This window comes from Oncorhynchus mykiss, chromosome 13 (genome assembly GCF_013265735.2).
Source record: "Oncorhynchus mykiss isolate Arlee chromosome 13, USDA_OmykA_1.1, whole genome shotgun sequence".
Lineage (NCBI taxonomy): Eukaryota > Metazoa > Chordata > Actinopteri > Salmoniformes > Salmonidae > Oncorhynchus > Oncorhynchus mykiss.
Window position 1 is genome coordinate 36,557,247 of NC_048577.1, and position 72,089 is coordinate 36,629,335.

The window sequence follows — 72,089 nt, forward strand, 5'->3', positions numbered from 1 at the left end:
TCTAATCTCCACCCGGCTCAGCCAGAAGAGGACTGGCCACCCCTCAGAGCCTGGTTCCTCTCTAGGTTTCTAATCTCCACCCGGCACAGCCAGAAGAGGACTGGCCACCCCTCAGAGCCTGGTTCCTCTCTAGGTTTCTAATCTCCGCCCGGCACAGCCAGAAGAGGACTGGCCACCCCTCAGAGCCTGGTTCCTCTCTAGGTTTCTAATCTCCGCCCGGCACAGCCAGAAGAGGACTGACCACCCCTCAGAGCCTGGTTCTTCTCTAGGTTTCTAATATCCACCTGGCACAGCCAGAAGAGGACTGGCCACCCCTCAGAGCCTGGTTCCTCTCTAGGTTTCTAATATCCACCCGGCACAGCCAGAAGAGGACTGGCCACCCCTCAGAGCCTGGTTCCTCTCTAGGTTTCTAATCTCCACCCGGCACAGCCAGAAGAGGACTGGCCACCCCTCAGAGCCTGGTTCCTCTCTAGGTTTCTTCCTAGGTTCAAGCCTACAGGATACAGGAGACTTCCGGGAGACTGTATGTGATCGGCAATGACTCCTTCAGTAAGACAGACCACAACACCAAACTTTCACATTCAATATGCTCTTCCTCAGTTAGGTTTGGGGATTTTGCTTTGGGGTGTGCTATAACATGGTGTCTGTCATTCCCTCTGACACTTCTAATACTCCTCTACCTCCCTTTGGGCAGGGCTCTTGTGTCAGAGAGACAGAGACCACAGAATGATGGCGGAGGGGGACTTTAATTGGTGTAACACCTTCACTGCCTGGTTGTTTATTGATGCGACACCTTGCCTGACACCTTGCCTGTCACTGACAGGGATGTACTGCTGTAGGACTGTGGCGTGCTGCAGGGAGGTTAGCAATGTGAGGATAAGGAAACATCCACATATTATGTGTTCACTGGAAGAGCTCCAGATTTGCCGCAGGTAGCATGTGCTTTGGCAATTGGGTCTCTCTCTCTTTCTCTCTCTCTCCCCCCTTCTCTCTCTCTCCCCCTTCTCTCTCTCTACCCCCTTCTCTCTCTCTCTCTCTCTCTCTCTCTCTCTCTCTCTCTCTCTCCCCCCCCCTCTCTGTCTCTCCCCCTTCTCTCTCTGTCTCTCCCCCTTCTCTCTCTCTGTCTCTATCTCTCTCTCCCCCCTTCTCTCTCTCTCCCCCCTTCTCTCTCTCTCTCTCTCTCTCTCTCTCTCTCTCTCCCCCCTTCTCTCTGTCTCTCCCCCTTTTCTGTCTCTCTGTCTCTCCCCCTTCTCTCTGTCTCTCCCCCTTTTCTCTCTCTCTGTCTCTCCCCCTTCTCTCTCTCTTTGTCTCCCTCTCCCTCCCACTCTGTGATTGACAGGCCGTGTCTCGGGGTCTAGCATGTGGACAGTGACCAAGAGAGTGTGATGGGGGGGGGGGAAGCGGGTACTGCTGATCTGAGGGGGTGAAGAGAGGAGGGGGACGGGGGTGTAGGTGCCAGCCAGGTAGAGCAAGCAGCTATCCTTTTATATGGAGCTTGGTTTCACACTGCCTAGCACAGTAAGTCTGGAATAAATACAGAGAGAGAGAGAGAGGGGGGGGGGGGGGGTGGGGGTAGAGAGAGAGAGAGAGTGTTTGTGAGTGTGCCCATTGTTGGATCAGTTGGGTTCATGTATGTACTTGTGTGTCTGCGTGTGTGTACGAGTGTGTGCGTACAGAGAGAGCTAGAGAGAGACTGCTCGTGCATCTCTCATTCAAAGTGGGACTCTGCCGTTGCCATGCATAATGAGCAGCTCTAGTCTAGCAGTGAAATCTACAGACATTCAACAGTTTCATGTCTCTTCTGTTTGTCTTGCTTATATAATAAAGAAGAAAAGTGTTTATATTACCCTTAGTACCTGATCGGCTACTTGAATCCTCTCACAATAGGATTCCCTTGCATTTAATTGGACCTTAGTAAACACTGTTGCATAGTGTGATCATTTGTGTCTTTCCCCACTATTCCTCTCTGGCCACCTCTTGTTTCTAGCAACATCATCAGCAGCACCAACACAGCATCTGCATCCCCAGCACTTCTTACATCCACACAGACTCTGCAGATATTTGTATCCTCATTAGAATAATGGGAGGTCTCTTGTCAGCATTTTAAATGAGTCCTCTGTTCACATTTTCTCTCCAATTCCCTCTCCCTCGGGCAGGATAGAGTAGAGTACTCAATATAACACTGACTGAACCGAGCCGTAAAGAACAGTCCTATCATCTGTCTGTCTATCTATCTATCTATCATCTACAAGTAACTGCCAAAATAATGGAAACACTTCAGTAAATGAAGGAGACAAGGTGTCTTAAAAGTAGGTGATTCCACACAGGTGTGGTCCCTGAGTTAATTAAGCAATTAACATCCCATCATGCTTAGCGTCACTGAATGGTTTATTGTGGTCACTGAATGGTTTAATGAGCATGAAAACGATGTAAACCATATGCCATGGCCGTCTCAGACACCAGATCTCAACCCAATTGAACACTTATGGGAGATTCTGGAACGGCGCCTGAGACAGAGTATCCATCAACAAAACATCAACTGATGGAATTTCTCTTTGAAGAATTGTGTTGTTATCCCTCCAATAGAGTTCCAGACACTTGTAGAATCCATGCCAATGTGCATTGAAGCTGTTCTGGCTGGTGGTGGACCAACGCCCTATTAACACGATTTATGTTGGTGTTTCCTTTATTTTGGTAGAGACTTGTATCTATCTATCTATCTATCTATCTATCTATCTATCTATCTATCTATCTATCTATCTATCTATCTCTTGACCTAATTACCTACCTACCTACCTACCTACCTACCTACCTACCTACCTACCTACCTACCTAGAGTACATACCTTACTGTTCCTACCTACCTACCTACCTACCTACCTACCTACCTACCTACCTACCTACCTACCTACCTACCTACCTACCTACCTACCTACTCTCTATCTAATCTATCTAACTCTACCAGTGTCCTGACCTGATCTAGCGGTGAGGGATGGAGCCACTCTGCTGTGGTGCTTCTAGCAGGATCACTGCAGCAGAATGATCACCTAGCGTAGCACTTAAACCTGGTTGATGTTTCTATTGAATTGACATAATGTGTGCACTCTAAACCAATAGCTATGGAAGTAACCCAGTGTGGAGGCAGTAGTGGAGATATTGGGTCAGACGATGTCTACAGAGAGTGGTGGGGGGAGTGAAGAATATGAAGACACCTGTGTGTCCCCAGGGCCAGCTAGTCAACCTGCTGCAGTCAACCTGCTGCAGTCAACCTGCTGCAGTCAACCTGCTGCAGTCAACCTGCTGCAGTCAACCTGCTGCAGTCAACCTGCTGCAGTCAACCTGCTGCAGTCAACCTTCTGCAGTCAACCTGCTGCAGTCAACCTGCTGCAGTCAACCTGCTGCAGTCAACCTGCTGCAGTCAACCTGCTGCAGTCAACCTGCTGCAGTCAACCTGCTGCAGTCAACCTGCTGCAGTCAACCTGCTGCAGTCAACCTGCTGCAGTCAACCTGCTGCAGTCAACCTGCTGCAGTCAACCTGCTGCAGTCAACCTGCAGTCTGAACAATAATCTGGTCCGGTCAGGGAGAGGATTGCTGGGTGATGGTAAAATAAGATTATACTTGATTGTTTGCTTGCCCTGAAATTTGCCTTTCCGATACAATAGTTCCTTAGCAACCAATATCAGACAGGTAAAACAAGTTAAAATAGATAACTGGGTACACAGAAAACCAATAATGGAGTAGCTGTGTCATATATTTACCTTTTTGTGTCATATCTTCTTTGCCCTTATGCGCCAGCCAGGATAATGGGGAAGAGTGAGTGAGTGTCATATCTTTACGTAACACACCCATGAGTCAGAGAGGTAAGGAAGGGCTGGTTCTGAGGAGAGGAGAAATATTGGAGGGGGATAAATTCAACAACAACTCAAAGACCACAAAGCATCAGTCACTGCAGCTTTGGATCAAAGTTCTCACAGAGACCTTTGCTTCACTGGAATAATGTTCTAAAAGACAGACAGCACAACATTCCCCAATGCCCCCTCCCCCCGTGCTGCTTGCATCCCATTAACAAGTCAACCGCAGCAAGAAGAAAGAGAAAATGTGTGTGTGTGTGCATGAATGCTTGCGCGTGTGTGTGTGGGTGGCGTGCGGACGGTGTCTCTTCCGACGTTATTCATTTAGACTTAGGGGAAGTTTCCCAGCAGGTTATTTATACTGTATCGTCTGCCAATCGTTTCTCTTGCATCTCCAGACAGAGAAAACCCAAGGTATGTTTTTTTTTGTGTGTGTGTGTGTTCTGTTTGTTCCCTTGTTTTTCATTTTGAGAGCTGTCCATAAACAACCCTTTGTCTCTCCCAGGGCTGCAACAGTGTTTGGTGCTCAGCACAGCTTTGAACTGGGAGTTGAACAGTTAGACATTGGAGAGTGATTCTTCTTGAGGTGGTGGGTTGGATGCCCATGATATATGGCAGGGAGAGAGAGGGGGAAAACAGTTAGAAAAAGGGAGAGGGAGGGATGGGAGAGACAGAGAGAGAGAGAAAGAGAGAGAAATGAAAAGATAGCGAGATAGAGAAAGCTTTTCCTCTGAGGCAGCCCTTCTCTTCTCAGCCCTTCCTCTGACGCAGGACCCACGTGACTACACAGGACGTGGAGAGGCTGGTGTTAGGTAAACGATCCTAGACTTTCTGGCAGTATTATCACGAAATTGCAGGGGATAGGCATTGAATATGGCAGTTAAGCGACTAGTTCACACATACGTATGCCAGGGTTGGATTGTACAGTTGCTAGGTCACCTAAGGTATTGTATGCAAAGGACATAATACACATGTAAATGACAACAAACAGTCATTATGAACTGGAGCCTTGTGGATTACTATGCATGAAGCCAACTGGCAGTACTGAGGGTTAATGTTGGCGTTACTCCAGATGATAACGTCTCAACTAAAATAGAGTTTGACGAGGGTTTTTCTCTGGCCGAGTCCCAAATGGCACCCTATTCTATCTGTAGTGAGCTGCTTTTGACCACGGCCCATATGCACTAGAAAGGGAATCGAGTGCTATTTGGGAAGATCAGCACAGAGGCTTGATTAGATACGCTCTAATTGAGCCGTGTGTTCTAGCACGGCGCAGGCGGCAGGCTACAACCGACCATAGAAATAGAATCTAGATTTGGTTACTATGACGCCCAGGCTTCTTTCCTCTGACTTAACATGCTCTGGACAAACGCCTCTGACGCGCTGCACCGCACCTCATGGTCGCTGCGTAGGGAGCGCCGCGCTGACAGGTGTATCAAACCAAACCGCCTCTCCGCTTCAATTCCCAATCGTCATAGGCTCAGATGAGCAGCTGTAATCAAATGATTTGACACGGGGAGAAACGCACACTCGACACAAACAGGCACCCGCATGCACGCACACAACACTTCTATGCTCATCAACACGTACACAGGGACAGCTATCAGTCTTTCTGACTCACACGCTCTCTTGGACAAACTGTCTTCATCTCCTATTCCCTGAGAAACAGAGGCGTAAGCCTCCGCTAGCAGCAGACAGACGGACAGAGAGAGAGAGAGAGAGAGTGTGTGTGTGTGCGCCGGTGTCGGTGTGTGTGTGTGTGCGTATGTGCATTCGCACGCAAAGCGCAGGGAGCTGTGTCTGTGGTGGATCCACGGTGTGTCTGCCTAGCCTGGTCCGTTCTTTTAGTTTCCGACAGAGGAGAGGACAACGCCCTCCTCTCTCTGCTAGCTCCTCTCCTCTATGGTGTCTCTGTGACAGACACTTCACCACAGCACCATCCATAACACCGAACTCCACATGATGTATGATCATCAATATCTCTGGCCTGAGGAGCAGGTTGGCATTTTATTGTCATCAATCTTGCCCCAGAAGCAGCTCTGCGGTGGTCACTAGCTAGCACAGCCAAAGTCATAAAATCTGGTTTTGAACCTAACCCTCAACTTAACCACACCGCTAATCTTAATGCCTTACCCTAACCTTAAATGAAACGTTTTAAAAAACACATTTTTGTTTTCATACATTTTTAAGATAATAGACCATTTTGACTTTGCAGCTGGCCCATCTAGCAGAAAATATTCAGTTCTGCCACCAGGGAAAGATTCATAACAATAAACGTCAACCTGCGCCTGGGGAGAACATCAGTCAGTTGAGGGACATGTATTTATTTAGGTAATCAATGCAAGTTGGAGAGACAGAGAGACAGGATACAGGAGTGATGGCTTTGACATGTGTTCATTAATCAGTCATGCAGGAACAGCTTGGTCAATAGAGCTGATAAGGAGTGAATTATAGTCACGTCATGTACAAGGATGCTGTGTGTATAATCGTGTGTGTGTGTGTGTGTGTGTGTGTGTGTGTGTGTGTGTGTGTGCATTGCATGTATACAGTAGGTGTGTGTGATATGTGTGTACATTTACCATTTAAGCCCAGCACTCGCACTGACAATGGACCAGAGGTAGGCTGGTGTGATGACATCGTCAATAGGCCCTCAACTAACCTGTACCCCCGCACACTGACTCGGCACCGGTGCCCCCCTGTATATAGCCTCGTTATTGTTTTTCTTATTGTGTTATTTAATTGTGTTATTTATTTAATTATCTTAACTCTTCTTGAACTGCACTGTTGGTTAAGGGCTTGTAAGTAAGCATTTCACCTTAAAGTCTACACTTGTTGTATTCGGCGCATGTGACAAATAAAGTTTGATTTGATTTGATAAAGGTACTGAATCAGATAAGGAGCCAGGAGATTGGCTGCTGATAAGGCTGCTGGGTAATCTGTCTCGGTCCTTTTCATCAGCCTTTCTCCCTCTGAACCAGGGAAATGTTATTTACACACATCCAAACCTCCACGTAAAGATTTTCCACTGGGAACACACTGGTTGTAAAGATTTCCCACTGGGCACACACTGGTTGTAAAGATTTCCCACAGGGCACACACTGGTTGTAAAGATTTCCCACTGGGAACACACTGGTTGTAAAGATTTCCCACTGGGCACACACTGGTTGTAAAGATTTCCCACTGGGAACGCACTGGTTGTAAAGATTTCCCACAGGGTACACACTGGTTGTAAAGATTTCCCACTGGGAACACACTGGTTGTAAAGATTTCCCACAGGGTACACACTGGTTGTAAAGATTTCCCACTGGGAACACACTGGTTGTAAAGATTTACCACAGGGTACACACTGGTTGTAAAGATTTCCCACTGGGAACACACTGGTTGTAAAGATTTCCCACAGGGTACACACTGGTTGTAAAGATTTCCCACTGGGAACACACTGGTTGTAAAGATTTCCCACAGGGTACACACTGGTTGTAAAGATTTCCCACTGGGAACACACTGGTTGTAAAGATTTCCCACTGGGAACACACTGGTTGTAAATATTTCCCACTGGGAACACACTGGTTGTAAATATTTCCCACTGGGAACACACTGGTTGTAAATCCTTCCCACTGGGAACACACTGGTTGTAAAGCCTTCCCACTGGGAACACACTGGTTGTAAATATTTCCCACTGGAAACACACTGGTTGTAAATATTTCCCACTGGGAACACACTGGTTGTAAAGATTTCCCATTGGGAACACACTGGTTGTAAAGATTTCTCACTGGGAACACACTGGTTGTAAATATTTCCCACTGGGCACACACTGGTTGTAAAGATTTCCCACTGGGAACACACTGGTTGTAAAGATTTCCCACTGGGCACACACTGGTTGTAAAGATTTCCCACTGGGAACACACTGGTTGTAAATATTTCCCACTGGGCACACACTGGTTGTAAAGATTTCCCACTGGGAACACACTGGTTGTAAAGATTTACCACTGGGCACACACTGGTTGTAAAGATTTCCCACTGGGAACACACTGGTTGTAAATATTTCCCACTGGGCACACACTGGTTGTAAAGATTTCCCACTGGGAACACACTGGTTGTAAATCCTTCCCACTGGGAACACACTGGTTGTAAATATTTCCCACTGGGAACACACTGGTTGTAAAGATTTCCCACTGGGAACACACTGGTTGTAAAGATTTCCCACTGGGAACACACTGGTTGTAAAGCCTTCCCACTGGGAACACACTGGTTGTAAATATTTCCCACTGGGAACACACTGGTTGTAAAGATTTCCCATTGGGAACACACTGGTTGTAAATATTTCCCACTGGGAACACACTGGTTGTAAAGCCTTCCCACTGGGAACACACTGGTTGTAAAGATTTCCCACTGGGCACACACTGGTTGTAAAGATTTCCCACTGGGCACACACTGGTTGTAAAGATTTCCCACTGGGCACACACTGGTTGAAAAGATTTCCCACTGGGCACATACTGGTTGTAAAGATTTCCCACTGGGCACACACTGGTTGTAAAGATTTCCCATTGGGAACACACTGGTTGTAAAGATTTCCCACTGGGAACACACTGGTTGTAAATATTTCCCACTGGGAACACACTGGTTGTAAAGATTTCCCACTGGGAACACACTGGTTGTAAAGGCTTCCCACTGGGAACACACTGGTTGTAAAGCCTTCCCACTGGGAACACACTGGTTGTAAAGCCTTCACACTGGGAACACACTGGTTGTAAAGCCTTCCCACTGGGAACACACTGGTCGTAAAGCCTTCCCACTAGGAACACACTTGTTGTAAAGCCTTCCCACTGGGAACACACTGGTTGTAAAGCCTTCCCACTGGGAACACACTGGTTGTAAAGGCTTCCCACTGGGAACACACTGGTTGTAAAGCCTTCCCACTGGGAACACACTGGTTGTAAAGATTTCCCACTGGGAACACACTGGTTGTAAATATTTCCCACTGGGAACACACTGGTTGTAAAGCCTTCCCACTGGGAACACACTGGTTGTAAAGCCTTCCCACTGGGAACACACTGGTTGTAAAGCCTTCCCACTGGGCACACACTGGTTGTAAAGATTTCCCACTGGGCACACACTGGTTGTAAAGATTTCCCACTGGGCACACACTGGTTGTAAAGATTTCCCACTGGGCACACACTGGTTGTAAAGATTTCCCACTGGGCACACACTGGTTGAGTCAACGTTGTTACCAAGGCATTTCAACAAAATGACTTTGAATTGACGTCCATGCCCAGTGGGTTACGGCTAGCAACCTTAAATGAAACCCAACTAAATTGGATTTCCCAAATGATTATTTTCCATGTGAGTGCTAACGTCTTTTTGTGCTGTCGGTTTTTTCATGAAATGGTAAGTCAGCATCGCGTGTTTATGGAACTACTACGGAAACGACTTGGCAATGGAAAATTGCTTGTTCATCGTCTCGGGGGAACAACTGGTACGAACAACCTGTTATTGTACCCGTTAAATCCCTGACGTGTTGATACCTGTTGTGAATGTTCTCCTGAGGCTCTCCTCTCTCCCTCCCTGCAGCTCCAGCGTCTGAAGCGCTCCCTCTCCTTTAAGACCCTGATGCGCAGTAAGAGCGTGGAGAACTTCTTCCAGAGGTCCTACAGTGACGCCCGTCTCCCCCCTGACTTCATCACCGACCCGCCACCCCCCTCCCCGCCCCCTGGCTCTCCCCTCGCCAGTGAACGCTCACCCTCCCTCTCTCCGTCACTCAGCCCCAACCCCTCCCTCTGCTCCCACTCCCCGTCTCTAAGCTCCTCCCCCTCGCTGTCTTCCAAGGCCCCGCCCCCACCCCACCTGACGCAGGTGACCCACTGCTTCCAGGAGCACGTGTTCCGCAAGCCCACCCACTGCCAGCTCTGCAAGCACCTGATCGTGGGTAAGGTGCCTACTTTACTCCCAGGCCTCTCGACACTACCAGCCTGCTCAGGCCTCAGTGTCTATGTAGGACTAATGGCTTCATTCAGCCATTTCTCCTGGATACTTGATCTTGTATTTCTAGCTGGTCATTGTCCTTACTTTATTAGGTCACAGCCACTATCCATTATACTAGAATCCACTTGACTATTAAGTGAACAGACTTCAAAGGCAGCACTTGACGAGGTAGCTAATGACTGGAATAGTTAGTTGAAATGGCTCACATCATTTAATTCCTATTCAGTAGCAATAACAATTTAATATTGATAACAGTGAGGCAAACATTAGTTGGACTATAATTGGAGTTGATGCAGGAGAATAGCAGAGGTACCACAGAAAGGGTATTAGACTCCTCTCGTGGTTGTATTCTTGGTTTTCGGACATAAAGCATATGGTTTGATTGGATTGAGAAGCTGAGGGCAAGTCTAGTTAGCATGTTCACGTGCCCTTGATTTGATATGCTGCTGCGTGTGTACAGGTCCCTAAACATTCTCATACTCTTTTCCTCTTTGCTAAATCTACTTCCTGTCACCGTGATTGATTGCAGAAGAAGTCTTACTCTTTGTTTTTGCTTACATCGTCGTTTTTTTTCCTTCACTGCACCAGCTGTCCTGTAGCCCGCCTCATCGCTCCCAGTCTCTTCTTTCTCTCTTTCCTGGTCTCTTCTCTCTCTCTCTCTCTCTCTCTCTCTCTCTCTCTCTCTCTCTCTCTCTTTCCCAGTCTCTTCTCTCTCTCTCCCAGTCTCTTTCGCTTTCCCAATCTCTCTGTCCTCTCTTTCTCCCCATCTCTCCTCTCTCTTCCCGTCTCTCCTCTCTCTTCCCGTCTCTCCTCTCTCTTCCCGTCTCTCCTCTCTCTTCCCGTCTCTCTTCTCTCTTCCCGTCTCTACTCTCTCTTCCCGTCTCACCTCTCTCTTCCCGTCTCACCTCTCTCTTACCGTCTCTCCTCTCTCTTCCCATCTCTCCTCTCTCTTCCCGTCTCTCCTCTCTCTCCCTGTCTCTCCTCTCTCTTCCCGTCTCTCCTCTCTCTTCCCGTCTCTCCTCTCTCTTCCCGTCTCTCCCCTCTCTTCCCGTCCCTCCTCTCTCTTCCCGTCTCTCCTCTCTCTTCCCGTCTCTCCTCTCTCTTCCCGTCTCTCCTCTCTCTTCCCGTCTCTCCTCTCTCTCCCAGTCTCTCCTCTCTCTCCCAGTCTCTCCTCTCTCTCCCAGTCTCTCCTCTCTCTCCCAGTCTCTCCTCCCTCTCCCAGTCTCTCCTCCCTCTCCCAGTCTCTCCTCTCTCTCTCCTAGTCTCTCCTCTCTCTCCCAGTCTCTCCTCTCTCTCTCCCAGTCTCTCCTCTCTCCCTCCAAGTCTCTCCTCTCTCCTCTCTCTCCCAGTCTCTCCTCTCTCCCTCCAAGTCTCTCCTCTCTCTCCCAGTCTCTCCTCTCTCTCCCAGTCTCTCCTCTCTCTCTCCCAGTCTATCCTCTCTCTCTCCCAGTCTCTCCTCTCTCCCCTCTCTCCCAGTCTCTCCTCTCTCTCCCAGTCTATCCTCTCTCTCTCCCAGTCTCTCCTCTCTCTCTCCCAGTCTCTCCTCTCTCCCTCCAAGTCTCTCCTCTCTCCTCTCTCTCCCAGTCTCTCTTCTCTCTCCCAGTCTCTCCTCTCTCTCTCCCAGTCTCTCCTCTCTCTCTCCCAGTCTCTCCTCTCTCTCACCCAGTCTCTCCTTTCTCCTCTCTCTCCCAGTCTCTCCTCTCTCTCCCAGTCTCTCCTCTCTCTCTCCCAGTCTCTCCCAGTCTCTCCCCTCTCTCTCCCAGTCTCTCCTCTCTCCTCTCTCTCTCCAAGTCTCTCATCTCTCTCTCCCAGTCTCTCCCCTCTCTCTCCCAGTCTCTCCTCTCTCTCCCAGTCTCTCACAGTCTCTCCTCTCTCTCTCCCAGGCTCTCCTCTCTCTCTCCCAGTCTCTCCTCTCTCTCACCCAGTCTCTCCTCTCTCCTCTCTCTCTCTGTCTCTCCTCTCTCTCCCAGTCTCTCCTCTCTCTCCCAGTCTCTCCTCTCTCTCTCCCAGTCTCTCCTCTCTCTCTCCCAGTCTCTCCTCTCTCTCTCTCCCAGTCTCTCCTCTCTCTCTCCCAGTCTCTCCTCTCTCCCTCCAAGTCTCTCCTCCCTCCTCTCTCTCCCAGTCTCTCCTCTCTCTCCCAGTCTCTCCTTTCTCTCTCCCAGTCTCTCCTCCCTCTCTCAGTTTGTAACAGAACTGAGCTTGAGCAAATAGAAGATTCAGTTCATGTATTTTTTGTTTGTGTTTCCACGTCTTTGTCATGGATTGGTAATCATAGGGCTCTAGACTAAATCCTTCTAAACAATATTTTTGGCACGGTGAGTAAGTAAACCTTGAATTGGAAATGATGAGTCAAAACAATGCAGCTGAATGACATAGGGATTATCTTGTCACTCTCCAACGTATCAAAGAAAAACAAAACTAATTATGTCAAGAAAAAGGACAAAGAACGTTTCTCCACTTACTAGGCTTGTTCCTAAGACACTGCTTGATGAGAATTGGTGTGACTAAAAACCAAATTGAACCCAAATGCCTCAGTCTCTCCATGTTTTGAGAGGGACCGTTGATGATGCTTAGCTCAGCAGGCAGTGCAGTAGAATAGAAGCTTGATCAACCCTCTCTGGATGACCAAGATGAGATTTACATCAAACTGGAACCTGCTCTGATCACATGCCTTATTTATTACTACATTCTGTCTCTCTCTCCCTTTCTTCCTTAACCCCCCATCTCTCTTTTTGCTCTCTCTCTCTCACCCCCTACCCTCTCTCCTCTCTCTCTTAACCCCTCCTCTCTCCCCCTCTCTCCCCCCCCCTCTCTCCCCTCTCTCTCTGTCTCTCTCTCTGTCTGTCTCTCTCCCCATCTCTCCTCTCTCTTAACCCCTCTTCTCACACCCCCCTCCCTCTCTCCTCTCTCTTAACCCCTCTTCTCTCTCTCTCTCTCTCTCTCTGTCTCTCTGTCTGTCTGTAGGTAACTCTAAACAGGGTCTTCGGTGTAGAACCTGTAAGATGGGTGCTCACCTGTGGTGCACCTCAGAATTGTCCCAGCAGCCCTGCAATGGAAAGGTATGTCCCCTGCCCTGGTCTACAGATCTGGACACACACACACACACACACACACACACACACACACACACACACACACACACACCCCGCAGTACTGGCCCCAAGGCTGAATAAGTGCTTCTCAACATCCTGTCCATGTATGCAGTGAAAAAGTGCTAACCATATGGGCACACATATGGAATTGGCAGTGAGTATGCAGCAGTGTTTGTGGGTGTGTGTATACATTTGTGTACAGCTGTGCGTGCATAGATACTGCTGATGCTGTTGAAACCGGTCCGTTAATCAGTGGTCAGAGTGGTCCCTCTGGTAGAAGGCAGAGGCTCCCCTGTCTGAACTCTGTCTAAATATTCCCTATCTGTTTCAAACCACACATGATCTCTCTGGATCCCTTCAAGGACGCCAGATAGATGCCATTGGTAGGCAGGGGAAGTCAGGTCCCTGAACAACGCTGTTTGAGATTCCCTGAGAAACTCAGGAGCTGTTGGATGTAGATAAAATACTGTACTGAGAAGTTGAGGGGGGGGGGGGGTGAGAGGGAGGGGGAGGGAGAGAGAGAGGGAGGGAGGGGGAGAGAGAGAGGGAGGGAATAAGGGAGGGAGTGATAGACGGAAGGAGGGAGATAGAGAGGGAGGGAGGGAGGGAGGGAGGGAGGGAGGGAGGGAGGGAGGGAGGGAGGGAGGGATAGGATTATCTACGATGAGCCAGAATATCTCTGGAAGGAACAAAGGAAAACCATTCATCCCTGTTACTCTGCCTCTGTATTATAACAGTGCTGATAGCTCATCTCAATGTCAGCGCACATGGAAATCAATATCTCCATTGAAACGGTCCCATGCCTAATTCAGTGTGAAATTGTTTGTTGTGTTCCGTGTGCAGTTGTGAAAGTGTAGGTAGGCTATGTGCTTGTGTGAGTGTTTCATTATGTGTGTGTGAGTGTGCGCGCGCGCGTCGAGACCCCGGCAGTAGGTTTAATTGATTTACAATTAAGCCAGAGAAAACACAGTGAGGTTAGCAATCTTACTTCTCGCAAGATACTCATGTATTGACTTTTGGCAACTGTTGGTCAGACTGTTGCTGCCAAGTCCGCCCTATCTCGTCCTCTCTCTCTACTTCAATTACTGTAATGTAATTCTATACATTTTCTGAATAAATACCCACTACCACAGGCTATAAAAATGAATGCATGTAAACAGAAAATCCATATTATTCCCCCTCCTCTGTGTGTGTTAGTCTGGGGTCGGGGTGTTCAAGCGGAACTTCAGCTCTCCCATGCTGGTCAACGAACAACTGGCTGTCGTCAAGGAGGTGCAGCCCACCCAAGGTGAACATGCTCAGTAAAGAGTGTGCGTGTGTGTGTGTGTGTGTGTGTGTGTGTGTGTGTGTGTGTGTGTGTGTGTGTGTGTGTGTGTGTGTGTGTGTGTGTATCTGTAGCCATGTGTGGGGTGTCGTGCATGAAGACGTGTGTATTCTCCACGTGTCCATCTGCTTGTGTGTGTCCTATCCTAGCCCTGCGAGGAAGTGGCCGTGATTCATGTCCTTCACCCTATAGAATAGATCCTTGTGAATAAGGGTCAGCTCTCATTCCACCTGCTGTCCTTTCCTTCTTCCCTGGTTCCTTCCTCCTTCCATCCATCAGTGTTCCGTTAACCTGCCCCCTCCCTCCCACCACCATAACCCCAGGTCTGTCGCTTTGACCTCTGGGCTTGTGTTCCAAAATGGGACCCTATCTTTTTGGTCTTGTCAAAAATAGTGCACTATAAAGGGAATGGGGTGCTGTTTGGGACTCAAATTGGGTCTGAGCCAGGGCAGGCTAGGATTATCACCTGTCATCACACACATCAGGTAATACAGGACAGTCCATCTGGCTGCCATTACAGTGACTGTCGAGCGTGGAAATGACTGGTTCAGTTTTAGTTAAATCTAGGTTTAGTTAAGTTTGGTTAAATCTAGGTTTAAATTGATGGAATAGAGAACCAGTCTGCCAGTCTACCTGGAATAGAGAACCAGTCTGATTCTCATTCTGACTGAAACTCTGAAAACACAGCTTCAACCACTAATGCTTGACTTTCATCTCACAGAACTCTGAAACGACAATGTACTTCCTGAAAATACAATGTGCAAACTTGTAAAGAGCCTTGGACTTCACTGGTGCCCTCTGTCAGATCTTCAGCAGGTCACTGTCTGTCTGGGACTGGGTCATTACACCTATATTTAGAGCTCTGGGCTGGGCCTCCCTTAACGTCAGTTATGATGGCAGTTATACATGATCCCAATCTGTGATGCTGCTTCTACAAGGTTGTGTGTGTGTGTGTGTGTGCGCGCATGTGTTTCTGTCTTCTTGCACGTGTGCGTGTCTGTGCGTGTGTCCCTGTAAAGGTTTAAATATCTGTGTGTTTTCAGGGGCAGGCCGGGGGCGTGGGGTGGACCCTATTTACGCAGCCCTGCGCTATGGGACGTCCCTGGCACAGATGAGCCGCTCCAGTTTTGGGAGCGTGTCCGAGTCACCCACGCACAGCCAGGTATGACCTCACCACCTGTACCATGGGGACACGCAGTCTGTTAATTAGTGACTCTATAGATGGTGTCTTCACCTTCGTGTGACCCTGTATTCAATCTTCACATGTTCCTTCCCCTTCGTGTGACCCTGTATTCAATCTTCACATGTTCCTTCACCTTCATGTGACCCTGTATTCAATCTTCACATGTTCCTTCCCCTTCGTGTGACCCTGTATTCAATCTTCACATGTTCCTTCACCTTCGTGTGACCCTGTATTCAATCTTCACATGTTCCTTCACCTTCATGTGACCCTGTATTAAATTTTCATATGTTCCTTCACCTTCATGTGACCCTGTATTCAATCTTCACATGTTCCTTCCCCTTCGTGTGACCCTGTATTCAATCTTCACATGTTCCTTCACCTTCGTGTGACCCTGTATTCAATCTTCACATGTTCCTTCACCTTCGTGTGACCCTGTATTCAATCTTCACATGTTCCTTCACCTTCATGTGACCCTGTATTCAATCTTCACATGTTCCTTCACCTTCATGTGACCCTGTATTAAATTTTCATATGTTCCTTCACCTTCATGTGACCCTGTATTCAATCTTCACATGTTCCTTCCCCTTCGTGTGACCCTGTATTCAATCTTCACATGTTCCTTCACCTTCATGTGACCCTGTATTCAATCTTCACATGTTCCTTCACCTTCATGTGAGCCTATTTCTCTTGTCCTGTTGTGTTTCTGTACAACAGGAAGGCTGTTTTAAATAATAATACAAATGAACCCTTATTTTAGCAGGTAAGTTGACTGAGAGCAGATTATCAGGCTCTGAGTCATAGAGATATATTGTAGGTAAGAATGCTAGTTGAAGTGAGGGAGAATTTCTGGGATTACTGGTTGGCGGGAAAAGTCTTGACATAGAAAACTACAGAAACACATTTAGTGTCTCGATGTGTCCCGAGTTTGTCCTCTCTCCCTCTGTCTCTCACTTCCTCTATGATTTGATTTGTTGTCTTGAATCCCTCTTTTTCCATTTCTTTTCTCTGTTTCTCAGGGTGAAGGAGGAGAGGAGGGGGAGCAGAGGCAGTACAGCATGGAGGAGGAGATGCCACAGGAGACAGGGGGTAAGAACACGAGTGTGTGTGTCTGTTTGCGTTTGTGTGCCCTAATGTATTTATGTGTGTGTATCTTGAGTATGTACATCCTTGCTTGCTGTCTGACTTGATCGTTCAGGCTGAGTGACCCATCTCCTTGTCTGTCAGATCTGCCTCCGTGTGAAAACGAGAAGGCTGAACCTGAGGGTGGGGGCAGCGAGCAGCTCCAGGAGCCTGTAGAGGAAACCAGCGTGAAGGTACACACACACACACACACACACACACAGTCCTCTTGCTGCTAGCTGACCTTATGTTCAGAGACACTATATTTAACTAAAACGTTTTTCCATCTGTATTCCTTCTCCCTGTCTGTGTCCATCCAGGTTCCCAGGCGTATTGAGGTTCACTCCATCCACACGTATGTAGCGCTCTTCAAGTTCCTGCCTCAGGAGCACAACGACCTCGGACTAGAGTGAGTGGTGGAATGGGGTCTGTTTGTGTGGGTTTGTTGTGTGCCTCTATGTGTGTCCGTCCCAGCTGTCATTTCTTCGAGATTCAAACGGAACCCTTAAGGAGGTGCAGCATGGGGCCTCCCGGGTGGCGCAGTAGTCTAAGGCACTGCACCGCAGTGCTAGCTGTGCCACCAGAGAGAGATTCTGGGTTCGAGCCCAGGCTCTGTCGCAGCCGGCCGCGACCGGGAGGCCCATGGGGCGGCGCACAATTGGCCCAGGGCCGGCAGGGGGATATCCTTGTCTCACCGCGCACTAGCGACTGCTGTGTCGGGCCGGGCGCAGTGGGTGCTGACCAGGTTGCCAGGTGTGCGCGGTGTTTCCTCCGACACATTGGTGTGGCTGGCTTCCAGATTGGATGTGCGTTGTGTCAAGAAGCAGTGCGGCTAGGTTGGGTTGCGTTTCGGAGGACGCATGACTCTCGACCTTCGCCTCTCCCGAGTCCGTGTGGGAGTTGCAGCGATGAGACAAGACTGTAACTACCAATTGGATACCACGAAATTGGGGAGAAAAAAAGGAGGTGCAGCCTGCTAAATATCAAACACAACGACAATTACCGCCCAGAAAATGCACACAGTCAGCTTTAGGGAGGGGCTTAAAGACTGAAAATGAATTAGAGATGAATGGATGAGGAGAAATATGGAGGGACTAGATGGAGAGAACAGCTTGAAACAGACACAGAGGGAGAGGAGAAAACAAGGGGGCTGGGGGGGAAGGGAGAGACAAAAGAGAAGCAAACAATGCCAGCAGAACAGAGACAGGGTAGAAGGGAGTGAGAGGAGGAGGAAGGAAAGATAGAAGAGTATAAAGGTCAGGATGTGTGTTAGGGAGAGAAGAGAGCTGTGGGTGCAGGTAATAAAGAGGTGCATCGCCATGGGGATGGTTCACAGCCACCTGGTGTCTCACGGGTGTGTGTGTGTGTGTGTGTGTGTGTGTGTGTGTGTGTGTGTGTGTGTGACAGGCCAGGACGATCAAATAGGGCAGCAGGGAGAGCAGAGCAGACACCCAAGGGACTCCATAGAGAGAATTTGTGTAATGGGGACGGTACAGTAGCTCTGTGTATATAGGACAGTACAGTACACTAGCTCTGTATATAGGACAGTGGATACTAGATAGTCTGTGTACATGAGTCTGATTCGTGTTTTTAAGTGCTGTGTGCTTGTGGGCTGTGACGTCATGGAATTTTGGGTGATGGTAATTGGCCAGCCAAATGACCGCGGTCACCGTAATAATAAAAAAAGAAATCACCGTAATAATGTTTTTTCTGTCAGCGCTTGTTTTATTTTCATGTCAGCCTTCATCCATAACGGTCTGTTACACGCTTATACGGTCGTTGTGCCAGATCTATGCTGTACATGCATGTGTGCGTGTGTTTCCTTTTTTTTGGGGGGGGGGGGGGGGGGGGGGTCTCTGAGTTGTGAGTTATTGTGTATGTGTAAATTGCGTGCATACATACGTGGGTGCGTGCGTCTGTGAGTGAGAGAAACATAGAGCGGGAGAAAGACAGAGTCACCGTTTGTCAGACACCGTGCTTGCCACTGATTGGTGCTATTACGTCAGTTAAACATCCAATGATATGTTGCTCTTCTCAACGTCATTATTCTGTGTAGGAATCAAAGTCACCTGTTCCTTACCTACATTTTATTCATTTAGCAGACGCTCTTATCCACAGCAATTAGGGTTAAGTGCCTTGATCAAGGGCACAATAACAGATTTTTCACCTAGTCGGCGCGGGGAATCGAACCAACGACCTTTTGGGTTTATGGGCCGACGCGCTTAACCTCTAGGATACCAGCTGCCACCTCTGAGTCATGGGAGGGTAGCATGCTGTGTGCAAAGATACACCACAGAGTACAGTACTCACTCAGTCTACAGTCCCTATACTCTGGTCACGTTTGTTTGAAATCATGGACACACTCTCCCTGTATGGTTCTCTTCACTTTTTTTCAATGCTGGCTTTTCATGTACTCTCTCCCTCCCTGCTCCCCCCCCCCCCCCCCCCCCCCCCTTCCCTTATCCTCCTCTCTCTTTCTTTCTCTCTCTCAGGCCTGGTGATCGGGTGCTGGTCACTGATGATTCTAATGAAGAGTGGTGGAAGGTGGGCAATGAATAATCTACACCACTGTAAATGTGTGTGTGTGTGTGTGTGTGTGTGTGTGTGTGTGTGTGCGTGAGTGCGTTAGTTAGGCGTGTGAGTATGAACTATATCACCTGCCATATTGTTTGCCTCTCCTAAACATCCAGGCAGTCTGAAATAGAAACATCATTTCCTCAGAAAATCACCTTAAGAGAGAAACATAATGAATTAAACTAGCGGTGCGACCTGAAAGAGCTTTTTATTGACTCGGTAATGAGTATTTATTTGAATATATGTCACATCTACTCTACGTGTCATCTGTGTGGCAGGGTAAGAGTGGAGACAAGGTGGGCTTCTTCCCTGCTAACTTCGTTCAGAGGGTGCGCCCAGGGGAGAGGGTGTGGAGGGTCACCCAGCCTGTCCCTGCCAGCCGAGGGATGGGCCACATGCCAGTGAAGGAGGATCAGGTGAGACACTCATTTTGTCTCGTCTTTCTTCCTTTGCCCTGTAGTTGCCCTGTAGTTGTGCCAAAACTATCTATTTCTTGTCTGCTCCCACTGCCTTTCTATTTGAACCTTCCTAAACACCCTTGTCTCTCTTTCTCTCTCTCTCTTTCTCTCCCTCTCTCTCTCTCTCTCTCCCCCCCTCTCTCTCTCTCTCCCTCTCTCTCTCTATCTGTCTGTCTCTCTCTGTCTATCTCTATCTCTGTCTCTCCCTCTCTCTCCCCCTCTGTCAGATCTGTGTGGGGAAGAGTGAGGACAGTGATGGTTTTCTGAAGCTGAGCAGTGGGAAGAAAAGAGGACTGGTCCCTGCTAAATCCATTGAGGAGATCTAACCTCTGTCTCAACACCAGCCCCCCTTCTCTCTCTCTCTCTTACCAGCACCCTGTAACCTCCCCACACACCCCTGAGGAGGACCAGCCAGTCCGGGGGTCCTCCAACACCACCATCGTGAGGCCCACCACCCTACTAAACTGAGTGGGGAGCCGTGATAGTTCAGCTTGTGAATTCCAGGTGATGTGGAGGATGCCTCAGCTTTATCCTTGCTGACCTTGTCTCCTCCACCCCAATGTAGCTGACAACCCAGACTTGAAAGAGTTGGCCTAGGTGTTGTGGAGGACTATCTAAGACCCCAGTACCCCATGTTTTCCTGCTGTAATGTACCTTAGTCTATGAGTGAACTGGGTTGGTCTGTAGTCCACACCACAGGGGTATGAGTTTTAGGACTGAAGGACTGGCTGCTGTGGACTCCAGTAACTTCCCTCAGGATGGAAGGAACTTTGAGACTATCTTCTGTCTGATGAGTCTGGTCTCTCTGTGTGTGATTTGACCAGTTCTTTTTCACTGTCCTCTATGGCTGGATATCACGAGGCTGAAGAATGCAGGATTAAGGCCGTCGCACACTATACAGTCGAAACATGGCGCGCTCCGTTTCGCGCATATATAATGACTCAAATGTGTGCCGTTTTTGTTCGTTTTGGTGTTTGGCAGGTTTTTTTTTTGTCTGTTCGCTCACACAACATCTTTTATTGGGGCAAGTTGAAGTTCAGTAGCCAATGTCTACGCCCTTTCGTCTGTCATTGGTCAACTGTAGTGTTTTCAAATGAAGGTCCTTTAAGGGAGTATGAGAGCACAGTCGTGCGCGCACACCTAACCGAGTTCTGCCAAGAGCAAACAGAACCTAGTATTAGTATACGTTGCCTTAATCAGGAGGATGTACTTGTGTTGTGTGTGGGGGTAATGTTCCTGGTCACTGCATGGAAGAAAACATTTGTTCTTTCTCTGATGAACTAGAACAAGTGTCACACTCCTGATGGCAGCATCACAGATGGACGCCCACTATGATCACAGTAATTCATTTAAGAGGTGACCGTGAAGGAGATAATTGCATGCTGAAGGATGCACTTGTTTCAATGTCGGTGTCAGTGAGATGTTCAAGATACTGCCGATGGTTGTAGGTTTCGGTGCTCGCGTTTTCTCTCCCCCGTTCCTTTGGTCCACCTTCTCTCTCTCTCTGTCGCTCTCGGTCTCTATCTCTCTCTCTCTCTCTCTGTCGCTCTCGGTCTCTCTCTATCTCTCCTTCCCTCTTCCATCTTTCTCAGCTATCACATTGGTCCCTTGGCTGGGATTTGACTTCAGCTTAATTTAGACTGGCACAGAACTTAACTGCTCTGCAAGGACGGATGGACGGGCAGGTGGGTGGGTGACACTGGGCAGAGTACACCCTGCTCAGACCGACCAGACAGCCAGCAGAGGACAGGACAAACTAGGTCTATTTCGACACACACTCTCTCAGATCCTGACTCACTGGCTGACTCACTGACATTTGACCTCGCACTTGGCAGGTTCCAGAAGGTCATGGATGTAAGCCACGTCATTCTATTGTACAGGTCAATCAGTCGCACACTTCAGAGAATGTGTTTTTCTATGTCCTATTTATGAAAAATACAAGAGACGACATTAGATTGGGGCAGTGAATACTTACATAAATACTTCAGTGTTTTTTGTTCTCTCCCTCAGTAGTGTTTGAATAGCCTAGACTGTAGAAAACATCTATGAATAGAGACATTGTTTAAAAAAAGAAGAAGAAACAAATGGAGCAACAACACATTTTTTTTAACTGCTCTAAATTTGTTTCAATTTTCTGGCCAATTTAGCAGACGGGCACTGAGGAGCCGTGGAAGACTTGGGAAGTGTTTTCGTGTCTTTTGGCTTGTCTGTTTGGTCCACCGCTGGTAAACAAACAACAGCCAAGAGCCAGTCGGCTGGAAAACCACATGAACAGACCTTGTAAGTGTGACAACCGGACATGGTCCCGCTGGTCTGAGGGACAGGGAGCGAGGGATATGGAGGGACAGGGAGCGAGGGATATGGAGGGACAGGGAGGGATGTAGACAAAAGGGGTTGACCCAGGTGTTGAACCATCATGAATCAATGTGTCTGTATGCAGGTTTCTTTGTCTATGGATGACCAATTCAACATTGATCAAATGTCAGTCCATCTCTCTCTCTCTCCATTCCCCACTCACTTTCCCTCTGTCTCTGACACTATTGGGCATTTTTGCTGCTAGTGGGAAGGGTGGCTGGACTGTTGTATTGTACATGTAATGTAAGCATGTTTAATGATAGGATAATGGGTTGGATTTCAACGTTTCCATAATGTACTGATCATTTATTGATTTAGACAGATATCTATCTACTTGCTGAGTTGCAGCACGTAGCGGTCACACTGTTGGCATTAACGGCCAATAACATGTCCCCTCCCTCTTCCTGTAGTATAAGAATGCAGTATATACAGTAAGTCATCGGAAGTGTAAAATAAGTACGATGATGAACATATTGGGTGCGTTCGTAAATTCAGATTGTTGTCAGATTGTCCGTTGGTAAACGCTCTCAGAGCGTTCAGAGCTCACGCTGGACGCTCCGGCCGAGGAGGTTTGATCCAAGCGTTCAGACCCCACAACGACAGTCAAGCACCCAAGCTAACTGGCTAACTTGCTAGGTACTTATAGACACGAATGAGAGAACACCTCACTCTGACCAGTTTACTCGCCCTAGCAGAGCTGGTTAGGCTGTTTTCATGTTATCCAGAGTGTTGGGGACTGTAACTGTTCTGCCGGCAACAATTTAATTACGCTTTCTTTGCCGACGTTTACTGACGCCGGCCATATTCAACGGGTGTTGCGTGTTCGTAAATTCATCAGTTATGCTCTGGCACACTCAGACGAGAGTGCTCTGAAATCAGTGTAGATGGGCAGAGCGAACTTACGAACGCACCCATTATTTCATGTTTTGTTCATCACATTGTGCATGATAATATGATCATCTTTGGGTCTATATCCTCCGTGTGTGTGAATGGATGAAGTTTCACAGACTGTGATGAATATTGTATTTTCCTTCCATTGGGTCCATGTGTTCCTATGTGTAGCAAGGACTTCTCTGGTCCTCACAGTCCCAGACCAGGAGCTAACAAGACCTCAGTATAGTCACTGGGTGTATAACTGGATTAATTGTTTGTTAGCTTATTCTCTACCGAATTTTCACATAAAATGTACATTATCGGTGTGTTCATGTAGATTTAAGAGTCTGTCACCCTTTGTGGACCCTGTTTGATTCGCTCTTCGTGTAGCATTTCTGTGTACAGGCCCTGGCCTCGTTTCCCAGTTGCGATGTAACTTAAGCATTACGACGATTTGAGCAACTTTTTAAAGAGCTACTGCCTCTGAAATTTTGGTCATAAATGGTATGTCACGGAATGAAGGGTACAGGAACAGTGTTTCGTGTTTTATTTTTATATCCGGCCCATAGATAGCAGCACTCAAGTAATCATCTATTCAAAGCGACGCTGCACGCGACCCGATCATAATGCCCATGGTCAATTTGGTTTGACAGTCAATATCCCTATGGGGCAAGTTAGGGACCGTCAGTAAATTACAGAATTTTGGGACAACATTTTAAAACTTTAATAGCTCCAAAATTCAATGACTTAAAAAACTCAAACCAATTGTAAAAATTAATATACAAATATTGGAAGCATTTAACCTTTTACTGCAGTGGGCTAAATCTGGGTCACACAGAGTGTTTCTTGGTAGTCTTAAACAAATCTGCTTAGAAACAAAGTATACACCTCACACACATGGTCATGGGCTTAAAAATAAGAAGACGCCTTTACCTTGTCAGATATAGAGTTTAAATGTATTCCATTTTGAGTTTGCATCCCAATATTACACGTTATATACATCACAGAATACTGAAATGTAACAAAACTTTTTGACATAGAAACAAGATTTTCAGAAGTTTTTTCAAAATAATGTTGATTTGTGAAATTATGAAAAATATGAATAACATTCCACTCACTCATGAGGCCACTAGGTAATTTGACTGCATGAAAGAGATACTGAGACAAAAAAAGAATACGCAACATTAAAATATTGTCCCATTTACATTGTGTAATTTATTGATATCCCTAACTATCCCCAGAGATAGGCTGTCCAAAGTCAAACCGTCTTTTCCCCGATTAGCTGAAGCTGATTGGCTAAATAATTTGGCTAACTATTCCCACCTGCAAACACACAAGACACCCACATTAAACCACACCCCAAAACCAACTCAAGTTTGAATTCAGTCATGGCCGCTAGCATTTGCTAATGAACCAAATCCAGAACAAGGCCAAATTAGGAAGTGCAGTCACCTTTTAAGAGTGTTTCCCAAACAAGCATGTAGAGAGGCATACCGCTCGCGTCATTAGACCATGTGTCAATACTGATTGGATCAAAAGAAAAGCATCACTCTCAAATCAGCTTTCTCCATTCAAATCTTACCTTAACATTATAATTATAATTATCCCACAATCCTGACGATGGATCACTTCCTATGAGATATTACCACCTACAGTATGGCTGCAAATAAGCTATTGATGCGGTTTATTATGCTTCCCCAATAATAATGCACTAAATCACAGAGTGGGCCCATCACTGCACAAGTGTGACGTGACGCAGAAGGGCACTTTGGGCACGAGTGGTCTGCAAAAGGTTTTTAAGAGCCACGTTACTAACGAAGGCTCTGGGAAAACACCTCGGCTACTAAAGACACATCGTCTAGAAAGTTCTAAGGATCTGATCTGTCAAGATGAAGGCTCTGGGAAACAAGGCTCTGCACAGTAAGTGTATGTTTTAGTGTGTGTGTGTGTGTGTGCGGGATATAGCCTTAGTTAATATCACTGGAAGAACACATGCCTCAATAATAAAAAATAAAAAACTCTTTAACCTTGAATGAAACTCTGGTGTTGTGTGAGTAACTGCCTCTGCTCTCATTCTCCCTCGTCTAGCCACGTTACTCTGTGATACCAGCACCATGTCCTCTTTGCTCTCTCTTCGCTCTCACTCAGTCGTTCTCACTCACTTCCGCTCTACAGACGTCGGACCTTAATTTGAGACAGTTCGCTACAGCAGGAAAATAATCCCGCAGCAACAGGAAATGTGATTTATTATGTGGATTATAATAAATGGACGTTGTTAAATGTTTTGATACATTTTTCACAAGGGAAAATCAAGTCTGACATTTTTTCTGGGGGGTGGAAAGGACTTAACTTCAGAAACCTTTTTGAACCTCAAATGCATTACAAGTACAACATTTCATGCATTGCAATCTGGCCTTTCTCTAGTGTGTGTGCCTTAGTATGAGTGTGTGTGTTTTCTCCTATTCTCTCAACCTCCACACTGTTACATTAGAGAGAGAGGGTGTGTGTGTGAATGTGTGGTGTGGGCACATTTGCTGGCAGAGGTGTGTTTCAGCCGCAGGGGTATTTTGGTGTCCTCTTGTCTGCCTGTAGTAACCATCATCTGTCTAATTGGTGTATAAGCAGCAGAGCATGGAGGGAGGCATGCTGAGTGAAACAGTACTTGATGGCACCCACCCACACACAGTCAGTCACAAACGCAAATATAGGGACTAAATATTTTGATGCTTATGCAAGGAACACAAATCGTAAGGGGTTGTGATGTCGTTTCCTAGTTTACAACCAGGCTGCTGAAAGGAAGAGCTCTGACAAGCCAGAGAGAGAGAGAAGCGGAGGTAAAGAGATAGATAGAGGAAGAGAGTGGGGGGGTGGAAAGAGATTGAGGGAGAAAGGTGCCAGAGGAAGCTCCATATCAGAGTGAAAGGTAACACTTTAATTGGATTGTCCATCTGTAGATGCTCTACAGACTATCAGTAACATTTCAACTAACCCTAACCTTCAACCTTATCCTAACCTTCATTCTAACCGTAACCTTAGCAAGCAGTTGCTCATCAACAGATAGTTTGTTGGTAGTATGAGATTCCAGACAATCCAAATAAAGTGAACGAGTGAAAATAAATGTATCACAAACTCTATGTTATGTCACTGACTGTCAAACATCCCCTGGTTTTTGGGAGTCCTGATGGGTTCATGTTTGATCATAACTTACAAACCAAAATGAATGAATAACATGTATGCAGGACACGTCTCCTGAGGGGAATAAACAGGCTGTCCGCTGTACCAATTGATCTTCGGATTTCTGTGAGCGTGATAGGGCAAAGCTAGCCTGGGAACCCTACTGAGGTAGATAGAAGGCTACATTGGAAGGCTTTCTGAAGAAAGTTCGCTGCCCTGTGCAAAGCCTGATCTTAAGGCCAAGATAGTTTACTACACCTAAGGTGAAAACATACACTGAATGTACAAAACTTTAAGAATTTAGTTTTTTTTTGTTGCCTCAGAACAGTCTCAATTTGTCGGGGCATGGACTCTACAAGGTGTGGAAAGCCTTCCAGAGGGATACTGGCCCATGTTGACTCCAATGCTTCCCACAGTTGTGTCAAGTTGGCTGGATGTCCTTTGGGTGGTGGACCGTTCTTGATACACACAGGAAACTATTGAGCGTGAGAAACTGACTACCATACCCCCTTCAAAGGCACTTAAATCTTTTGTCTTGCCCATTCACCCTCTGACACACATACACAATCCATGTCTCAAGCTTAAAAATCCTTCTTTAACCTGTCTCCTCCCATTCATCTACACTGATTGAAGTGGATTTAACAAGTGACATTAATAATCAATCAAATGTATTTATAAAGCCCTTTTTTACATCAGTAGATGTCACAAAGTGCTATACAGTAACCCAGCCTAAAACCCCAAACAGCAAGCAATGCAGTGGCTAGGAAAAACTCCCTAGAAAGGCAGGAACCTAGGAAGAAACCTAGAGAAGAACCAGGCTCTGAGGGGTGGCCAGTCTTCTTCTGGCTGTGCCGGGTGGAGATTTATAACAGTACATGGCCAAGATGTTCAAACGTTCATAGATGACCAGCAGGGTCAAATAATAATAATCACAGTGGCTGTAGAGGGTGCAACAGGTCAGCACCCGAGGAGTAAATGTCAGTTGGCCTTTCATAGCAGAGCACTCAAGAGTTTGAGAAAGCAGGTGCGTTAGAGAGAGAGAGTCGGAAAGAGCGCGGCTCCGGGACAAGTTAGCACGTCCAGTGAACAGGTCAGGGTTCCATAGCCGCAGGCAGAATAGTTGAAACTGGAGCAGCACGACCAGGTGGACTGGGGACAGCAAGGAGTCATCAGGCCAGGTAGTCCTGAGGCGTGGTCCCAGGTTACAAGTCCTCCGGGAGGGGAGGGAGAGACCATAGCTTTCACCTGGATTCACCTGGTCAGTGTATGTCATGGAAAGAGCAGTTGTTCTTAAAGGAAAATTCCACCCAAAACGGATATTTTGGCATTTGTTTCATTAGTCCAAACTGTTTGGCTTGTCAGCAATGAAGTTTTCAAGATATGTAACTTTCAAAATACAGAACTCGGCAGCCCGGGTGGCACAGTGGTCTAAGGTGTCACTACAGACCTGGGTTCGATCCCAGGCTGTGTCACAACTGGCTGTGACCGGGAGTCTCATAGGGCGGTGCACAGTTGTCCGGGTTAGGGGAGGGCTTTACTTGGCTCATCACGCTCTAGCGACTCCTTATGGCGGGCCGGGCGACTGCAGGCTGACTTTGGTCGTCAGTTGAACATTGTCTCCACCCGACACATTGGTGCTTTTGGGTTAAGCCAGCGGGTGTTATGAAGCTTGGTTTGGTCATGTTTTGGAGAACGCATGACTTGATCTTCGCCTCTCCCGAGCTTGTTCAGGAGTTGCAGCGATGAGACAAGATTCTAATGGGAACACAATTGGATATCACGAAATTGCGGAGAAAAAGGGGTTAAAATACAATATTTTTTATAAATACAGAAATCATCCCCAAAATGCATCATATGGGGTTGATTTCTGTATTTTGAAAGTTGCATATTTTGAAAACTTGACTGCGGACAAGCAAAACATTTTGGGACTATGTCAACAATGGACTAATGAAACGAATACCAAAATATAGTTTTCCTTTAATACACTCAGTGTAAGTTTCTGCCCTGACCCAGAAGAGCCACCACTACGGTAGTAATTCATCATCGTTGGCTCACCAGCTTCTCTAAACACTTCACTGTGACGCCTGCTGCCCATCTGTTATGAGTCAAGGCCCTCTGTGTCCTCCTCCAACTGATGAACTTTGCTACTCTGCTGTGGGGGACAACTGGACAGAAACTTGCAGTTAAACAATTCCACCTCTCTCCTCTGTTTTCCGTCTCTCTCTGTCTGCCTGTCTCTGACACTGATGTCATTCAATCCCTCCCACAAGGTCTCGTACAGGGGCGCAACTTTGGTTTTAGAAGTGGGGGGGACATATATATAGTTTTCTGTCCAGTCGGATAAACACTCCAAACAGCCTATCTGACCGCTTGGAGGCGGCGTCCGCACGGTCCTAAACCACACAATTGACTTGTTTTGTATCACATTCCAATTATAAAACTGGGGGGGGGGGGGGGGGCAAAAGCAATTTTGGAATGTGTCCCCCGCATTCCCCAGTGAAAGTTGCGCCCCTGGTCTCGTACAAACAGACACTCACACACACTCTCACTCATATCAACCCTCACTCCTCTCTCTCTCTCTCTTCCCTTCCCCCTCTCGTCCTGTGATTCATCCCTGCTGACTGGGAACAACTGACTCATTCTCTTGTTCATAGTTAATATGGTCCTTCTCTTGATGGGACATATGATCGGAGTTATTGAAAGGAGTTCTCCGTTAAGCCTTCATCTATATTCACCCCGACACATTAGGTGATGAGAAGAGGGGGAGGGGAAGGGGGAGCAAGAGGAGAGGAGGGTGTGAGAGGTGAGGGAAGGAGAGGAGAGGGCACTGAATATGAAATGATTCATTAATAATGGCTCATCTCCTGACTCTAAAGGTACTACAACAGACAGCGAGTGGCAATTATCGGGCTTTATGAATCTGGTTGTGTCTGATACATTGCACGGTGGTGTCAGTGCTGGCCAGCCCCCACACAGACAGATTGTTTGTAGCCCCTGAAAGAAATGTCTGGAATCGCTATTCAAAATGCCTCATGCAGTTATTACCATCACTGTCTGACAACCTTTTGGCACTGACTTGAAAGCAGCGGATGGCTGGACAGACGAATAGCTTGTTTGTGTGCTTGTGTCTGTTCTGTCCTAGATGCTGGAGAGCCTGGACAAATTGACGGATGGCACATCATCTGGTGTAGTGTGGCATGTTGTTTGTCTTCTACACTCTCTTTTCACCTTTTTGTACATTCCCCTTGTCTCCTGTTCTCTCAGCCTCCACATTGTTCCATCAGAGAGAGAGAGAGAGAGAGAGTGTGTGTGTGTGTGTGTGTGTGTGTGTGTGTGTGTGTGTGTGTGTGCGCGCACGCACGTTTGTGGAGGACTGGAGGACACAGACTTGATCACAGGGCTCCGCATTCACGAGAAGAAGCGTTTCATCACCAAAGAAAGGGGGCCGTGAAAATGGAACAGAGTAGGAGGGAGAGCAGATCAAACGCCAGAGGACAAGAGAAGGAATGAGAGGAGTGAGAGGAGAACGCTAAAAGGGAGGAGAAGGTTATTAACTGACACAACTTTCTCCAATACACACTCACACATACGGAGACAGAACTGCAAACACGTGTACACGGACACACAACACACTCAAAGTGTCCATCTCTCTGGGACTTCAGGAGTGTTGTGTCATTGTTATTATTGTTATTATCTTGTGCTTACACAGTGTAGTACATTTCCTCTCTCCTTATCTCTCGTTCATTACAGTGAGTGATTAGAGACAAAAAAACAGTGCCCCATCTCTCTCTCTCTATCTTCCTCTCTTCCACTCTCCGTCTCCATATCGCTCTCCCTCCCTCCCTCTCTCTCTCCCTCTCTCTCTCTCGGGGTGAAATGGAATTGAGTGTGCAACACAGAGCCATTCAACTCAATACAACTGGGCAATTCCGCAGTAACGGAATTGTGATAGTTGGGAACTGTACTGAACTATACTCTACTGTTCTCTACTCTACTGTTCCCTACTATGCTGTACTGTGCTGTCCAAACTTGTGAACCCAATTGTGGTTTGTGACTACTATGATTTCCCATTGTAGCCAATTCAACTGCAGAAATTCCATAACGGATTTTTTTTTAAATTCCGTTACTGATTTGGTAATGCAATTTCTAGTTTTAATCACTTAATAATTCATAAGCAAAATTGATATCAGTAAAAACACTATTACTAAATGATAGGTCTTCCGTTACTTGTGATGAGGGAGAAAAATTGGAAAATGTGTATCCAAAACGAAATATGTGTTGGTATTAGTTGGCAGGGGTCTTTACTTCAACATTGTTGTGTTTTGATTTATTTCTAAAACCTTTTAACCCGTCTGAATCAATGCCCTGTCTAAGCCGGGGGAGCGGGTTCTACTAAGCTATATGGAATTGTTTTACAGAAGGTCATACCAAGGATCCTTTTGCTCTTTGATTTGGAATTTTAAGACCCCTTGAAGTACCCCCCCCCCCAAAAAAAAAATGTTTTACATTTGTTTTTTTAAATGGCCTTACTGCTATTAACCCATACAAACACATTTGATAACAGATTCACTACATTGAACAACAGTCCCCCAAAAATATCAAAAGGAAGTTTGTTCTGGTGTCTGTTCTATATCTGAGAGATACACTATACAGTATATAAAAAAAGTATGTGGGCACCCCTTCAAATGAGTGGATTCGGCTATTTCAGCCACACCCGTTGTTGACAGCTGTATAAAAATTGAGCAGACAGCCATGCAATCTCCATAGACAAAAACTGGCAGTAGAATGGCCTTATGTAATGGCCGTTGTTGGTAGAAGAAGGAGTGGACCAAGGTGCAGCGTGGTATGTGTCCATATTTATTAGAATGAATACGGAAATAACAAAAATAGCACAGAGAAACGACCAAAAACAGTTCTGGCTGGTGCAGACACACAACAGAAAACAATCACCCACGAAACACAATAGAAAACAGGCTCCCTAAATATGGTGCTCAATCAGGGACAACGATTGACAGCTGCCTCTGATTGAGAACCATACCAGGCCAAACACAGAAATAGCAAATCATAGTAAAACTAACATAGACAACCCACCCAACTCACGCCCTGACCATACTCAAACAAAGACATAATAAAAGAACTAAGGTCAGAACGTGACACCTTTACTGAAGACCTCAGTGACTTTCAAAGTGGCACCGTCATAGGATGCCATCTTTCCAACAAGTCAGTTCTTCAAATTTCTGCCCTGCTAGAGCTTCCCCTGTCAACTGTAAGTGCTGTTGTTGTGAAGTGGAAACGTCTAGAAGCAACAACAGCTCAGTTTTGAAGTAGTAGGCCACACAAGCTCACAGAACAGGACCACTGAGGGTTGAATTGTCTGTCCCTCGGTTGCAACACTCACTACCGAGTTCCAAATTGCCTCTGGAAGCAACTTCAGCACAATAACTGTTCATCGGGATCTTCATGAAATGGGTTTCCATGGCCGATCAGCCGCACACAAGCCTAAGATAACCATGCGCAACGCCAAGCGTCAGCTGGAGTGGTGTAAAGCTCGCCACCATTGGACTCTGGAGCAGTGGAAACGCGAACTCCGGATGAGATGAATCACGCTTCCCCAACTGGCAGTCCGACGGACTAATATGGGTTTGGCAGACGCCAGGAGAATGCTATCTTCCCCAATGCAGAGTGCCAACTTTAAAGTTTGGTGGAGAAGGAATAATTGTCTGGGGATGTTTTCCAATGGTTCGGGCTAGGCCCCTTAGTTCCAGTGAAGGGAAATCTTAACGCTACAGCATACAATAACATTCTAGACTATTCTGTGCTTCCAACTTTGTGGCAACAGTTTGGGGAAGGCCCTTTCCTGTTTCAGCATGACAATGTCTCCGTGCATAAAGCGAGGTCTATACAGAAATGGTTTGTTGAGATCAGCGTGGAAGAACTTAACTGGCCTGCACAGAGCTCTGACCTCAACTCCACCGAACCTCTTTGGGATGAATTGGAGCGCCGACTGCGAGCCTGCCCTAATCACCTAACATCAGTGCCTGACCTCACTAATGCTCTGGTGACTGAATAGAAGCACGTCCCCGCAGCAATGTTCCAACATCTAGTGGAAAGCCTTTTATAGCAGCTCCATATTAATGCCAATGATTTTGGAATGAGATGTTGTTCAGTGGGCAGGTGTCCACATACTTTTGGTCATGCGGTGTATAAGAAAGATCAGGAAACATTTGTTAGGATTTTTGACATGTATTTAATCCCATATTTTTTGTCATTGAACAGCCTCCATATGTACTTCCATTCATTTTTTTAACTGGTACCGGGGGAACTTCAAACAAGTCTTGTTAGGCCTGTGGGGGTCCTAGAGCAAACCAACCGACACGCACATGTTCGTGAGAGTCTCACCTTTGCACAGAGGCGTCATAATTGTTTGTAGGCCACCATTCAGATGCTTTGTGAGAAGACCGATTTTCGGATGCCTCATGGTCTGACCAACACTGCTCTAGCTCTGTCCCCTTTCACCGCAGATGCGGGAGTGTGATATAGGTGGATGCAGAGGATTGAGAATGGAAAAAAAACATGGGGATTTTTGTATTATGCTAATTAGATGTATTCGACCTTAGGGTGTTTAATGTATATATGCCTTAATTTCTCAAAAATACAGACTCTTATCTTTCATTTGACACCAGATTTGACATGCTCCTATCAACTTCACATGTTGGTGCTCATGGGTCATTTAAAATGGGAAATGACCAACTACAGTCCTGCATGGTGCTGCTAATAGCCCTTGATGTAATTTTCTCTGTTTCCATTCTCTGAATAGGAGGAAGCACAATCAATAGACAATGCAAACAACAACTTGTCAGAGATTCAAAGCACACGCAACAATTAAATGCTGGTTAAATTAGTTTCTATTCTAAATATAGCAGGTAATCGGAGGTTACACACACAGGCACACCGGGCATAAAAACACAAACACAAACACACACACACACACACACACACATAGACACACACACACACACACACACACACACACACACACACACACACACACACGCACGCACGGATGCACGGACGCACACACGTACACACACACACACGTACACACACAAATTCTGGCATACACACACACACACGCACGCACACACACACAGACACACACACACACACACACACACGTACACACACAAATGCTGGCATATACATACACACACACACACACACACACACACACACACACACACACACACACATGCACGCACGTACACACACACACATACTCACATACACGCACAGGCTTGTATGGCTGACACCTGCTGACAGGAGCATAAAGAGTTCTTCCTGTATAACATACCATTAGGCTATCCCCGTATTTCACCCACACAGTAACACATGCAATGCAGTGCTCTCATGCAATGCAGTATGTGTACTTCTCACAATCCTGTAACTCTCTCTCTTTTGCTCTCTCTCTCTCTCTCTCTCTCTCACGCACACACACACACACTCTCTCAGACACACACACACACACACACACACACACAAATACATGCACACACGCACACACACAACCATAATTTAATTCTCCAATAAGTGAATCTGTCAAAGTAATCAGATCTCATCTCAGTCAGTGGAAGAAATGGATAGTTGTATCTTTTGATCGTGGCTCTGCCTCCCCTCTCCTCTGGTCCTGTCGCACATCTCTTTTTGATCAAAGACAAATATTACCAGGATATATTAACTTTATGGAGGAGAGACAAGCCGCAGGGGACAAAGGGAATGAAATGGCCGTGACACCGGACTTCCAAGCACACGCCCGCAGGGACCAGTTTCAGTGTCGCACAGGAGGAGGCACAGCACAGCTCAGCTACACAGCAACACTGAAACTGTATAACAAACAGATCAGATTATAGTACATACCTTATATTGTCTATTGCTGTACCTGCCACACAGACCCCCTATACTCTGTAGACAGTAGATATATTTTGCAGTCTAACAATGTTATGGTAGAGTATGTGGTGGTGGTAGCATTGTGTGACAGACAGACAGAAACACGAATGTCTCACGGCAGACTGTCCCTTTTGACTTTGACTCCCACTGTAGCTGTGAACAGCAGGAGTCACGCCAAGGCAAGTAGCCAGGGGAGAAGTTATACCTTGGATGGACACAGGTTATATCAGACATCCTGACTGGATGTAACTGGGCTTGGTGTGTTGTAGTTTCAGTTTGGTGGCTGTCTTTTTGGTCTGTCACGACCTTTGTTAAGTTCCACATCAACCTACCTACTGTATTGATCCACTGACAATCAAATAACGACAGACAAGAGTGAAGTGTAATCTATGGCAATTGTTTTCAGTGTAAGGATACAGATCAGATCAGTGAGTTTTTTTTTTGGTCCACATCCCGGCTCGACCCTAACCATAGCCATAACCCTAACCCTAGTTCCTTAAGGTTTGTCCCTGGTCCAGGATTAGTAGTGCTGGTGTCCAGACACAGTGTTGGGTGTTGTAGGTATAATACAGACTGGTCTAGGATCAGTAGTGGTGGTGTCCAGGGACAGTGTTGGGTGTTGTAGGGAAAATACAGACTGGTCTAGGATCAGTAGTGGTGGTGTCCAGGGACAGTGTTGGGTGTTGTAGGTCCGGTGGTGATTTTAGCATTTAAATCTTGGTGGGGCAAATTCCACAAAACATTTTTTGATGGATGCCAGCAAAGACACAACACAGCACTAAACATGACATTAATTGCACTATAACGGCGAGAAGCAGTTGCCACAAACTGTTAGTGCCTATATGTCCCAACAGCAAAGCTTTCTTTTCAGCACCATGAAATGAATGCTTACCACCGCTACACCTGGCTATCAGCAGAGCCTTGTCTGGCAGCAAAACAGTTCTTTCAGCCTCATTTACTGCCTTTTAAAAAACATAGCTGATGTCGCTGACTTACTTAAACAAATGTGGTTTCTACTGACTATTGAGATGTACAAACTATGGCATAAGGGGACAACAAGTGGATAAGAGGCATTCCGTCATTTCGATTAAGACATTAATGAGCGAGCGACGACGGACGTAGTCAATATAACTATGTGTTCAGCACTTTTGAAATGTACAGCGACAGAATGCAGAACATGGGCTGCTCTTACAGTATTTTCCCTGTACACCAAGTCAGAACCGTAGGATAAATAAAAGGGGCATATAAGCAGACAATGAAACCTCTTACAATAGTAGATGATTACATTTCTCAAAAACAGGTTATAGGCTACATGTGCACCACCACTGAGTCAGACCAGTAACAGTAGGTGAAATTAAGAGGTGAAAATAGACAAAATTGTTAGGGTGAGGCACATGGGCTACTAACAGCTTACTCCACAACATACACTTATTATTACTTTCTTTGCTACAGTATACATATCTCCCTGCCATATTACGTAATTTATGCAGCAGCGTACAAGACATTTTTGGACTCACCTTGGCTTGTGATATGTTCACTTAAACATTTTTATTTATTTATTTTATTTTACCTTTATTTAACCAGGTAGGCAAGTTGAGAACAAGTTCTCATTTACAATTGCGACCTGGCCAAGATAAAGCAAAGCAGTTCGACAGATACAACAACACAGAGTTACACATGGAGTAAAACAAACATACAGTCAATAATAAAGTATAAACAAGTCTATATACAATGTGAGCAAATGAGGTGAGAAGGGAGGTAAAGGCAAAAAAAGGCCTTGGTGGCAAGGTAAATACAATATAGCAAGTAAAACACTGGAATGGTAGTTTTGCAATGGAAGAATGTGCAAAGTAGAAATAAAAATAATGGGGTGCAAAGGAGCAAAATAAATAAATAAATTAAATACAGTTGGGAAAGAGGTAGTTGATAGGGCTAAATTATATGTGGGCTATGTACAGGTGCAGTAATCTGTGAGCTGCTCTGACAGTTGGTGCTTAAAGCTAGTGAGGGAGATAAGTGTTTCCAGTTTCAGAGATTTTTGTAGTTCGTTCCAGTCATTGGCAGCAGAGAACTGGAAAGAGAGGCGGCCAAAGAAAGAATTGGTTTTGGGGGTGACTAGAGAGATATACCTGCTGGAGCGTGTGCTACAGGTGGGAGATGCTATGGTGACCAGCGAGCTGAGATAAGGGGGGACTTTACCTAGCAGGGTCTTGTAGATGACATGGAGCCAGTGGGTTTGGCGACGAGTATGAAGCGAGGGCCAGCCAACGAGAGCGTACAGGTCGCAATGGTGGGTAGTGTATGGGGCTTTGGTGACAAAACGGATTGCACTGTGATAGACTGCATCCAGTTTGTTGAGTAGGGTATTGGAGGCTATTTTGTAAATTACATCGCCAAAGTCGAGGATTGGTAGGATGGTCAGTTTTACAAGGGTATGTTTGGCAGCATGAGTGAAGGATGCTTTGTTGCGAAATAGGAAGCCAATTCTAGATTTAACTTTGGATTGGAGATGTTTGATATGGGTCTGGAAGGAGAGTTTACAGTCTAACCAGACACCTAAGTATTTGTAGTTGTCCACGTATTCTAAGTCAGAGCCGTCCAGAGTAGTGATGTTGGACAGGCGGGTAGGTGCAGGTAGTGATCGGTTGAAGAGCATGCATTTAGTTTTACTTGTATTTAAGAGCAGTTGGAGGCCACGGAAGGAGAGTTGTATGGCATTGAAGCTTGCCTGGAGGGTTGTTAACACAGTGTCCAAAGAAGGGCCGGAAGTATACAGAATGGTGTCGTCTGCGTAGAGGTGGATCAGAGACTCACCAGCAGCAAGAGCGACCTCATTGATGTATACAGAGAAGAGAGTCGGTCCAAGAATTGAACCCTGTGGCACCCCCATAGAGACTGCCAGAGGTCCGGACAACAGACCCTCAGATTTGACACACTGAACTCTATCAGAGAAGTAGTTGGTGAACCAGGCGAGGCAATCATTTGAGAAACCAAGGCTGTCGAGTCTGCCGATGAGGATGTGGTGATTGACAGAGTCGAAAGCCTTGGCCAGATCAATGAATACGGCTGCACAGTAATGTTTCTTATCGATGGCGGTTAAGATATCGTTTAGGACCTTGAGCGTGGCTGAGGTGCACCCATGACCAGCTCTGAAACCAGATTGCATAGCAGAGAAGGTATAGTGAGATTCAAAATGGTCGGTAATCTGTTTGTTGACTTGGCTTTCGAAGACCTTAGAAAGGCATGGTAGGATAGATATAGGTCTGTAGCAGTTTGGGTCAAGAGTGTCCCCCCCTTTGAAGAGGGGGATGACCGCAGCTGCTTTCCAATCTTTGGGAATCTCAGACGACACGAAAGAGAGGTTGAACAGGCTAGTAATAGGGGTGGCAACAATTTCGGCAGATAATTTTAGAAAGAAAGGGTCCAGATTGTCTAGCCCGGCTGATTTGTAGGGGTCCAGATTTTGCAGCTCTTTCAGAACATCAGCTGAATGGATTTGGGAGAAGGAGAAATGGGGAAGGCTTGGGCGAGTTGCTGTTGGGGGTGCAGTGCTGTTGACAGGGGTAGGAGTAGCCAGGTGGAAAGCATGGCCAGCAGTAGAAAAATGCTTATTGAAATTTTCAATTATGGTGGATTTATCAGTGGTGACAGTGTTTCCTATCTTCAGTGCAGTGGGCAGCTGGGAGGAGGTGTTCTTATTCTCCATGGACTTTACAGTGTCCCAGAACCTTTTTGAGTTAGTGTTGCAAGAAGCAAATTTCTGCTTGAAAAAGCTAGCCTTGGCTTTTCTAACTGCCTGTGTATAATGGTTTCTAGCTTCCCTGAACAGCTGCATATCACGGGGGCTGTTCGATGCTAATGCAGAACGCCATAGGACGTTTTTGTGTTGATTAAGGGCAGTCAGGTCTGGGGAGAACCAAGGGCTATATCTGTTCCTGGTTCTAAATTTCTTGAATGGGGCATGTTTATTTAAGATGGTTAGGAAGGCATTTTTAAAAAATATCCAGGCATCCTCTACTGACGGGATGAGGTCAATATCCTTCCAGGATACCCCGGCCAGGTCGATTAGAAAGGCCTGCTCGCTGAAGTGTTTCAGGGAGCGTTTTACAGTGATGAGAGGAGGTCGTTTGACCGCTGACCCATTACGGATGCAGGCAATGAGGCAGTGATCGCTGAGATCTTGGTTGAAGACAGCAGAGGTGTATTTAGAGGGGAAGTTGGTTAGGATGATATCTATGAGGGTGCCCGTGTTTAAGGCTTTGGGGAGGTACCTGGTAGGTTCATTGATAATTTGTGTGAGATTGAGGGCATCAAGTTTAGATTGTAGGATGGCTGGGGTGTTAAGCATGTTCCAGTTTAGGTCGCCTAGCAGCACGAGCTCTGAAGATAGATGGGGGGCAATCAGTTCACATATGGTGTCCAGAGCACAGCTGGGGGCAGAGGGTGGTCTATAGCAGGCGGCAACGGTGAGAGACTTGTTTTTAGAAAGGTGGATTTTTAAAAGTAGAAGTTCAAATTGTTTGGGTACAGACCTGGATAGTAGGACAGAACTCTGCAGGCTATCTTTGCAGTAAATTGCAACACCGCCCCCTTTGGCAGTTCTATCTTGTCTGAAAATGTTGTAGTTTGGAATTAAAATGTCTGAATTTTTGGTGGTCTTCCTAAGCCAGGATTCAGACACAGCTAGAACATCCGGGTTGGCAGAGTGTGCTAAAGCAGTGAATAGAACAAACTTAGGGAGGAGGCTTCTAATGTTAACATGCATGAAACCAAGGCTATTACGGTTACAGAAGTCGTCAAAAGAGAGCGCCTGGGGAATAGGAGTGGAGCTAGGCACTGCAGGGCCTGGATTCACCTCTACATCGCCAGAGGAACATAGGAGGAGTAGGATAAGGGTGCGACTAAAAGCAATAAGAATTGGTCGTCTAGAACGTCTGGAACAGAGAGTAAAAGGAGGTTTCTGGGGGCGATAAAATAGCATCAAGGTATAATGTACAGACAAAGGTAAGGTAGGATGTGAATACAGTGGAGGTAAACCTAGGTATTGAGTGATGAAGAGAGAGATATTGTCTCTAGAAACATCATTGAAACCAGGAGATGTCATTGCATGTGTGGGTGGTGGAACTAATAGGTTGGATAAGGTATAGTGAGCAGGACTAGAGGCTCTACAGTGAAATAAGCCAATAAACACTAACCAGAACAGCAATGGACAAGACATATTGACATTAAGGAGAGGCATGCTTAGTCGAGTGATCAAAAGGGTCCAGTGAGTGGAGAGGTTGGTTTAGGGTCACGGCGATTTAGACAGCTAGCCAAGCCAACCGGTAGCAAGCTAGCATAGGATGGAGTCTGTTGTTAGCCAACATGAAGGTGGCGTGGTGGTTTTGTATTCAAACTTTGCCATCAAAGTCTGGCGTTCTCTGGATTTATGGTGGGAATTCTGGAAAAAACCAAACAGCCACTCCATTGAATAGCAGGCTACTGGTTGCTTTGCACTGCATGCAGTTAGCCACTGATACCTTCCAAACGACTCATTGTTGAATTTGCGATTTCCAACTTGTTGTGTAATCTTTATGGGCAATGAGCACCGATACGTTTTATCTTTAATTTCTCTTCATATGACAAGGATTAAAAAGGATTTCCAGTAGATTGTCGACTTGATTCATGATACTGATTGCTAGCTAAGACTTTGAAAGTACGATGTTGATGTGATCAGTCCAAGTTTTTTTTGGTCACTTAGAAATGTCCTTGTTTTCCATGAAAACATACATGAAATGGGTTGCAAAATAAATAGGAAATATAGTCAAGATGTTGACAAGGTTATAAATAATGATTTGTAATTGAAATAATAATTGTGTCCTTCAAACTTTGCTTTCGTCAAAGAATCCTCCATTTGCTGCAATTACAGCATTGCAGACCTTTGGCATTCTAGTTGTCAATTTGTTGAGGTAATCTGAAGAGATTTCACCCCAGGCTTCCTGAAGCACATCCCACAAGTTGGATTGGCTTGATGGGCACTTCTTACATACTGTTTCTCAAACTATACACTCTAATGTACTTGTCTTCTTGCTCAGTTGTGCACCGGGGCCTCCCACTCTTTCTATTTTGGTTAGAGACCGTTTGTGCTGTTCTGTGAAGGGAGTAGTACATAGCGTTGTATGAGATCTTCAGTTTCTTGGCAATTTCTCGCATGGAATAACCTTCATTTCTCAGAACAGGAATAGACTGATGAGTTTCAGAAGAAAGGTATTTGATTCTGGCCATTTTGAGCCTGTAATCAAACCCACAAATGCTGACGCTCCAGATACTCAACTAGTCTAAAGAAGGCCAGTTTTATTGCTTCTTTAATCAGGACAACAGTTTTCAGCTATGCTAACATAATTGTAAAAGTGTTTTCTAATGATCAATTAGCCTTTTAAAATGATAAAGTTGGATTAGCTAACACAACGTGCCATTGGAACACAGGAGTGATGGTTGCTGATAATGGGCCTCTGTACGCCTGTAAAGATATTCCATAAAAAATCTGACGTTTCCAGCTACACGGTAGTGTATTACGTGATTTGGCGTCATTTTATCTGTGGCCAATGACCTTGAGCCTTCTTGGAAGGGCACTTGCAATATAACTCTATGGCAGGACTTAAAGGGTTGACATTTTGGATGTCTACCCATACTAAGAACATAAACTTCGCGATGACGTAGTGTCCCCATGAGTGACAGAACACTGAGCCAATCATGGCGCAATGCTCCTATTTTGCTGTCTCGACCCACCAACACAGAAAGCACTGAGCTAGGCTGAAACACCTGCATTTTGGCGCTGCCTTACTCAAGAAAACTAAAAAGAGACCATGTGAGTATGTGGCGTAATTAAGTCAATGATATATATATATATATATTTACATTGTTCGCAAACTGATATGTGACACATATTAATGTCAAAATAACATGCAAAACAGGCAAGCCCCCCAAAATATATACAGTATATTTATATGACGGGTCGCCACTGTGTAGGTCTGATACAGACTGGTCCATGATCAGTAGCGGTGGTGTCCAGGGAACGTGTTAGGTGTTGTAGGTCTGATACAGACTGGTACAGGATCAGTAGCGGTGGTGTCCAGGGAACGTGTTAGGTGTTGTAGGTCTGATACAGACTGGTTCAGGATCAGTAGTGGTGGTGTTCAGCGGCAGTATTTTTTAGGTGTGTCATTATTACCCTGCGTAGAATTTGTTGAACACATTTCCTCAAATTAAGCTGAGGTGACCCGGCCTCCTCTCTCCCTGCGTGCTGCCCTGTATTAATAAAACATGAGCCTCATGTAGCGTCCCACGCAGATCATTCAAGAGTGACTTCGAAATTGGACGTCTATCCACGTAGGCCGTTGTTGTAAATAAGAATTTGTTCTTAACCGACATGCCTAGTTAAATAGAAGTTCATTTAAAAAATATATATTTTTAAATGTCCTGAGGACGTCAGGAAATGACTTCAAAACGGGCCTTTAGGGGAAACAGTGAGCACTATTACCATCAGGTAGGCTTGGGTTTTTGCTATGGCAGTTGTGGATTTCGGTGGCGGACGGTGTGATCCTATGACTCTGGATCACATGGTTGTGTGTTTAATCCCAGTGGTGGACCATTGTTTAAAAAATGTTTTGTTTTAACCCGATCCCAAACCTTTAACCCTTACCTTAACCATTTGAAATGAGTGCTGAAACGTAATGTTTTAACCCTTAACCTTCTGCATTTTACATTTGGAGCAATTTCAAAATTTGACGTTTAGAGAAATGGAACGATACGGAGCAGGAGGAGTCAACCCAGGGTGTCAGAAACACTTTGAAGTCTGCTATCCTGCGGAACTGTCTGAGTGAACAATACACATCAAGCCCTTTTCTGTCTCGCTGTAAATGACCTTTCTCTCACAGAGTCCCTCTCTGTCCTCCACTAATAATTTATCAGTCTACTCTTCAAATACTCCAGGCTATCTCTCTGCCTCTCACCCTCTCCTTCTGTCCATTAATTACACTCTTCTTTCCTTCTGTTTACAAAGACCATTTCTATCCATCTCCATTGCTCCCTCCTCCTCACCTTGTTTCAGATTAATGATGCACCTCAACAAACACTACATTTGTCTCTCTCCTCTCCTCATTTGTTCTTTCTCCTGACCACCTCACTGACATAGTGACAGAACACCAGAGAGATTTAATGCAACTGCAAACATAAATACAGCAATCATTTCTCAGAGGAGGACATGCAGACAGACTGGCTGTAATGTGAGCTTGTTTGCTATCTGGCATTTTTGTCATCCTTACTACATTTCTCACAATGTTATTTTCAGATCCAGTTTACCAGCCTCCTGTATACCTGTCTCCTCTCCTTTCTCTCACCTTGGTGGTCATGTCAAACACACACCTCTAGGGTTCCCCTCTACACACTCACCACTGGGAGATAACGAGACATGTCTCCAGTTACCACCTACACCCCAGCAGAAGGCATTACCACAGACACCCCAGCAGATAGAACTACGACAGACACCCCAGCAGATAGCACTACCACAGACACCCCAGCATATATCACTACCACAGACACCCCAACAGATAGCACTGCCACAGACATCACAGCAGATAGCACTACCACAGACACCCCAGCAGATAGAACTACCACAAATATACCAGCACTACCACAGACACCCCAGCAGATAGCACTACCACAGGCACCCCAGCAGATAGCACTACCGCAGACACCCCAGCAGATAGCACTACCACCGACACCCCAGTAGATTACCCTACCACAGACACCCCAGCAGATAACACTACCACAGACACCCCAGCAGATAGCACTACCACAGACACCCCAGCAGATAGCACTACCACAGACACCCCAGCAGATAGCACGACCACAGACACCTCAGCAGATAGCACTACCACAGACACGCCACCAGATAACACTACCACAGACACCCCAGCAGATAGCACTACCACAGACACCCCAGTAGATAGAACTACCACAAATATACCAGCACTACCACAGACACCCCAGCAGATAGCACTACCACAGACACCCCAGCAGATAGCACTACCACAGACACCCCAGCAGATAGAACTACCACAGACACCCCAGCAGATAGAACTACCACAAATATACCAGCACTACCACAGACACCCCAGCAGATAGCACTACCACAGACACCCCAGCAGATAGCACTACCGCAGACACCCCAGCAGATAGCACTACCGCAGACACCCCAGCAGATAGCACTACCGCAGACACCCCAGCAGATAGCACTACCACCGACACCCCAGTAGATTACACTACCACAAACACCCCAGCAGATAACACAACCACAGACATCCCAGCAGATAGCACTACCACAGACACCCCAGCAGATAACACTACCACAGACACCCCAGCAGATAACACTACCACAGACACCCCAGCAGATAACACTACCTCAGACATCCCAACAGATATCACTGCCACAGACATCACAGCAGATTGCACTACCACAGACACCCCAGCAGATATCACTACCACAGACACCCCAGCAGATAACACTACCACAGACACCCCAGCAGATAACACTACCACAGACACCCCAGCAGATAGAACTACCACAAATATACCAGCACTACCACAGACACCCCAGCAGATAGCACTACCACAGACACCCCAGCAGATAGCACTACCACAGACACCCCAGCATATAGCACTACCACAGACACCCCAGCAGATAGCACTACCACAGACACCCCAGCAGATTGCACTACCACAGACACCCCAGCAGATAGCACTACCACAGACACCCCAGCAGATAGAACTACCACAGACACCCCAGCAGATAGAACTACCACAGACACCCCAGCAGATAGAACTACCACAAATATACCAGCACTACCACAGACACCCCAGAAGATAGCACTACCACAGACACCCAAGCAGATAGCACGACCACAGACACCTCAGCAGATAGCACTACCACAGACACCCCAGCAGATAATACTACCACAGACAACCCAGCAGATAGCACTACCACAGACACCCCAGCAGATAGAACTACCACAAATATACCAGCACTACCACAGACACCCCAGTAGATAGCACTACCACAGACACCCCAGCAGATAGCACTACCACAGGCACCCCAGCAGATAGAACTACCACAGACACCCCAGCAGATAGAACTACCACAAATATACCAGCACTACCACAGACACCCCAGCAGATAGCACTACCACAGACACCCCAGCAGATAGCACTACCACAGACACCCCAGCAGATAGCACTACCGCAGAGACCCCAGCAGATAGCACTACCACCGACACCCCAGTAGATTACACTACCACAAACACCCCAGCAGCTAACACAACCACAGACACCCCAGCAGATAGCACTACCACAGACACCCCAGCAGATAACACTGCCACAGACACCCCAGCAGATAACACTACCACAGACATCCCAACAGATAGCACTGCCACAGACATCACAACAGATTGCACTACCACAGACACCCCAGCAGATATCACTACCACAGACACCCCAGCAGATAACACTACCACAGACACCCCAGCAGATAGCACTACCACAGACACCCCAGCAGATAGAACTACCACAAATATACCAGCACTACCACAGACACCCCAGCAGATAGCACTACCACAGACACCCCAGCAGATAGCACTACCACAGACACCCCAGCAGATAGCACTACCACAGACACCCCAGCAGATAGCACTACCACAGACACCCCAGCAGATTGCACTACCACAGACACCACAGCAGATAGCACTACCACAGACACCCCAGCAGATAGAACTACCACAGACACCCCAGCAGATAGAACTACCACAAATATACCAGCACTACCACAGACACCCCAGCAAATAGCACTACCACAGACACCCCAGCAGATAGCACTACCACAGACACCCCAGCAGATAGCACTACCACAGACACCTCAGCAGATAGCACTACCGCAGACACCCCAGCAGATAGCACTTCCACCGACACCCCAGTAGATTACACTACCATAGACACCCCAGCAGATAGAACTACCACAGACACCCCAGCAGATAGAACTACCACAAATATACCAGCACTACCACAGACACCCCAGCAGATAGCACTACCACAGACACCCCACCAGATAGCACTACCGCAGACACCCCAGCAATTAGCACTACCACCGACACCCAAGTAGATTACACTACCACAGACACCCCAGCAGATAGAACTACCACAAATATACCAGCATTACCACAGACACCCCAGCTGATAACACTACCACATACACCCCAGCTGATAGCACTACCACGGACACCCCAGCAGATAGAACTACCACAGACACCCCAGCAGATAGAACTACCACAAATATACCAGCACTACCACAGACACCCCAGCAGATAGCACTACCACAGACACCCCAGCAGATAGCACTACCACAGACACCCCAGCAGATAGCACTACCGCAGACACCCCAGCAGATAGCACTACCGCAGACACCCCAGCAGATAGCACTACCACCGACACCCCAGTAGATTACACTACCACAAACACCCCAGCAGATAACACAACCACAGACATCCCAGCAGATAGCACTACCACAGACACCCCAGCAGATAACACTACCACAGACACCCCAGCAGATAACACTACCACAGACACCCCAGCAGATAGCACTACCACAGACACCCCAGCAGATAGAACTACCACAAATATACCAGCACTACCACAGACACCCCAGCAGATAGCACTACCACAGACACCCCAGCAGATCGCACTACCACAGACACCCCAGCAGATAGCACTACCACAGACACCCCAGCAGATAGCACTACCACAGACACCCCAGCAGATTGCACTACCACAGACACCCCAGCAGATAGCACTACCACAGACACCCCAGCAGATAGCACTACCACAGGCACCCCAGCAGATAGAACTACCACAGACACCCCAGCAGATAGAACTACCACAAATATACCAGCACTACCACAGACACCCCAGCAGATAGCACTACCACAGACACCCCAGCAGATAGCACTACCACAGACACCCCAGCAGATAGCACTACCGCAGAGACCCCAGCAGATAGCACTACCACCGACACCCCAGTAGATTACACTACCACAAACACCCCAGCAGCTAACACAACCACAGACACCCCAGCAGATAGCACTACCACAGACACCCCAGCAGATAACACTGCCACAGACACCCCAGCAGATAACACTACCACAGACACCCCAGCAGATAGCACTGCCACAGACATCACAACAGATTGCACTACCACAGACACCCCAGCAGATAGAACTACCACAAATATACCAGCACTACCACAGACACCCCAGCAGATAGCACTACCACAGACACCCCAGCAGATAGCACTACCACAGACACCCCAGCAGATAGCACTACCACAGACACCCCAGCAGATAGCACTACCACAGACACCCCAGCAGATTGCACTACCACAGACACCACAGCAGATAGCACTACCACAGACACCCCAGCAGATAGAACTACCACAGACACCCCAGCAGATAGAACTACCACAAATATACCAGCACTACCACAGACACCCCAGCAAATAGCACTACCACAGACACCCCAGCAGATAGCACTACCACAGACACCCCAGCAGATAGCACTACCACAGACACCTCAGCAGATAGCACTACCGCAGACACCCCAGCAGATAGCACTTCCACCGACACCCCAGTAGATTACACTACCATAGACACCCCAGCAGATAGAACTACCACAGACACCCCAGCAGATAGAACTACCACAAATATACCAGCACTACCACAGACACCCCAGCAGATAGCACTACCACAGACACCCCACCAGATAGCACTACCGCAGACACCCCAGCAGTTAGCACTACCACCGACACCCAAGTAGATTACACTACCACAGACACCCCAGCAGATAGAACTACCACAAATATACCAGCACTACCACAGACACCCCAGCTGATAACACTACCACATACACCCCAGCTGATAGCACTACCACGGACACCCCAGCAGATAGAACTACCACAGACACCCCAGCAGATAGAACTACCACAGACACCCCAGCAGATAGAACTACCACAGACACCTCAGCAGATAGCACTACCACAGACACCCCAGCAGATAGAACTACCACAGACACCCCAGCAGATAGCACTACCACAGACACCCCAGCACATAGCACTACCACAGACACCCCAGCAGATAGCACTACCACAGACACCTCAGCAGATAGCACTACCGCGGAAACCCCAGCAGATAGCACTACCACAGACACCCCAGCAGATAGAACTACCACAAATATACCAGCACTACCACAAACACCCCAGCTGATAGCACTACCAAGGACACCCCAGCAGATAGAACTACCACAGACACCCCAGCAGATAGAACTACCACAGACACCCCAGCAGATAGAACTACCACAGACACCTCAGCAGATAGCACTACCACAGACACCCCAGCAGATAGAACTACCACAGACACCCCAGTAGATAGCACTACCACAGACACCCCAGCAGATAAAGCATAGGAAAGGAGGAAGCTGAGACAGAGAGCATTTGGTAGACGAGGACAGGCTATGCAGAACTGACTGCAACAGACTGAAATTTGTCCGTTTCTTGTTTCCTATTCAGAACAACAGAGAGAATAAGGAGGCGGACGTTGATTGAGTAGCAAAAATATTATTTGGAAATTATTCACTGGATCACGACCAAAGTTAATGTAATCAAACCAACTAAATGTAATCAAACCAAAATTGCTCCCACTTTTTAATCACAACAAAGATGTCAGTTGCAGCACAGGTAACAGTCATCCATGGCAGAGTAACTCAAGCCTAATCATACATAAATTAACCCGATACACTGCCGAGATCAATAATGTCACTGTGTCCTTTCATAAAATCTAGTTTCACATTCATGACTATATTATGCAAATCCTGGGCCACAGAGAATGCATAATATGGTTCCCCTCAACCTACGCCATCAATCCCTTGTCAATGCATGGAGTTTGGAGACGTCAAAACTCATTGCTATTCACTCACAATTTAATCAGGGATTTCATTGCTACCTGTGATATCTGACCCATGCTGTGAACTGAAGTGGCAACACCACACAATTAACCAGACAATCAAATAAATTAATATATATATATATATATATATATATATATATATATATATATATATATATATATTATCATAGTCTCCCTCCGCTCGTTGAGCCATCTCACAAGATGAATAGAAATATAATATATTTGCTTTAAGCTGGAGAGAGAGAGTTCATTTTTTATTGTTTATTTCACTATTGTTTATTATCTATTTCACTTGCTTGGGCAATGTCAACATATGTGTCCTATGCCAATAAATCCCCTTAAATTGAAATTTAAAAAAATTATTGAGAGAGCGGGGCAGAGAGAAAGAGAGGGAGAGTCAGAGAGCGAGAGAGAGGGGCAGAGAGAGTGAGATAGAGGAAGAGAGAGAGTCAGAGAGCGAGAGCGAGCGGGGCAGAGAGAGAGATAGAGAGTCAGAGCGAGAGAGAGAGGGGCAGAGAGAGAGAGAGGGTCAGAGAGAGAGAGAGATAGAGGCAGAGAGAGAGAGTCAGAGAGCCAGAGAGAGAGAGGCAGAGATAGTCAGAGAGAGAGGGGGGCAGAGAGAGAGATAGAGGCAGAGAGAGAGAGGGGCAGAGAGAGAGAGATAGAGGCAGAGAGCGAGAGGGGCAGAGAGAGAGGCAGAGAGAGAAGCAGAGAGAGAGAGAGAGAAGCAGAGAGAGAGAGAAGCAGAGAGAGAAAAAAAGAGGCAGAGAGAGAGAGGGGCAGAGAGAGAGAGAGAGAGACAGAGAGAGGCAGAGAGAGAGAAGCAGAGAGAGAGAGGGGCAGAGAGAGAGAGAGAGAGAGAGACAGAGAGAGGCAGAGAGAGAAGCAGAGAGAGAGAGAGAAGCAGAGAGAGAAGCAGAGAGAGAGAGAGAGAGAAGCAGAGAGAGAGGTGCCCTTTTCATATATTCATGAAGCATTTGACAGTACTTCAATGAGAGGGGGATGAAAGTTGGGGGCAGGAAGGAGAACGAGTAAACTGGATGCAGACTGAGGGGGAACTGTAAGGATAAACTCTGGCACAGGAGAAATGGAAGAGGAGACAAACAGAGAAAGCAAAAGTGCAAGTAGAGAAATATTGGCAACATAACAAGGAGAGAGAGAGGGGTAGAGACAAGGCTGTGACAGTGAAGTGTAAGATGTGATATGATGTGAGAGAAGGAGAGCGAAGAAGAGAAGAGATTGTCCTTGCCATGATCTTGGCGGAGGTAAATGAGTAGACAGGGAGAGTAAGACACAGAGAGAAAGATAGTGTAGACAGAGACAGAGAGCCAAGGAGAGTTTGTTTGTTTGTTATTACAGGAATACAGCTGAACAATGTGAGCATCATCCAGGATCCAGAACCACTAGACAACCACAGGAAAACAAAACACACCAAAACAGAAAAGTGACGTCGGAAAATTGAAGGGAGTGGTGAGTCAGCACAGACAAGACAAAAACAACTTCATCGACAAAGATTTCATTGGGACATGATTTTTTTTCAAATTCACTATTTACCCCTCCAAGGGATGTGATTGGCTGTTCCCCAGTAAACCATCACCCTGCACCTCTGCCCCCTTCTTGGTGGGTTTCAGTTTCCTGACCCCTGCTGTGATTCCTGTTTCCTAGGAACCCAGCCCCCCTGCCTAGATATCCAATCATCTAAGCCAATTTCACATACAGGAAGGAAGTAGGGTTTATATTGACTCTGAATGCCAACATGAAGCGTCTGCTACTCTGCCTCTCCATTGGTTTACATCACTGTCTTTTATAGCTTGTTGATGTGAGGGATTTTACTCTGACCTGTTTGGCTTCCTAACTTCCTAACTGAGCGTCATGGAATGTGACAGAAGTATGAACTATTTCATCTTAAACTTATGGATTGAACATATTAATCGTTAGAAGCAATTCCTGAAAATTCCATATAGCCTCAACACATGGTTCAAGCTATAATTTTGATATGATGGATTGTCAGTCTTTTCATACATAGTTCTGTCTACAAGAATGGTTACATTCCTCCAGCCCCATCCCTCAGCAAAAACAGGGGTGGGGAGGCCGCTTTGTTATTATCAATTAAGAACAAATTGCTATTTACAATGACGGCATGGCAAAAGGCCCCCTGCGGGGACGGGGGCTGGGATAAAACATTGTACGACAACACAGACAGAAGACACTGGCAACAGCACAAATGCAACAGCAAACAAACAGTGGATGTGTGTGTGTGTGTGTGTGTGTGTGTGTGTGTGTGTGTGTGTGTGTGTGTGTGTGTGTGTGTGTGTGTGTGTGTGTGTGTGTGTGTGCGTGTGTGCGTGCGTGTGTGTGTGTGTGTTTGTGTGGGTGCAGGTGTGTGTGTGGCGTGTGTGAAGTAATAATATAAATCATATCAATAATCATTTAAATCTATACTGTACATTTCCAGGAATGCATCTTCATTCCCAGGCAATCAATATTTCCATTATGGTATATAGGGCCAGAAAACGACAACATTGTAATGCAGGGGGAACTAAGTAGGATACTTTTGGGGGGGGGGGGGGGTGATCGGTCTAAATAGTACTAAAGCTGGGTTCTAGTTAGGAAGCCATGTTATTACTCACGACAGCTACAGCTGCTATATTCTCAAACTAGGCCAGGGATGGAAGGAGAAAGGGAGGGGGAGAAGAGGTCTCTCACAGTTGTGGGTCATCTATTCTGGAGGCAGTAGGGCTATATCAGGGTGAGGAGGACTGACGGCTAACCTACTTCACTTTAAGTCCCTGTCCGTTTCACAGGGTTCTCCAAATGTATGCTCGGCTCTACCGTAGCTGCTACCCTCCTCTTGTTGTCCTATTTCTCCTTAATCAACCTCCGACTGAGACAGAAGGATGTGGCACAAAGTTATTTAAACCTTCACATCATATCGTAGTGGTGCAGCAGAGTCTTGAGTCTTGTTACATAATGTAGATGACCTGTTTGGTGTAGTTGAGCAAAGAGGTTTGAGGATTTGACTATAGGCTACCCACTAACCCACTCTCTCCTCCTCACCTCTGTTACAGCTCTCAGGTCAGTCCTAGTGGTACCAGATAACCCAATCAGTCAATTCACCAACTAGTCAATGGACAATCTATTCAGGGATCCTTACATCCAATCAGGATATTAAACCGACTACTACTTCAGCACACTCACTCAGCCATTCTGTAAGCAAAGCTAGCTACTCATCTAGTGCAACGGCAGCTGTCCTGCCTGCTGGACATCTCTACAAAGAAGCTAGTGTGAGTGAGGGATGGAATCATGATGACAAGCCAGCAGCAATTCATTCAGTATATTGAGCTGACCACAAATCAGGATTCAGCTCCTTCCATCCACTGTGTCTGTATCTCTCTCTACATCTCCTACAGAAACAGCACTGCTTACACGTGTGAGCACACAAATTGCTCTAATCTCCACTCCAACACTTAGCTATTCAACGCAATTCATTTCATTTCATATAATTGGCAAAACTTGAATTAGCAGGGAGACAATAAAAAAAATTTTTTTTTAATGAATTTAACCCCACCATTCTATTCTTCGATGCTGAGATGGTTCCAGAGCAGAGTATAAAGCTCTGTTCCTCCACTGCACTGTGTGAGGTAAATAGGGAAGTAATGAGGTCCAGCATGTTATTTCAAAGGTCATAACTGGCTGGAACAATTAGCGTGGCATTTTAGCCTGGTCTGATGGGAGAAGGGCTGGCTGCGACTAACGGCGCGTGTGATTCTGATCTGCGCTGTTGCTCTTGTCGGCGCTGCACAACCAAACGTGCAGGTCGAACCAGCCAGCTGTGTCCTGCGCTTGAAACAAAGCTTGGCTAGTCTAATTCTCGTGGGAGATGATGCTGCTGTGCCAATACGATGACGCTAGTGGAAACAGCATGTGCCACAGCCTGGGGCAACAGAGAAAAGCTTACCGTTTCAAATATACTGAACAAAAATACACTGAACAAAAATGTACACGCAACAGCAACAATTTTAAAGATTTACTGAGCTACAGTTCATATAAGGAAATCAGTCAATTGAAATAGACGCATTAGGCCCTAATCTATTATTTTTTTAATTTCACCTTTATTTAACCAGGTAGGCTAGTTGAGAACAAGTTCTCATTTACAACTGCGACCTGGCCAAGATGAAGCAAAGCAGTTCGACACATACAACAACACAGAGTTACACATGGAATAAACAAACATACAGTCAATAATACAGTAGAAAAAGTCTATATACAGTGTGTGCAAATGAGGTAAGATAAGGGAGGTAAGGCAATAAAATAGGCCAAAGTGGCGAAGTAATTACAGTATAGCAATTAAACGCAGGAGTGATAGATGTGCAGAAGATTAATGTGTAATTAGAGATACTGGGGTGCAAAGGAGCAAAATAAATAAATATATACAGTATGGGGATGAGGTAGTTGGATGGGCTACTTACAGAGGAGCTATGTACAGGTGCAGTGATCTGTGAGCTGCTCTGACAGCTGGTGCTTAAAGTTAGTGAGGGAGATATGAGTCTCCAACTTCAGTGATTTTTTGCAGTTCGTTCCAGTCATTGGCAGCAGAGTACTGGAAGGAAAGGTGGCCAAAGGATCTATGGATTCACATGACTGAGAATACAGATGTACAGCTGTTTGTCACAGATACTTTTTTTGAAAAGGTAGGGGCGTGGGTCAGAAAACCAATCAGTATCTGGTGTGACGACCATTTTCCTCTTGCAGCTGTTGATTGTGGCTTGTGGAGTGTTGTCCCAGTCATCTTCAATGACTGTGCAGAATTGCTGGACATTGGTGGGAATTGGAACACGCTGTTGTACATGACAATCTAGAGCATCCCAAACATGTTCAATGGGTGTCATGTCTGGTGAGTATGCAGACCATGGAAGAACTGGGAAAATGTCAGCTTCCAGGAATTGTGTACAAATCCTTGCGACATGGGGCCGTGTAATATTATGCTGAAACATTAGGTGATGGTGGTGAATGAAGGGCACGACAATGGGCCTTGGGATCTTGTCACGATATCTCTGTGCATTCTAATTGCCATTGATACAATTGTGTTCACTGTCCTTAGCTTATGCCTGCCCATACCAGAACATCACCGCCACCATGGGGCACTCTGTTCACAACGTTGACATCAGCAAACCGCTTGCCCACACAACGCCATACACGCTGTCTGCCATCTGCCTGGTACAGTTGAAACCGGGATTCATCCGTGAAGAGCACACTTCTCTAGTGTGCCAGAGGCCATTAAAGGTGAACATTTGCCCACTGAAGTTGGTTACGACTCTGAACTGTAGTCAGGTCAAGACCCTGGTGAGGACGATGAGTATGCAGATAAGCTTCCCTGAGAAGGTTTCTGAAAAAAATAGTAGGTTGTGCAAACCCACAGTTTCATCAGCTGTCTGGGTGGCTGGTCTCAGACGATCCCACAGGTGAAGAAGCCGCATGTGGAGGTCCTGGGCTGGCGTGGTTATACGTGGTCTGTGGTTATGAGGTCGGTTGGATACACTGCCAATTCTCTAAAATTATGTTGGAGGAGGTTTATGGTAGAGAAAGGAACATAAAATTATCTGGCTACAGCTCAAGTGGACATTCCTGCAGTCAGCATGCCAATTGCATGCTCCCTCAAAACTTGATACATCTGTGGCATTGTGTTGTGTGACAAAACTGCACATTTAAGAGTGGGCTTCTACTGCCCCCAGCACAAGGTGCACCTGTGTAATGACCATGCTGTTTAATCAGCTTCTCGGTATGCCACACCTGTCAAGTGGATGGATTATCTTTGCAAAGGAGAAAAGCTCACCAACAGGGATGTAAACTAATTTGTGCAAAAAGATTTAGAGAAATACTATTTCCGTGAGTATGGAAAATGTTTTTTAGCTCATGAAACATGGGACCAACACTTTACATGTTGAGTTTATATTTTTGTTCAGTATATATATACAATACCGTGTATATATATATATATATATATATATATATATATATATATATATATATATATATATATATATATGTATATACCGTTCAAAAGTTTGGGGTCACTTAGAAATGTCCTTGGTTTTTTTTGTCCATTAAAACAACATCAAATTGATCAGAAATACAGTGTAGATGTCATGTACTGTCATGTTGTGTCTTGTCTCTGTCCTTTCCCTTCACCCTGTCTCCCTCTGCTGGTCGTTGTTAGGTTACCTTTTCTCCCCCGCTTTCCCCCAGCTGTTCCTTGTCTCCTCTAACTACCCATTCACCCCGTTTCCCACCTGTTCCCTTTTTCCCTCTGATTAGGTCCCTATATCTCTCTCTGTTTCTGTTCCTGTCCTTGTCGGATTCTTGTTTGTTGTGTTTCATGCCTGAGCCAGACTATCGTCATGTTTGCTGTAACCTTGTCCTGTCCTGTCGGAATCTGCCGGTCTATCTGAGCCTACCTATGTTTGGTTATTAAAGAAGCTCTGTTTAAGTTAGTTCGCTTTTGGGTCCTCATTCACTCACCATAACAGAAGAATCCGACCAAGAATGGACCCAGCGACTTCGGATCCTCTCCACTCAGCCGTCGGGATCCAGGGAGCGATGCTAGGCAGACACGAGCAGGAAGTGTCTGCTGCTCGACATGCCGTTGAGACCCTGGCCACCCAAGTCTCCAACCTCACAGAACAGGTTCACCATCTCCGCCTCGATCCACCGGCCACTTCCAGGGCTTTCGAATCTCCGGAGCCCAGAATCAATAACCCGCCGTGTTACTCTGGGGAGCCCACTGAATGCCGCTCGTTCCTCACCCAGTGTGATATTGTGTTTTCTCTCCAGCCCAACACTTACTCCAGGAGCACTGCTCGTGTCGCCTACGTCATATCTCTCCTTATTGGACGGGCTCGTGAGTGGGGCACGGCAATCTGGGAGGCAAGGGCTGAGTGTACTAACCAGTATCAAGACTTTAAGGAGGAGATGATACGGGTTTTTGATCGATCTGTTTTTGGGGAGGAGGCTTCCAGGGCCCTGTCTTCCCTATGTCAAGGCAATCGATCCATAACAGACTACTCTATTGAGTTTCGCACTCTTGCTGTCTCCAGTGGCTGGAACGAGCCGGCCTTGCTCGCTCGTCTTCTGGAGGGTTTCCGCGCAGAGGTAAAGGATGAGATTCTCTCCCGGGAGGTTCCTTCCAGCGTGGATTCCTTGATTGAACTCGCTATTCGCATTGAGCGACGGGTTGATCTTCGTCACCGAGCTCGTGGAGAGGAGCTCGCGCTCTCTGTCGCCTCCCTCTCCGCATCACTACCATCTTCCTCTGCCGGCTCGGGTGCTGAGCCCATGCAGCTGGGAGGTATCCGCATCTCGACTAAGGAGAGGGAACGGAGAATCACCAACCGCCTCTGTCTCTATTGCGGTTCCGCTGGTCATTTTGTCACTTCATGTCCAGTAAAAGGCCAGAGCTCATCAGTAAGCGGAGGGCTACTGGTGAGCGCTACTACTCCTGTCTCTCCTTCAAGATCCTGCACTACCTTGTCGGTCCATCTACGCTGGACCGGTTCGTCAGCTTCCTGCAGTGCCTTAATAGACTCTGGGGCGGAGGGCTGTTTTATGGACGAGACCTGGGCTCGGGAACATGACATTCCTCTCAGACAGTTAAAGGAGCCCACGGCCTTGTTCGCTCTGGATGGTAGTCCTCTCCCCAGGATTCAGCGTGAGACGCTACCTTTAACCCTCACTGTTTCTGGTAATCATAGTGAAACCATTTCTTTTTTAATTTTTCGTTCACCTTTTACACCTGTTGTTTTGGGCCATCCCTGGCTAGTTTGTCATAATCCTTCCATTAATTGGTCTAGTAATTCTATCCTCTCCTGGAACGTCTCTTGTCATGTGAAATGTTTAATGTCTGCTATCCCTCCTGTTTCCTCTGTCTCTTCTTCACAGGAGGAGCCTGGTGATTTGACAGGGGTGCCGGAGGAATATCACGATCTGCGCACGGTGTTCAGTCGGTCCAGGGCCACCTCTCTTCCTCCACACCGGTCGTATGATTGTAGTATTGATCTCCTTCCGGGAACCACCCCCCCCCCGGGGTAGACTATACTCTCTGTCGGCTCCCGAACGTAAGGCTCTCGAAGATTATTTGTCTGTAGCTCTTGACGCCGGTACCATAGTCCCCTCCTCCTCTCCCGCCGGAGCGGGGTTTTTTTTTTGTCAAGAAGAAGGACGGGTCTCTGCGCCCCTGCATAGATTATCGAGGGCTGAATGACATAACAGTGAAGAATCGTTATCCGCTTCCTCTTATGTCTTCAGCCTTCGAGATCCTGCAGGGAGCCAGGTTTTTCACTAAGTTGGACCTTCGTAACGCTTACCATCTCGTGCGCATCAGGGAGGGGGACGAGTGGAAGACGGCGTTTAACACTCCGTTAGGGCACTTTGAATACCGGGTTCTTCCTTTCGGCCTCGCTAACGCTCCAGCTGTCTTTCAGGCATTAGTCAATGATGTCCTGAGAGACATGCTGAACATCTTTGTTTTCGTTTACCTTGACGATATCCTGATTTTTTTCACCGTCACTCCAGATTCATGTTCAGCACGTTCGACGTGTCCTCCAGCGCCTTTTAGAGAATTGTCTTTTTGTGAAGGCTGAGAAGTGCACTTTTCATGCCTCCTCCGTCACATTTCTCGGTTCTGTTATTTCCGCTGAAGGCATTAAGATGGATCCCGCTAAGGTCCAAGCTGTCATTGATTGGCCCGTCCCTAAGTCACGCGTCGAGCTGCAGCGCTTTCTCGGCTTCGCGAACTTCTATCGTCGTTTCATCCGTAATTTCGGTCAGGTGGCAGCTCCTCTCACAGCCCTTACTTCTGTCAAGACGTGCTTTAAGTGGTCCGTTTCCGCCCAGGGAGCTTTTGATCTCCTCAAGAATCGTTTTACATCCGCTCCTATCCTTGTTACACCTGACGTCTCTAGACAGTTCGTTGTCGAGGTTGACGCGTCAGAGGTGGGCGTGGGAGCCATCCTTTCTCAGCGCTCCCTCTCTGACGACAAGGTCCACCCATGCGCGTATTTTTCTCATCGCCTGTCGCCGTCGGAACGTAACTATGATGTGGGTAACCGCGAACTGCTCGCCATCCGGTTAGCCCTAGGCGAATGGCGACAGTGGTTGGAGGGGGCGACCGTTCCTTTTGTCGTTTGGACTGACCATAGGAACCTTGAATACATCCGTTCTGCCAAACGACTTAATGCGCGTCAGGCGCGTTGGGCGCTGTTTTTCGCTCGTTTCGAGTTCGTGATTTCTTATCGTCCGGGCTCTAAGAACACCAAGCCTGATGCTTTGTCTCGTCTCTTCAGTTCTTCAGTAGCCTCCACTGACCCCGAGGGGATTCTCCCTGAGGGGCGTGTTGTCGGGTTGACTGTCTGGGGAATTGAGAGGCAGGTAAAACAAGCGCTCACTCACACTCCGTCGCCGCGCGCTTGTCCTAGGAACCTTCTTTTCGTTCCCGTTCCTACTCGTCTGGCCGTTCTTCAGTGGGCTCACTCTGCCAAGTTAGCCGGCCACCCTGGCGTTCGGGGTACGCTTGCTTCCATTCGCCAGCGTTTTTGGTGGCCCACCCGGGAGCATGACACGCGTCGTTTCGTGGCTGCTTGTTCGGTCTGCGCGCAGACTAAGTCCGGTAACTCTCCTCCTGCCGGCCGTCTCAGGCCGCTTCCTATTCCCTCTCGACCGTGGTCTCACATCGCCTTAGATTTTGTCACCGGACTGCCTTCGTCAGCGGGGAAGACTGTTATTCTTACGGTTGTCGATAGGTTCTCTAAGGCGGCTCATTTCATTCCCCTTGCTAAGCTTCCTTCTGCTAAAGAGACGGCACAAATCATCATCGAGAATGTTTTCAGAATTCATGGCCTTCCGTCAGACGTCGTTTCGGACAGAGGTCCGCAATTCACGTCTCAATTTTGGAGGGAGTTTTGCCGTTTGATTGGGGCTTCCGTCAGTCTCTCTTCCGGCTTTCACCCCCAGTCTAACGGTCAAGCAGAACGGGCCAATCAGACTATTGGTCGCATCTTACGCAGTCTTTATTTTCGTAACCCTGCGTCTTGGTCAGAACAGCTCCCCTGGGCAGAATACGCCCACAACTCGCTTCCTTCGTCTGCGACCGGGCTATCTCCTTTTCAGAGTAGCCTCGGGTACCAGCCTCCGCTGTTCTCATCTCAGTTCGCCGAGTCCAGCGTCCCCTCCGCTCAGGCTTTTGTCCAACGTTGCGAGCACACCTGGAAGAGGGTCAGGTCTGCACTTTGCCGTTATAGGACGCAGACTGTGAGGGCTGCTAATAAGCGTAGAACTAAGAGTCCTAGATATTGTCGCGGTCAGAGAGTTTGGCTCTCCACTCAGAACCTTCCCCTTAAGACGGCTTCTCGCAAGTTGACCCCGCGGTTCATTGGTCCGTTCCGTATTTCTCGGGTCATTAATCCTGTCGCAGTTCGACTTCTTCTTCCGCGATACCTTCGTCGCGTCCACCCAGTCTTCCATGTCTCCTGCATCAAGCCCGTCCTTCGCGCCCCCGCTCGTCTTCCCCCCCCCCCCCCATCCTTGTCGAGGGCGCACCCATCTACAGGGTCCGTAGAATTTTGGACATGCGTCCTCGGGGCCGTGGTCACCAGTACCTCGTAGATTGGGAGGGGTACGGTCCTGAGGAGAGGAGTTGGGTTCCCTCTCGGGACGTGCTGGACCGTGCGCTGATCGAGGATTTCCTCCGTTGCCACCAGGTTTCCTCCTCGAGTGCGCCAGGAGGCGCTCGGTGAGTGGGGGGGTACTGTCATGTACTGTCATGTTGTGTCTTGTCTCTGTCCTTTCCCTTCACCCTGTCTCCCTCTGCTGGTCGTTGTTAGGTTACCTTTTCTCCCCCGCTTTCCCCCAGCTGTTCCTTGTCTCCTCTAACTACCCATTCACCCCGTTTCCCACCTGTTCCCTTTTTCCCTCTGATTAGGTCCCTATATCTCTCTCTGTTTCTGTTCCTGTCCTTGTCGGATTCTTGTTTGTTGTGTTTCATGCCTGAGCCAGACTATCGTCATGTTTGCTGTAACCTTGTCCTGTCCTGTCGGAATCTGCCGGTCTATCTGAGCCTACCTATGTTTGGTTATTAAAGAAGCTCTGTTTAAGTTAGTTCGCTTTTGGGTCCTCATTCACTCACCATAACAGTAGACATTGTTAATGTTGTAAATGACTATTGAAGCTGGAAATGGCAGATTTTTTAATGAAATATCTACATAGGCGTACAGAGGCCCATTATCAGCAACCATCACTCCTGTGTTCCAATGGCATGTTGTGTTAGCTAATCCAAGTTTTCATTTTAAAAGGCTAATTGATCATTAGAAAATCCTTTTGCAATTATGTTAGCACAGCTGAAAACTGTTGTCCTGATTAAAGAAGCAATAAAACTGGCCTTCTTTAGACTAATTGAGTATTTGGAGCGTCAGCATTTGTGGGTTCGATTACAGGCTCAAAATGGCCAGAAACAAAGAACTTTCTTCTGAAACTTGTCAGTCTATTATTGTCCTGAGAAATGAAGGCTATTCCATGCGAGGAATTGTCAAGAAACTGAAGATCTCGTACAACGCTGTGTACTACTCCCTTCACAGAACAGCGCAAACTGGCTCTAACCAGAATAGAAAGAGGAGTGTGGGAGGCCCTGGTGGACAACTGAGCAAGAGGACAATTACATTAGTGTCTAGTTTGTCTAGTTTGTCTAGTGTCTAGTTTGAGAAACAGATGCCTCACAAGTCCTCAACTGGCAGCTTAATGAAATAGTTCCCGCAAAACACCAGTCTCAACATCAATGGTGAAGAGGCAACTCCAGGATGCTGGCCTTCTATGAATAGTTCCTCTGTCCAGTGTCTGTGTTCTTTTGCCCATCTTAATCTTTTATTTTTATTGTCCAGTCTGAAATATGGCGTTTTTCTTATAAACTCTGCCTAGAAGGCCAGCATCCCAGAGTTGCCTTTTCACTGTTGATGGTGAGACGTATGGAATCACGTAGTAACCAAAAAAAGTGTTAAACAAATCAAAATGTATTTTACATTTGAGATTCTTCAAAGTAGCCACCCTTTGACTTGATGACAGCTTTGCACACTCTTGGCATTCTCTCAACCGGCTTCATGAGGCAGTCACCTGGAATGCATTTCAATTAACAGCTGTGCCTTGTTAAAATTTTATTTGTGGAATTTATGTGTTTGAGCCAATCAGTTGTGTTTTGACAAGGTAGGGGTGGTATACAGATGATAGCCCTATTTGGTAAAAGACCAAGTCCTTATTATGCCAAGAACAGCTTAAATAAGCAAAGAGAAACGATAGCCCATCATTATTTTAAGACATGAAGGTCAGTCAATATGGAAAATGTCAAGAACTTATAGTAAAAATAAAGAAAAGCCCTTGAATGAGTAGGTGTATCCAAAATTTTGACTGGTACTATATACAGTTGAAGTCTGAAGTTTACATACACTCAATTAGTATTTGGTAGCATTGCCTTTACATTGTTTAACTTGGGTCAAATGTTTCAGGTAGCCTTCCACAAGCTTCCCACAATAAGTTTGGTGAATTTTGACCCATTCCTCCTGACAGTCAGGTTTCTAGGCCTCCTTGCTTACACATGCTTTTTCAGTTCTGCCCACAAATTTTCTATAGGATTGAGGTCAGGGCTTTGTGATGGCCACTCCAATATTTTTGACTTTGTTGTTCTTAACCCCCACAACATGATGCTGCCACCCCCGTGATTCACGGTTGGGATGGTATTCTTCGGCTTGCAAGCCTCCCCCTTTTTCCTCCAAACATAACAATGGTCATTATGGCCAAACACTTCCATTTTTGTTTCATCAGACCAGAGGACATTTCTCCAAAAAGTATGATCTTTGTCCCCATGTGCAGTTGCAAACCGTAGTCTGGCTTTTTTATGGCGGTTTTAGAGCAGTGGCTTCTTCCTTGCTGAGCGGCCTTTCAGGTTATGTCGATATAGGACTCATTTTACCTGTTTTCTTCAGCTTCACAAGGTCCTTTGCTGGTGTTCTGAGAATGATTTGCACTTTTCGCACCAAAGTACGATCATCTCTAGGAGACAGAACGCATCTCCTTCCTGAGCGGTATGATGGTACCTTCAGGTGTGTGGAAATTGCTCCCAAGGATGAACCAGACTTGTGGAGGTCTACAATTATTTTTCTGAGGTCTTGGCTGATTTCTTTTGTTTTCCCATGATGTCAAGCAAAGAGGCACTGAGTTTGAAGGTAGGCCTTGAAGTATATCCACAGGTACACCTCCAATTGACTCAAATGATGTCAATTAGCCTATCAGAAGCTTCTAAAGCCATTACATCATTTTTGGAATTTTCCAAGCTGTTTAATGGTACAGTCAACTTAGTGTATGTGAACTTCTGACCCACTGGAATTGTAATACAGTTAATTATAAGTTAAATAATTTGTCTGTAAACAATTGTTGGAAAAATTACTTGTGTCATGCACAAAGTAGATGTCCTAACCAACTTGCCAAAACTATAGTTTGTTAATTAACAAGAAATTTGTGGAGTGGTTGAAAAACGAGTTTTAATGACTCCAACCTAAGTGTATGTAAACTTCCGACTTCAAATGTATATATATTTATAAACTGGCTGGTTTGAGCCCTGAATGCTGATTGGCTGACAACCATGGTATATCAGACTATATACCACGGGTATGACGAAACATTTATTTTTACTGCTCTAATTACGTTGGTAACAAGTTTATAATAGCAATGAGGCACCTTGGGTGTTTGTGATTTATGGCCAATATACCACAGCTAAGGGCTGTGTCCAGCCCTTAGACTTGGTATTTTGACCCTACATTTTACCACACCCACTTGGGCCTTATTGCTGAAATATATTCTATATACTATGTAAAAAGATTTATTAGAATAACTGTTCTGGGGAATGAAATGTTTATGAATCTGGGGAAATGAAGAGCAAATGAAAGTGGTCTATGCATATATGCTGAATTTGAAACATTTTATTACCATGGAGTCAGCCAGGGCCAATCTTCCAAACAGCTAGTCTGCTGAATCTCAACTGTAAATTCTTGGAGACCCCCTGATGTCCCATTACAATAAATCATGAATCATCAAAGCAACACATTGCTTTGAAAGCCCTCAAACACAGACTCGCACAACTTATAATTAACCCTGTCTCACCCTGAACACTTGTGAATCATTTACATTTCAATTACGCTTTGGACACGAGGGCAACAAAGACTTTCTGTTATGGTCTAATCTGTTGTAAAAACACATTTCACACAAAGCACCAAATGCAAAGTAATTATAAACACTTGTACATTAGCACCACATAAACACACAGTGGAGAGACGGAGAGCGCACGTGTTCCCTCTCCATGGTTTGGGCCGTTAGCCAGCAGAGCAGCAGACATATAGGCCAGGTTTATGTGAAGGATTACGAGTTGCCATGGCCTGAGGCGGCAGGAGCAGCCCTGGAGAATGAGCACCACAACAGCAGCAGAAAAACACATCAAAAGTAATGACTCCAATAGAGCTTCCATGACAGGCTGGAAGTGGGCTTAGCAAAGGCTTTGAAATGTCAAACTGGACCCAGCCATATTACAGCCACAACACAGGCCTTGGACAACTAGACACCTTGGAATATGATGGTACACCAGTGTGTAAAAGAGGATCTGCGTACAAAACATTCATTTTGTATAGAGTACACATTACCTCATGTGTACGATTGTGTCTACACTGTAGGTGTATGATTACAAGTTAGTCTTCCTACACTCTCCATTTTCCCCAACTGGTGAGTTGACAGGGTAAAAAGTGACTCAAACTGTTGAGGTGAAGCTGGGGAGTTACAGATTCCGCGGTAGAAATAAGGTCATTCAGGATTGAGCCGACATATGCAGCGTTTACAGTGAATGCAGTCTCCCCTAAAGCAGGAACATTGCCGTTAAATTTGAATCACGCTGCAAAACTAAACTTCCGTGACACAGTTTGAATAGAGCCGTAAATTGTTCAGTAGAAAAATATAAACGCGTCATGTAAAGTGTTACATGAGCTGAAATAAAAGATCGCAGAGATTTTCCAAATGCATGAAAAGCCCATTTCCCTCAAATTTTGTTTACATCCCCGTTAGTGAGCATTTCTACTCCGCCAAGATAATCCATCCACCTGACAGGTGTGGCATTTCAATAAGCTGATTAAACAGAATAATCATTACACAGGTCCACCTTGTGCTGGGGACAATAAAAGGCCACTCTAAAAAGTAGTTTTGTAACACAACGCCACAGGTGTCTGAGGTCGAGGGAGCGTGCAATCCACCAGAGGTGTTGCCAAATAATTGTGTTCACGTCTCTACCATAAACAGCCGCCAATGTCATTTCAGAGAATTTGGCAGTACGTCCAACCAGCCTCACATGTAACCATGCCAGCCCAGGACCTCCACATCCGGCTTTCACCTGCGGGATCATCCGAGACCAGCCAGTCAGACAGAGGATGAAACTGGGTTTGCTCAACCGAAGAATTTCTGCACAAACTGTCAGAAACAGTCTCAGGGAAGCTCATCGTCCTCACCAGGGTGTTGACCTGACTGCAGTTCAGAGTCGTAACAGACATCAGTGGGGAAATGTTCACCTTTGTTGGCCACTGGAGAAGTGCACTCTCCACAAAAGAATCCCGGTTTCAATTGTTCCGGGCAGATAGTGTATGGCTTAGTGTGGTTGAGCAGTTTGCTGATGTCAACATTGTGAACAGAGTGCCCCATGGTGGCAGTGGGGTTCTGTGAAATCCATAGATTAGGGCCCAATTTAACTGATTTCCATATCTGAACTGTAACCCAGTAAGATCTGTGACATCGTTTCATTTTTATTCAGTATAGCTTTATTGGACAAGTTCAGGTGGAAACTGTGATTTAATCACGAAGCGCACTCTGTAGGCAGCAACACAGCAGACTAGCCATTAGCAGTCAGCTGAAGTCATACAGGCTTCTGATGGAACAAACACTAGAAAGCTAGCCACATTACAGAGCAATTCAGTTGAAGTGGCAGATAGGGGCAGAGACTGATGGAAGAAATGTTTGATACAATCCGTCACTGGTCAGACTTAAATTATTCTGCAGTCTTTCAAAAGGCACACCAATTGTAAAGCTGACAATTTTGTACTGCCAGTTCTCAGCTCTCCCCCTCTACCGGGGATTTGAATTGAGGAGTCTTCTAGTGACGTGGACCTGGTGCCTGAACAGAGCCCTGCGCTTTGAAGAATCAATGGTGGGGGACTCATCACTCATAGGTCAGGAAAAGTTCACATCAATGCAAGTCAACCTGCACACCCATGGTGGCACTAGGTCTGTAAACTGACATCACACAAAATGGTTTGTGCCAAAATTTGCTTCACTGGTTCCGGTAGCATTCTTTGGCATCATTAAAATGCAACCGAGTCATTACCTCCCTCTGATCAAGAGACACGACCCAAGCCGTATTTACACTAAGGACTGATGCAGGGTGATTGATCACCCTGACACGTCATTAATGATTTAGTTGGAGAGAAACTAGGTGGCACAATTCCATCTTCCCTGAACATTTAGACAAACAACTTCAAATTATTTATTTATATTGGGTCAGGTCTGATCAGGCAAAGGATACAAACAAAACTCAAGTGCTTCTAGACAGGAAAACAATGAGACAAATAGCTTTATATGTACCATAAAAAAAATGTTTTAAATAATTCAAGAGCTCAGTTTAGTGCAACTAAAAGAGCAATGGTACTTCACTAGTATTTACAACTTAACCTCAATATAGTACTACGGCACTTTCAGACTACAAGTTAAACCCTTGACCACAGTGACCTCTGGCTGTGTGACCTCCACAGGGCCTGGCTCTGCAGGGAAGGAGGATTGATGCTGAAGAGGTTACACAGGTTGACCTCCGATTCCACAAAGTGAGGGATCTTGCGCTCGTTGAAGAGGCCCGAGAGGTTAACCTCCACCGTGGCCCATCGTGACACCCTCATGCGCAATGCGATGAGGCGCCGCAGGTCGTCCTCCACCAGGGGCAGTCCTTCTTGGGTCGCTTGCGCTTCTGCTACAGAGAGAAAAACAAGATGCGACAGAGGAAAATGGATTTGGGAGGTATAAAATGTTTAGTGGAACTATTCACCACTACAACGGTTCAGAACGGTCATTAACTTTAACTGCCCAGTAGACAGGAAGCCTGTGTAGAAGGACTTCAGTTACTGTAGGGGCTTCAGAGCTGGACAAATTGAGACAAGACCGACATTGTGTGAGGCAACACCACCCCTCCCTCGAGCCCCACTATGCCCAAAGCTGCTATAGATTCCCGTCAATCTACCAGATATCTAAGGGACTCTACTTTCAACTGGTTCAAAGACATGGTTCAGGGCACACATACAGACCAATGATCACCTGGCCAGAGCCAGACACGCCAAACAGTAGACCCACGTCATCTTTCCCACGGAGGATATTTGGACTAAAACCATGCTCACCTTCTCAGGGTTGGCATCTGGGTCGTGGTGAGCCAGGTGTCTGCTTAGGCTCTCCTGGGAGATTGAACAGAGATGTTCATCACGACAACGATGGAGTACAAACATTATGACAGCAGCAAAGCACGAACATCAATCTATTCTAAACATTTATACCGTACCAATGCCACAACGGCAAACATCTCCATCCACTACATGGACAAATATTTCTTGCGATTAAAATGACATTTTGTCCACGGGGAGGCGATAGAAAACAAGCCACTAGAAGTTAATTGACAAGACATTCAGTGACGACATAGAAATTCATGAGGCTGCTTTGCATGCAGCGATTGAAACCCAACTGAATGTCGTCACTGTAGAAGACGAGACAGTTGTGGATGTGTGGTCTTAGACAGCTGACAGGCAGGCTGAAGAGGCAGCTTAGGGCAGAAAGCTGTGTGTTCAATAGAGTGTTCAATAGAGAACAGCAAACTAGACCGCCTAAAATCAGGGATGGGCATCTCCAGTCGTCAGGGACCGGAGCGGTGTCACCCCCCCATCCTAGCAAACAGCTGATTAATTGCATTCCAAACAGATAATTGTTGGAGTGGTGTGTTAACTTAGGCAAAAGTGGGACACCAATCAGCCCCCCCCCCCCCCCCCCCGAGACTGGAGTTGCCCATCCCTCATCTAAACAAATAATATGCCTAAGACAATGGAAAGGTCAAACAGTTCCACTATACCTAGGTTCTTGAATGACTCAATGCCCTCTGGAAAGTTCACACATTTGAATAAATTAACTGCAAACCCTTACCTGGCCAGATAAAAGGAACCCTTAACCAGGGGAGCACAGGAAGTGCAACAACTAGGGTCTGTACTCCAAAAGAGTGAAAGTCTCAGTAGGAGTGTTGATAGAGGATCAGTTTCACCTTAGAGCATATTGAACTGCAGGACCTGATCCTAGAACACCAGTCTCACTCCGTCGGAACACAGGCCCCACAGTACATACCCGCATGGCAAAGGTCCTGTGGCAGTAGGGGAAGTAGCAATGGTACTTGAGGAGCTGCAGGTGGGCCTTGCGGATATGGTGCTGCAGGTTGAAGGTAGTGGAGAAGTAGGTCTTGCAGCCACTGCTGGGGCACAGCAGGACAGGCTTCTGCAGGGCGTGGGTCCGCTTGTGTCTACGCAGAGAGTCCACATGCTTAAACACCTTCTGGCACAGCTTTACAGGTGAATGTGGCTGCAGGGACAGGAGAGTGACAAATGCCACTACTGGATTCCTGCCCAACAAGTTGTCCATTAGTCAAAACAGATGGTACGAGCAGGCAGCTGGTGGCAGAGTAAAGGGTATGAATGTTCGACACGGAAGGTTACCAATAAAATAAACGTCCCCTTAATTGCATTAATAGTCAGCCAGCACATCTTAGGCTGTTTCCCCAAACACTGTCACAATAGAACTAGCAGGGTAGAAGGCAGGACATTTACAGAAGCGGTAGAAGACGGAGGAAAAATATTCAAAAGTGTGATAACAATGACAGTCAAACAGTAAAGGCAGGTTGGCCTGGACTGGTACAGTAATTTGTGCTTTTCGTAGTCCTTCAGTAACAGTGCCAGTTAAGGGGGTTTGGTGGGTTGCTTACCTGAGTGTTTGGCCATGTGCTTGTGCATTTTACCCCAGGTTTGCTCAAAATGATTGCATTCAGGCTGTGGGCAACGGTAACCTGCAGAGTGGGAGAGATGTATGGGCAGTGTTAGGTTAAGAGTCAATGACAACTGCTACCGTCATCTTCCTCAATGCGATCAAGACAAAGGAGATTGTGGACTACAGGAAAAAGAGGACCGAGCACACCCCCAGTCTCATCAACAGGGCTGTAGTGGAGCAGGTTGAGAGCTTCAAGTTCCTTGGTGTCCACATCACCAACAAACTAACATGGTCCAAGCACACCAAGACAGTCATGAAGAGGGCACGACCAAACCTATCCCCCCTCAGGGGACTGAAAAGACTTGGCATGGGTCCTCAGATCCTCAAAAGTTTCTACAGCTGCACCCCTGAGAGCATCCTGATTGGATGCATCACTGCCTGGTATGGCAACTGAGCGGAGCGACAGATGGAAGTGCGAACGGCCCAGTATATCCCCGGGGCCGAGCTTCCTGCCATTCAGGACCTTTATACCAGGCGGTCCTAAAAATGGTCAAAGATTCCAGCCACCCTAGTCATAGACTGTCCTCTGCTACCACACAGCAAGCGGTACCGGGGCGCCAAGTCTAGGTCCAAGAGGCTTCTAAAACAGCTTCTACCCCCAAGCCATAAGACTCCTGAACAGCTAATCAAATGGCTACCCAGACTATTTGTATTGCACCCCCCCCCCCCCCCACCACTTTTGTCATCTATACATAGTCACTTTAATAACCCTATATACATACTACCTCAACTAACCGGCACCCCCGTGTGTATATATATATATATATATATATATATATATATATATATATATATATATATATATATATATATATATATATATATATATATATATATATATGTGTGTATATATGTGTGTATACATACGTGTACACACACACACACACACGTGTACATACGTGTGTACACACACACATACACGTGTGTATACGTGTACACACACGTGTGTATACGTGTACACACACACACAGTGCCTTGCGAAAGTATTCGGCCCCCTTGAACTTTGCGACCTTTTGCCACATTTCAGGCTTCAAACAAAGATATAAAACTATTTTTTTGTGAAGAATCAACAACAAGTGGGACACAATCATGAAGTGGAACGACATTTATTGGATATTTCAAACTTTAACAAATCAAAAACTGAAAAATTGGGCGTGCAAAATTATTCAGCCCCTTTACTTTCAGTGCAGCAAACTCTCCAGAAGTTCAGTGAGGATCTCTGAATGATCCAGTGTTGACCTAAATGACTAATGATGATAAATACAATCCACCTGTGTGTAATCAAGTCTCCGTATAAATGCACCTGCACTGTGATAGTCTCAGAGGTCCGTTAAAAGCGCAGAGCATCATGAAGAACAAGGAACACACCAGGCAGGTCCGAGATACTGTTGTGAAGAAGTTTAAAGCCGGATTTGGATACAAAAAGATTTCCCAAGCTTTAAACATCCCAAGGAGCACTGTGCAAGCGATAATATTGAAATGGAAGGAGTATCAGACCACTGCAAATCTACCAAGACCTGGCCGTCCCTCAACTTTCAGCTCATACAAGGAGAAGACTGATCAGAGATGCAGCCAAGAGGCCCATGATCACTCTGGATGAACTGCAGAGATCTACAGCTGAGGTGGGAGACTCTGTCCATAGGACAACAATCAGTCGTATATTGCACAAATCTGGCCTTTATGGAAGAGTGGCAAAAAGAAAGCCATTTCTTAAAGATATCCATAAAACGTGTCGTTTAAAGTTTGCCACAAGCCACCTGGGAGACACACCAAACATGTGGAAGAAGGTGCTCTGGTCAGATGAAACCAAAATTGAACTTTTTGGCAACAATGCAAGACGTTATGTTTGGCGTAAAAGCAACACAGCTGAACACATCATCCCCACTGTCAAACATGGTGGTGGCAGCATCATGGTTTGGGCCTGCTTTTCTTCAGCAGGGACAGGGAAGATGGTTAAAATTGATGGGAAGATGGATGGAGCCAAATACAGGACCATTCTGGAAAACCTGATGGAGTCTGCAAAAGACCTGAGACTGGGACGGAGATTTGTATTCCAACAAGACAATGATGCAAAACATAAAGCAAAATCTACAATGGAATGGTTCAAAAATAAACATATCCAGTGTTAGAATGGCCAAGTCAAAGTCCAGACCTGAATCCAATCGAGAATCTGTGGAAAGAACTGAAAACTGCTGTTCACAAATGCTCTCCATCCAACCTCACTGAGCTCGAGCTGTTTTGCAAGGAGGAATGGGAAAAAATGTCAGTCTCTCGATGTGCAAAACTGATAGAGACATACCCCAGGCGAATTACAGCTGTAATCGCAGCAAAAGGTGGCGCTACAAAGTATTAACTTAAGGGGGCTGAATAATTTTGCACGCCCAATTTCAGTTTTTGATATGTTAAAAAAGTTTGAAATATCCAATAAATGTCATTCCACTTCATGATTGTGTCCCACTTGTTGATTCTTCACAAAAAAAAATAGTTTTATCTTTATGTTTTAAGCCTGAAATGTGGCAAAAGGTCTAAATGTGACTAAAAAATGTTGATAGCGATACAAAAAAGGTGAGATCTTTGAATTGATTGACAGCAATAGAAGACCGACAAACCTGCATGTTTCTCCTCATGGGCTTCGCGAGCGACATGCGTGTCAAACCTGACTCCACATCCTCTCTTTGAACATCTGAAGAGAACCAGGGACCGAATAATTTAACCTTTAATCTACTAAAACATACACTTGTGTTTTAAATACAGTATGCGTCAACAGCTTAGGCCTTGTGCAATTTTCAATGGCTGTAAGGCCTACAGGATCAATTAAAGATCGTGACTTACTTGAAACCAGAAGATATTCCATGCTCCTTCAAATGTAATTTATACACCCTCCGTTTCTTGAATGTCAATAAGCAATTTGGGAAACTGCACTGCACATGGGGAAAATTAAGCAAGTCAATATAACATTCAGCACATTGAGATTATGGTAAATAAAAGGAAATGGTTTCTTAAATGGCAAGAACACATTTCATAACATACACATGCCAGGGCCAAGGGGATCCGTTTAAAAGGGAATAGAGGATGCTGAAAGTGGACAATCTCCAAAAAGCAACGTGGTTATTCGGCGCCATCTAGTGGACAACAACCTTAAAGTACTTGTCTTTTTCGCCGTGGGCATAATGGGCGTGTCTCTTCAACTTGTCCGTGTTGAAGAAAGCAGTTGTCCAACTCACAAATGTGCATCTGTTGGGTGAAACATTAACTAGTGTGAGTTAAATCTCAAACTATAACCTAACCCATGGGTACGAAATGAAACGTAAACTGAAATTAACACCGGAATTCTTTCACCCCGGTGTGGCAAAGTGCGTGGCGGCTCAGGTGAGATTTCCGTGAGAAACTACCGCCACATTCAGCCACTTCGCATTGAAAAGGTTGCTGAGAAACGAGAACCAAGATGGCAATAAATGATCGTTTACACAATCGTCATCTTTGACTCTAATCATGAGGCTCAAACTTCAGAAATAACTTTCCCATTCGAACTATCGCGAGTCTACGCACTTCAGCAAAACATTTTTTTTATTTTTTTTTACACGAAATCAATTAGCTCGGGAATGGGGTTAAATCCACGTGAACCATAGCTGAATTCGAATATCACTCAATTATCAGCCATGTCCCCATATCATATTTACTGCTCCTGTGTGCACGGTCTCGTGCTCTTTCAAACGCCACTCCCGTTTGAACGTCGCCCCACAATCAGCATGGTTGCAGTTGAAAAACTGTTGTCGAAGACCCGAGTCCTGTTCGTGGGCTACGGCGTTCATTGCCTCCTGAAAACAGTCGTCTATTCGGTTACACACTGACAATCAAGAGGATAGTGTTCCCCACGCCAACAACTCTTGTAGCCTCTAAGAGTGCACTGAGGTTAATTGACCCAGGTTGCACGTTTGCCAAATTAATTGCTAAAGTCAGGTGTCAGTGTTTGCAGTGAATGGCCGTGTTCCAGGCTGACTGATTGGTGGCCTGAGGTGGACACAGTTCGCTTGAACGTTTGCTACGTTGCGAGACGGTTTGCAGTGAACGACACAATTCCCCAGTCATGGGGCGGCAGGTAGCCTAGGGGTTAGAGCGTTGTGCCAGTAACCGAAAAGTTGCTCGATCGAATCCCCGAGCTGGCAAGATACAAATCTGTCGTTCTGAACAAGGCAGTTAATTGACTTGCCTAGTTAAATAAAGCTAAAAAAAAAAAAACATGTTATTGAACAGACCTTGAGGTACTTTTGGTGGGTGTGGCGGACTGGCTTGAAGCAATGCGTGACGTCTTTAAAGGCCAGTGGCCATGCTGACAGCGTTCCCAACCCATAAACCAAACCCTACCCGCTCTTCAACTGGTCGTTCGTTCAGTACAGCACCGTTTCCGTTCAATTGAACAGAACTTAAAAACATACAAAACGCAGGTCACGTCAAACATATTATATATATATATATATATATATATATATATATATATATATATATATATATATATTTTTTTTTTAAATCAACACAGATCACCACTGTTCATCATGTATTCAACACGCTGCGACGCAACTACTGTATTCTTACAGCAGAGAGTGGCATATCTTACTACAATCAGATTTGAGAGAGAGATAAGGATGTAGCATTTTTTTGTTGCAAGAGTTTATTAATTCCTTGATCAAACGAAACTATTATTACCAATCCCAAGGATTGGACGCAACGTTTATTGTTTACTGTTATTATGTTGGTAACTAGTTAATAATAGAAATAAGGCACCCCAGCCGTGACCGGGAGTCCCATAGCGTAGCGCACAATTGTCGCAGCGTCGTCCAGTTTAGGGGAGGGATTGGCCGGAGAGGCTCCCGAGTGGCACAGCAGTCTAAGGCACTACATCTCAGTATTATAGACACCCTGTTTCAAATCCAGGCTGTAT

The 72,089-nt window shown here is 46.3% G+C and overlaps 1 protein-coding gene and 1 pseudogene across 1 annotated transcript; one reads left to right on the forward strand and one right to left on the reverse strand.

Annotated features, from left to right (window-relative positions):
- Positions 1–4,083: 4,083 nt before the first annotated feature.
- LOC110486241 (SH3 and cysteine-rich domain-containing protein 2) lies at positions 4,084–24,846 on the forward strand. The gene is made up of 11 exons (XM_036940938.1): positions 4,084–4,265; positions 9,420–9,774; positions 12,795–12,889; positions 14,120–14,210; positions 15,290–15,408; positions 16,446–16,515; positions 16,654–16,742; positions 16,869–16,957; positions 19,041–19,092; positions 19,401–19,538; positions 19,808–24,846. The coding sequence occupies exons 1-11, from the start codon at positions 4,113–4,115 to the stop codon at positions 19,904–19,906; spliced, it is 1,350 nt and encodes a 449-aa protein (XP_036796833.1). The 5' UTR covers positions 4,084–4,112; the 3' UTR covers positions 19,907–24,846.
- Positions 24,847–63,840: 38,994 nt separating this feature from the next.
- LOC110486242 lies at positions 63,841–71,153 on the reverse strand (annotated as a pseudogene).
- Positions 71,154–72,089: the final 936 nt, after the last annotated feature.

Excerpts from the sequence above, each read along its gene's own strand:
- LOC110486241 (XM_036940938.1), top strand. The coding sequence starts at position 4,113 with ATGAATGCTTGCGCGTGTGTGTGTGGGTGGCGTGCGGACGGTGTCTCT. Across the intron at positions 14,211-15,289 it reads GGAGGTGCAGCCCACCCAAG|GGGCAGGCCGGGGGCGTGGG; the intron begins GTGAACATGCTC and ends GTGTGTTTTCAG. Across the intron at positions 19,539-19,807 it reads TGCCAGTGAAGGAGGATCAG|ATCTGTGTGGGGAAGAGTGA; the intron begins GTGAGACACTCA and ends CCCCTCTGTCAG.